General features: G+C 34.9%; 5 protein-coding genes and 3 non-coding genes across 8 annotated transcripts; 1 reads left to right on the forward strand and 7 right to left on the reverse strand.

The window, feature by feature from the left end:
• The first annotated feature begins 8048 nt into the window (after positions 1–8048).
• Positions 8049–11692, forward strand: LOC110784931 (probable polygalacturonase). Its single transcript, XM_021989370.2, has 6 exons — positions 8049–8205; positions 8321–8677; positions 9571–9691; positions 9812–9986; positions 10083–10153; positions 10710–11692. Exons 1-6 carry the CDS (start codon positions 8086–8088, stop codon positions 11417–11419), a joined length of 1554 nt encoding a protein of 517 aa, XP_021845062.1. The 5' UTR covers positions 8049–8085; the 3' UTR covers positions 11420–11692.
• A 284-nt stretch (positions 11693–11976) lies between these two features.
• Positions 11977–16848, reverse strand: LOC110784930 (mitogen-activated protein kinase 4). The gene is made up of 6 exons (XM_021989369.2): positions 16455–16848; positions 14702–14831; positions 14358–14495; positions 13438–13770; positions 12630–12813; positions 11977–12546 (listed from the first exon to the last, which is right to left on the reverse strand). Exons 1-6 carry the CDS (start codon positions 16640–16642, stop codon positions 12374–12376), a joined length of 1146 nt encoding a protein of 381 aa, XP_021845061.1. The 5' UTR covers positions 16643–16848; the 3' UTR covers positions 11977–12373.
• Positions 16849–25335: 8487 nt separating this feature from the next.
• Positions 25336–26996, reverse strand: LOC110784893 (uncharacterized). The gene is made up of 2 exons (XM_021989341.2): positions 26323–26996; positions 25336–25927 (listed from the first exon to the last, which is right to left on the reverse strand). The coding sequence occupies exons 1-2, from the start codon at positions 26802–26804 to the stop codon at positions 25744–25746; spliced, it is 666 nt and encodes a 221-aa protein (XP_021845033.1). The 5' UTR covers positions 26805–26996; the 3' UTR covers positions 25336–25743.
• Positions 26997–28183: 1187 nt separating this feature from the next.
• TRNAA-AGC (transfer RNA alanine (anticodon AGC)) lies at positions 28184–28256 on the reverse strand. Its single transcript has one exon. It is a non-coding gene; the product is annotated as a tRNA-Ala (tRNA).
• Positions 28257–28488: 232 nt separating this feature from the next.
• On the reverse strand, positions 28489–28561 carry TRNAA-AGC (transfer RNA alanine (anticodon AGC)). Its single transcript has one exon. It is a non-coding gene; the product is annotated as a tRNA-Ala (tRNA).
• Positions 28562–29058: 497 nt separating this feature from the next.
• Positions 29059–29131, reverse strand: TRNAA-AGC (transfer RNA alanine (anticodon AGC)). Its single transcript has one exon. It is a non-coding gene; the product is annotated as a tRNA-Ala (tRNA).
• A 1436-nt stretch (positions 29132–30567) lies between these two features.
• Positions 30568–33376, reverse strand: LOC110784928 (40S ribosomal protein S10-1). Its single transcript, XM_021989367.2, has 5 exons — positions 33218–33376; positions 33089–33137; positions 32022–32295; positions 31695–31824; positions 30568–30926 (listed from the first exon to the last, which is right to left on the reverse strand). Exons 1-5 carry the CDS (start codon positions 33218–33220, stop codon positions 30846–30848), a joined length of 537 nt encoding a protein of 178 aa, XP_021845059.2. The 5' UTR covers positions 33221–33376; the 3' UTR covers positions 30568–30845.
• Positions 33377–34436: 1060 nt separating this feature from the next.
• On the reverse strand, positions 34437–38492 carry LOC110784911 (transcription factor MYB3). The gene is made up of 3 exons (XM_021989357.2): positions 38239–38492; positions 37280–37409; positions 34437–35872 (listed from the first exon to the last, which is right to left on the reverse strand). Exons 1-3 carry the CDS (start codon positions 38369–38371, stop codon positions 34972–34974), a joined length of 1164 nt encoding a protein of 387 aa, XP_021845049.1. The 5' UTR covers positions 38372–38492; the 3' UTR covers positions 34437–34971.
• Between the last annotated feature and the right edge of the window lie 22456 nt (positions 38493–60948).

Consider the following 60948-nt stretch of genomic DNA (forward strand, 5'->3'; position numbering starts at 1 on the left):
CAGAAGCATTCTCTCACTTCATGCAATTTAAAGCCCTCGTGGAGAGACAAAGTGGGCATTCTTTGAAAATTTTAAGAACAGATCATGGGGAGAATTCACAAGTAGTGAATTCAATGGCTTTTGTAAAAAGCATGGTATTAAAAGGGAATTAACAGTAAGACGCACACCTCAACAAAATGGTGTTTCGGAAAGGAAGAATCGAACATTTGCTGAAATGGCACGTAGCATGATGCAAGGGAAAAATCTTCCTAAATATTTTTGGGCGGAAGCTGTCCATGCAGCTGTCTATATTCTTAACAGATCTCCCACAAAAGCAGTAAGGGAAGTCACCCCCTATGAAGCTTGGCACAAAAGAAAGCCAAGAGTTGAGCACCTTAAAGTTTTTGGGTGCATTGCATTTGCCCACATCCCGAAAGAAAATCGGAAAAAATTGGATGTAAAAGGAGAGAAATGTATCTTCATTGGATACAGTGACGAATCAAAAGGATATCGTCTCTTCAAGCCCGAATCCAAGAAATTAATCATCTCTCGAGATGTGAAATTTGATGAAGGAGCACAATGGAAATGGAATGAGAATGATCCAGAACTTCCTCAAGGAGATATTCTTCCACTAGGCCCAAATGGAGAAGAAGGCCCAATTCAGCCAGCAACACAATCATCCTCAAGTCCATCATCACCAAGGAGCCTAAGATCACCTTCCAGCTCACAAGGCGCAACATCAACTTCAAGACCAACTCAAGCAGTTCGACAATCTCAACGTGATCGGCGTCCTCCATCCTACTTGGAGAATTATGGATGCAATTATGCTATCATGGCTCTCTTTGCCGGTGAACCACTAAGCTTTCATGAAGCAACACGAGAAGACAAATGGATCGAAGCAATGAACGAGGAGATTCGAATGATTGAGAAAAATAACACATGGGAGCTCGTTGACAAGCCTGAAGATAAGGAAGTGATAGGCCTCAAATGGGTCTACAGGATCAAGGAGCACAAAGATGGATCAATTCAAAAGAACAAGGCTCGTCTGGTCGCAAAAGGCTACTCACAACAACCAGGAGTCGACTTCACCGAAACATATGCTCCAGTTGTCCGCATGGAGACGATCAGGTCAGTTCTAGCACTTGCGGCTCAACTTAAATTACAAGTTTTTCAGTTAGATGTTAAATCTGCATTTCTCAACGGGGAGCTCAATGAAGAAGTATATTTTGAGCAACCGCAAGGATATGTCATCGAAGGCCAAGAAGAAAAGGTATATCGCCTTCGAAAAGCTCTTTATGGGCTCAAACAAGCTCCTCGTGCATGGAATAGCAAGATTGATGGCTATCTTCTACAAAATGGCTTTACAAAAAGTCCAAGAGAGCCATCACTCTATATAAAGACCCAAGGGTCACATGATTTTCTCATCTTGTGCCTCTATGTAGACGATCTTATCTACATGGGTACTAACTCAAGAATGGTCGAAGAATTCAAGAAGGCCATGATATCGGAATATGAAATGACCCGACCTTGGAGAGATGAAATATTTCCTTGGCATGCAAGTCAAGCAAAGACCAGGAAAGATCTTCTTATCACAAGAAAAGTACGCTGACGATCTACTCAAGAAGTTTCACATGAAAGATTGCAAGCCATTTGTCACACCAATGGCACCTAATGAGAAGCTCTCCAAATATGATGGCAAGGAGAAAGTAGATGCCTCAATATATCGAAGCTTGGTCGGATCTCTCATATATCTTACACACACAAGGCCCGACATCGTACATGCTGTCAGCATCGTGTCAAGGTTTATGAGAGAACCTAGTAAAGCTCATCTCGCAGCAGCAAAAAGAATACTCCGGTATGTCAAAGGCACAAAAGCTATGGAATATTATACAAGACCGAAGATGACTACAAGCTCACATGATACACCGACAGTGATTGGGCTGGAAGTATCGACGACAGGAAGAGTACAAGTGGCTATGTATTCCAGTTGGGAACGAAAGCCATTTCATGGTCATCAAAGAAACAAGCGACTGTGGCTCTATCATCATCAGAAGCAGAATACATTGCAGCAACAAGTGCATCATGTGAAGTAGTATGGCTCAAGAGAATTCTTGGTGATCTACGACAGCCGACAGAAGACCCAACAATAATTTATTGCGACAACATGTCTGCCATAGTGTGAGGGGGTCGAAAAAGCACGAGGCTAATGCGTGACCTCGTCCCTCGTGGGTGTGACGATTCTTTTTATTCAATCAAGTGTAATTGGATTTCCTGTGAGTTTACACCCAATTGACTAGTAATATAGGAGTCGCCATTCAGTTTTTAACGACAATGAGAAAAACTGACAAAACCCGGTTATCGTGCCATAAAGGGAGTGCAATTATGAATGACCACGACGACCGTAGGTTCCCTTGTGATCCCTGGTGTGGGGATCTCTCAACATACACCCGCAAGGTAGAGATTGAGGGTTCGGGGGACTGTAACTACGGAGAGGAGTACTTCGCTCGTCGATAACTCCAGAGGCAGGATATCCTGACTAGCTCAGCATAAATAATTGAAGGGACATGCGTTAACTATTAAACTAATCTGAGTTGATTTTAGCAATATGCAACATATAATACTAGATCGATCGCGATTATCTGATTTAAATAGCATTAAGGGACCTAGCATGATAATCCAATTTCCCAAAAATATTATATTTGTTAGGCGTGATAGAACAATCAGATTTAGTTAGTTTAACAGTTCATAAAAAGGGCGAGGAAAGCAATTAAATCATCGAAAAGGGGCACATTACGACGCACCCTTGAGAGGTGCGTCACGGTTCTCAGAAAACTAACCACTTTGACTTTGCTATTTCTCCTTTTTATTTAACGAATCTCAATTATGGGACAGGATACGTTCTGTTCGATTTATGGTTCGATTGCGACAGAACGCGTGAACAATTTCGCGGCGTGAGGCTTAGGCTAAGGGTTGGAGTCAATACTCAGAATATAATTGTGTTGTGTCCTTTCACGTCGAATTTGGGGCTGTATTTATAGGGAAGAGTTCGTGGAAAGATAGAATTGCAGAGTTCTAATCCATAAAGAATTAGGAAAAAACACGTACCCAGGTATTTTCAGCGCCCAGGCCTGGGCGCCGAAGATTTCGGCGCCCAGAGCCAGGCGTTGAAAATAGGGTCTGGGCTGTTTTCTTAGTCAGATTCGGATTCCTGAAATCCGTAGAGTTTGAGACTTAATCGAGTCTTTTAGTGCGTATTAATCTTGTGACGGGATGCATCTGGGCCCGTTACGAACTCTAGGCTCGTTAGGATTTTAATTAATACGTAACTCTTATTTCCGAATCATATTAGGAATAGGATTCTCGCAGTTTTCTATCTCATTTAGGATTTATGTTGGAATGCAACACCTAATTCTGGCAGGTTTCTATTCTTTATGATTTGCCACTTTTAGAAGCTACCTTTTACGGCAGTTACTATTTTTAGCAGGTTTCCATAAATAGCAGTTTTTCTATAAATATCAGGTTTCGGGTGAAATGAAAAGGGGAATTGAGATTCGTTTATTTTATAGGAGATGCGTTGTCAAGTGGAGATTTATGCTTTCATCATCGAACCTTTCCCTTTCGGGAATGGGGACAAAAGTAGGTGTCTACACATAGCCATGACAAAAAATCTAGTCTTCCACAGCCGCACGAAGCATATTGAGATACGTATCACCTTATCCGAGAACTAGTCGAGAAGCAGGAGATCGAGCTACAATTCTGCAAGACCGGGGAGCAGCTCGCGGATATCTTCACAAAGGCGGTCTCAACAGAAAAATTCATCCAATTTCGTCGACAACTTGGAGTTCAAGATTTTTCAGATTAAGGGGGAGTGTTAAAAACTTTAATCTAGAAAAATCTAGGAACATGTAATTGTTGTAATCTAGAAAAATCTAGGAGCATGAAATAAAATATCTAGACTATCCTAACAAATATCTAAAAATAGAAAAACCTAGAACTATCTACAATGGGAAGAAAGTAGAATAGTCTAGAATAGAATAGTCTAGAGAAGTATAGTGGTGGAAATCACCAACATTGTACTACTATAAATATGTAGCATTGTAAAGCATTAGCTAATACAACAAGAACAATTCCCCACAAAAGTCTCTTTGTAATTCCTCTTCCATACTCAAAGATCATCAACATTACTCAATCAATTAACCACAAATAAACTAAAGCCCACTACATCTTCCTAAATATTTTCAACATGTGTCATGTGCTTTTGGGCCTATATTGAAGTACTTGCATAATTATGTTGTACACTTGTACCTGATTGAAAAAATATGGGCTTATGACTTCAGTTTCATTATGATCTTGAAAGACGGGCCTTCCATTTAAGAAATTCCAAGCCCTTTATTTTATGTAGGTTTACTGTACATAGTCAAATGGACTACTCAACCATTTAGGATTCATTTGCTTCAACAAAAGCATTTTCAGTGGGAAAATATTTTGATGGAAAACCATTTTCAAAAGAGACCATAATGGCGGAAATAGTTTTCTTTTGTTTCTTTCTTTACAAGAAAACTCAAAAAGAAAAACAAAATAAAAGTGAAAAACAACGATGGATAAGAGGAGAGAAAAAGAAATGTAAAGAGAAATAAGAGAGGAATGTGGCATTCCGACATTCTTTTCAAAAGGAAAAAAGTTTTCCACCTCGAGAAATTTATTTTCCTTCTTTGGAAAAATAGTTTTTCACTCATTAACAAAACAAACAACGAACAATGAGAAAATATTTTTTCGTAAAAGTGTTTAGTTTCTCTCAACATAAACGGGATGGAGTCATAGTTTGTATCATTACAACTTACAAATTATTGGCTATTTGGCTTATATTGCAAAAATATTACGCTCCCGAAGTCTGATGGATGCAAAATCCATATAATCCTCTAATGTCCTGAAACACATTCACAAGTATTTAGTTTCCCATTAGCTAGTATGTAGCTTAAAGAGGATGGTCCTCAAAGTTGTGTTAAAAATAACATTGTAATCACCCCTCCCGCCACCTTTTCACGCACTACTAAAGGAAGGAATTGAACTCGGAACTAGACCGTGGAATTCAATTTGTGCTACCACCCTCTCATCTTCAAGTTTCATTTACATTATAATAGGTCTTGCAAGGACCATATGATAAATTTGATACTTGTTTAGGTTATGCATGTTATGTATATAAGGATACTCCTCAAAAAATCAAAATGATTCTTAATCAAAATAATGTTATAACTTCAATTGTAGTGGATGTTTAAGAGTTTTTTTTTTTTTTGCTATCTAAATGTTTCAAATGATTTTATCATAGTGGTTTGAGATTATATTGTGCGTTTTTCAATACCAAGTGGCTACTTATCCGTTTCCCAAAAGAATCTCTTTTTAATTTTATCTTGGAATATTGTACTTAATTAAATGAGTGGAAAATAGTTTCAGTTTCTCAAGCTCATGGTCCTCAATTTGTTTGACATTAGATAGTGATCCCTTCATGCGCATGACATTATCCACCGAAAGAGTAGGGAACAACATTGGGTGGGGAATTGGGGATCCATTTAGAAAAACAAATGTAGACTTGTGATTCTCTGAACCACTAGTCTCATTTTAAATCGTTTCATACGTAATTTTACTTAATTGACAGACTATATTCATTAGTATGTCAACTGTATATGAGGTATTGAGGTGGGTGTTGTGGTATGCGGTATAATGTTATATTAATATTTAGATGTGTTATCTTAATTTAGTATATATCTGATTAAATTTCATTGAACTGAAAGGACTTGATTAAAACTTATTAAATCTAGTAAGACCTTATTATAAATTGATTTAAATTTATTGACATGGTATGACCTAATTGCAACTTAAAACTTGTTAAACAAAACTTTTTTGGGATGTGAACACACCCGTAATATTACGTACTTATGTATGTTGTGTTGCCCTCCACTCAACAAAAACCCGTGAGAAACTTAGGTAGCCGCTAATAATAAGGGATGATCTCTAGTAACGACGAATTTGTGGCTCACGGTCACGGGTTTTATATTCGATATTCGATATTCGATATTCGATATTCTGTGCAAATTGCTCTATGACAAAACTTTCCTCATACTTTGGGCCCCATCTCCCACCACTTTCCTCAGTGAACTATCCCATGCTCACGTTATTAAGTCCATGATCAACTAACGGTTTTTTCCACAGGTAGCAAACGAGTCATTTAGATTGATTTCATTTGATTCAAGACTCCGAGTCAATGAATTCTGCAATGTATTAATATTAAGTATGAGCTATACTTTTGGTTTAGGTAAAAGTAGAGGTATCGAAAGATCGTAGGTAGCATGTCAAATTATGGATGTTAACAAATTTAGTCGGTTAAAGTTATAAGGTGATGTTAATAACCTAAAATCAGATCCCAAATAGGTGAAGTTATTATTATCTTTTTTACCGCCTACCATCATTCTGGATGCACATTATTGTTTTTACATGTTGGGCACTATAGGTTAGCACCATAAGCATTTGATTGGACCTCCACTAATAAGGTCTTTTGTGGATTAAGTTAATTGACAATATTAGTAATTTCTAAAGGCTATTGAGTAAACCAAATAGAGATTGTAAGCTACAACTAGTAGTAGTGGTGGACTAGTGGGTCTTAAGTGTGCTCTTCCTTTTCTTAGTGCACTTTTTGTTGTGCACGTTATGGACATATTGTTACCTTAATCTGTAGCCCATATTTCTGGTTTTTTAACTTTGTTGTCAGCCATTTGTTTCCCTTACCTAAAAAAAATATGCCAAACTACTCCTTAAGTGTTCTTATATACGCGGATAAACTCATGATAACATTAAGATCATGTTGGGTTTAGAAAGACTGAAAATCGATAAGTACGAAAGATTAGGAAATTATAAACAATGAATTTTGATCCATAAAATTAAAAAGTACGAGAATGCGAATTGACAAAAAAAATATAAAAAAATACGAGAATGTTTTAATCAGTAAAAAAATAATAATTTAAATTAACGAAAATTGATTGAATCTTACGCGATACCCTGCTTGTTGCGAGAGCCTCTCTAAAGGCAATGGGGTAACGACAATAAGCGAAAATCTATTTAGGATAACAGGCTTATGGATCAATTTAGAAGGTTGTTGAAGAACTGTAAATAGAAGGTTGAGGACAAAGATTTGGATAATTTGAAGAGCTTTACCCAAACTTGATTGGATCAAAGCTGGATTGATAGAAATGTGACAGCTTGTATAATCAATCAAGGGTTGTGTGCACAACTCTGAATCTTAGCTATTAAACAAAGATCAGCAAAGTTGTGTGCACAACTTTGGCATTGCAAGAATTTTTGTCTTACAAATTACTCATGGCTAATGCCTAATCATTTGTATCCATCCTTCTACTGCCAAATCAATTGCACATAATAAGGGTGATGATGACTTAATGAGCCAAGACTGTTTCAAACAATCAAACTTATCGAATACATGACTTCGTTCGTTTATACTCCCTCTGTTCCTGAATACTTGCAACAGTTTGACTGACACATTAAAGAAGCTTATGGTCAAACTAGTGTCTTCACAACAACGTATTACATGAACAAAGTTAATGTATAAATAGTGCAAAAATCAAACTATTGCAAGTATTCATGAACAGAGGAAGTACCTCACGATTATTTCTCCGAAATTTGGTCATGATTATTTCGACTCACCTAGTTTAAGTCTCAATCCGATAGTTTTTCTCGTAAGCAGGCTAGACTCATTATCACCTTTAGCAACACATAGCACATTCTCGATCTATAACACATGGAAAACAAACCTGCTGATATGCCTGCTTGCCCTGCTACCATCCAAAAAAGATGAGGACATGCTGCATCATAAGGCCAGTCATGTTCCTAACCATTATGGGAACAGTTTTAACTTCCGTGAGCTTCCTTAACCTTATACGAAAAGTAAATACAACTTTATAAAGTGAGTAGTATAACATTACGAAACGAAGTGAGTAAGACCATGTTCTTTTGAACTGAACTGAACTAGACTGAATTTCTCTAAAATTCAACCAAAAGACCAGTGCCTAACTATAATTCCACTCCTCCCAAGTCCCAATTATGGAGTATATAAATACACACACAAACACAACCTCAAATTCATCTTTTCTAAACAAGCCAAAACCAAACCACATTTTCCCCAAAATGCATCTAAAAGGCAGTTCTTTAACAACCTTTGAGGTAACAAGAAACAAGATATTTAGTTAAACTACCTATCTTTATTTTCTATTGCAAACCATAATCTGATTACACTTTAATTAATTTATTTTCTTTCCAAATTCAATTTTGTTTTCAGGTACCAAGAATGGCTGCAGTATTATTTTGTATAGTTTTCTTAGTTGGAATAATCATGAATGCGAACGGTGTCGAAGGAAGAAGAACAACAAGAAAAACAGTGTCTGATAACTTTGAGTATGCAGCAATGAACTGCAGAAGTCATTGTGCTTCTATCACTGATTTTGGAGGTGTAGGTGATGGAACCACCTCTAACACCAAAGCTTTTCAGACAGCCGTTAATCATCTTAGCCAGTTTCAATCAGACGGTGGAGCTATGCTGTTTGTTCCTCCTGGGAAATGGTTAACTGGAAGCTTCAATCTTACTAATCACTTCACTCTTTTTCTTCACAAGGATGCTGTTCTTTTAGCTTCTCTGGTTTGTTTTTCTTTAATCTCATTTTTAATTACTTTGGTTTTAGAATGTTATTTGTTTTAATTAAATATTATTGAACAGTTACACAATTACTGAATGCCAAATTTTCTAGTCAAGAGTGTTTTTTTATTAGATTTTATAGACTAAACTAGTTAAGATTGATCCTGAGTTTTAGGTACCTTTTCCAAAACTTTATCGACTAAACTAGTTGACATCCACTCTAGTACAGAGTTTTAGACACTTATTACTTCCTCCATTCTTTATTAAATGACACAATTTTTTTGTCACGTTTGCCAATGCAATATTTCAACCATTAATACCTTTTATTATCAATGGTTAAAAATTATAAAAGTTTGATATTATAAATCTATAGGATGAGACGATTATAACAAGACCCCACATGACTATATTTTTTGTTAAGTATAAATCACAATGGTCAAAGTATATTATATGAATAGTGCCAAAAGTACAATTGTGTCATTTAAAAAAGAATGGAGGAAGTATTATTTAAGGTTGCACATTTAACTTGATAGTTTCATCAATTCCTCCCATTTCTAATTCAGTTTGAACATCTGCTTGATCTTGAAATCCTACCACTCAAAACTAATCAAGCTAAGTTAAGATACAATTAATGTAATAGCAGTGACACCAATTAACTAAGACCTGCAATAATAGACTTGGCAAAAGTGACCTGTACACGATCCGGATTTCCCAAGACAAACCCATCCAAGTAAAAATGTAATGTTACTAGTGCAGATAATTATCACAACAAGCTAACTGATAAAAGACTAAAACTGACCTGAAATTGTACCAAATGACTGGTAATCTGTACAATACAATCCTTTACTTCAGAAAATAGATGGTAATTAGTCCCTTAATCACTCATACTGCAACAGGACTTGAACGAGTGGCCTTTGATCGCGCCATTGCCATCATACGGTCAAGGAAGAGATGCTCCTGGTGGAAGATATGCCAGCCTGATCACTGGAAGCAACCTCACAGATGTGATAATCACAGGTACTATTGAAGCACTGTAATAATGTAACCAAAGTTTTTTCTGTTGGTTTTTTTTGCTTATTATTGCATTAATTGAGATTAACCCAAGTATTTTTGTGTCTGAATTTGGTGTATTACCAGGGGAAAATGGCACAATTAATGGTCAAGGTGATTGGTGGTGGCAGAAATTTCACCATAAACAGCTTAAGAACACAAGGCCTTACTTAATAGAGCTCATGTACTCTGACAGTATTCAAATTTCCCACCTTACACTTATTGATTCTCCTTCATGGAATATTCATCCTGTTTATAGCAGGTTATTAACTTTCTCTTCATTACCTTATTTACCGTCAATTCTCTTGAATTTCCGGCATCTTTTATGGTGATTAATACAAATATTTTGTGATGACAGCAATATACTAATTCAAGGCATCACAATTAGTGCTCCGGTTAATTCTCCGAACACTGATGGAATTAACCCAGGTATATTCATGTTCTTTTATTGAATAGAGAAGATAGTGGTGGTACTTCGGATAGTTTTAGTGATACCTTAAAGGCTCCGTTTGGTAGGGCATAAAATATTTTCTTGGAAAACAATTTTCCTATATTTTCAATTTTACATTTTTTAGTTGCAAAGGAGTGTAAAACCATTTTCTCTATTAGTAAAATTGCTCACCCAATGATGGAAAACCATTTTCCTTTCAAAATGAAGGGAAAACTGTTTTCCTTCCTTTTCCTTATCTTCTCTCTTGTCCACTCCTCTCACTAGCTACCTACTTATTTTCCCTTTCAGTTTCCTTTTATTTCATCATTTTTTTTACATGGAACCAAACAACAGAAAACTAATTTTGGAATTGTGTTTTCCTTGAAAATCATTTTACATTGGAAATGTTTTACACCCAACCAAACGGAGCCTAAATGATTGCTATGGTTGAATGGTTGGAAGGTACAAGTTTTGTTGGTATCTGCAAAGGGGTTATCTATAATAAATTTTATGTTAAGCTAATTACATGTGTTTTGTCCTGTCTTTTGTATGCAGACTCCTGCACAAACACAAGAATTGAAGACTGCTACATTGTTTCTGGGGATGATTGTGTTGCTGTGAAGAGTGGGTGGGACGAGTACGGGATCTCCTTCGGAATGCCAACAAAGCAGCTTGTGATCCGCCGTTTGACATGTATCTCTCCAACAAGTGCTGTAATAGCTCTAGGTAGCGAGATGTCAGGTGGAATACAAGATGTCAGGGCAGAGAACATATTAGCAATAAACTCAGAATCAGGTGTGAGAATCAAGACAGGAGCAGGAAGAGGAGGATATGTGAAGGACATATATGTGAAAGGTTTTACAATGCATACAATGAAATGGGCGTTTTGGATGACAGGAAATTACGGGTCACACCCTGATGACAAGTATGATCCTAAAGCTCTTCCTACCATACAAAACATAAACTACAGAGATATGGTAGCTGATGGTGTGCAAATGGCAGCTAGGTTAGAAGGGATTTCAGGTGATCCTTTCACTGAAATCTGTATATCAAATGTGACTATATCATTGGCTGCTAAACCTAAGAAAATTCAGTGGGCTTGTACTGATGTTTCCGGGATTTCGAGTGGTGTATCGCCTAATCCTTGTGATGCATTGGCCGATCAAGGAGCAGATCATATGACAGAATGTCAGTTTCCTGAAGAACCCTTGCCAATCGATGATGTTGAACTACGAAAGTGTTCTTACAAGAGAAAGTATGTTTGATGGGTAAGATGTCAGTCTAGAAGCAAAGAAGATATGAATGAATGTTTATGTTTTCAACATATTCTTCTGTCTGGAAGTGAATTGTTGCTGTTTACCATACAGAATGAGGAAGGATTGTACAAGATTTGTGGAAAAGTTAACAGTTTCGAGTAGTTCCATGGAATGTATTTCAAATTCCCCCCCTCCCAAAGAAAGGGAGCTAGCTTAAGAGAAACATATCAGTGTATTTATGGAAATGAAATTCAGAAGTTGAGTGAAAAACTCCAAAAACTACTATGAATGTCTCAAAACTACTATCTCATGGTATCAACTTATACTGATATACTTGCCAAAAGAACAATATTACTGGAATACTCGCTGAGAAATTACTGATCACATAAAAAGTTGTCACGTTTCCTAAAATAAGTTTGATTTATATGATTTCCTTTCCTTAAATATGAGCAAGACGGACAACTGATTTCAGACAGATAGAGTTTCAGACATGTACTAGACATACTATATTTCCTAGTTACAAAGGATGAGACATTGCGAAAGTAGAAGCAGGATATCAGAGTGAATACAGGTTGAATGCAGAGAATGTATTCAACTTGAGTAAATATACAGAGTCAAGAGGTTCTGAACAAGTTATACAAAATAAACTAAAATAACTGAATTAAAAGTATTTAAGAGGTCATATAATTGTCCATAATCTAATTTCTAGCTATAGGGTACTCCGATTTCCTTATTTTTCCTACTATCTCATTAATTCTTTTACAGGGAACCAAAGCTAAATACATAATCCAAATTTGGCAGACATTTTGGAGTGAAAGAACTGGATGCTGACTCTTGACAAACAGCTTCAATTTATCTAAAAAGGCGGTCTCCTCCACGAATAAGCAGGGTATCCAGGAGTAAAAACTGCAGGAAACTACCTTTTGTAGCAGAAGCAAAGCAATTTGTCCTTCCATTTTTAACTTAATGAGCTGGATCTGGGTTAAACTTGACTGATTCCTTCCAGATAAGCTCTTTGACATTCTCTTCTGTCAAGGATGTTTGCTCGAAATCAAAACGGAAAGGTGCTGAGCAGATGGGTTCATCATTAATGTCATGGAGAGAGGCTAAGTGTGGGTGACACAGTGCCTCGTCCACTGTAAACAGAAGAAGACTAGTTAGAAGATGAACCAAGAAAGTACTACTTAAATGTTAATACACAGATGGAAATTTGTTATACCGGTAATGCGTTTGTTGGGATCAAAGACAAGCATCTTCTCTAACAGATCAGTGGCTGCTGGAGACATGTTAGGGAACCTTGCTGAGAACTGCTGCTTGGGGTACTGAGGGAGCTGTTTCACGTACCTCCTCGCATGGTTACTTCGCAGAAATCCTAAGCTTGAATCATCTGGTGACCCTATCAACTTTTAGACCCAAAACGACATATGTTTTAGTATGGTTACTGAGAAACAGATAGATTAAAGGTACATTTGATCTTATTTCTGCAAAATGCTAGGTCTAAAATATCCAAGGATACAAAACTTGTCTACTTAAGTAGGGCATCAAACAATCAAGAAAGCATCAAAGCACAAGGAAAGTTCGAATATACATCAGGCTTTGTTCTGTTCACCTTATTTCCACTTATTTCAGGAAAATTAAGGGTTGACCAAATACAATTTATTATTAAAATAAGTTTTGATAAGTTCTAATAAGTTCGGATAACTTCAGATAAGATAAGTTCAGAAAAAATAAGTAAAAATCAGGTGAATAGAGCGCACCCTGATTTACTCAGCTCCAAGAAACTAAAATATTTGCATAACAATTTCAAGGTTATGCACATTAGAAGTTGGCTAGCATAATTTTAATAGAATTTACCAGCTGAAGAGAGCATCAAATGTCAAGGCAACTTCAGAGGATGCCTTCCTCAAGCTTAACCAAGTACTTCAAAGTTTGAGCTTCTAACATACTTCCTCATGAACTGAATTTCAGAGGAATAAATTTTAACTAGAAAATTAGAGGGGGGGGGGGGGGGGGGGGTAAAACATTACCTCAGTAATAAGCCTTAGTTGGTGAACATAATCTTTGCCTGGGAACAAGGGTTCTCTTGTCATGATTTCACCAAATATACAACCAACAGACCAGACATCAATTGCAGCCGTGTATTCCGAACAATTAAGGAGCAACTCAGGAGCTCGATACCAGCGAGTTACAACATACTCAGTCATAAAATCTGTCTCAGTGGTGGTCCTAGCCAGCCCGAAATCTCCAATCTTTAGGTCACAGTTCGCGTTTAGAAGTAAATTACTGGGCTTGAGATCGCGATGTAAGACCTTTGCAGAGTGTACATATTTTAAGCCACGTAAGAGCTGATATAAGAAGTACTGCAGTTCACAAAATATGTCAGTCTCTTTCAACAACTTAGATGGAGCAAAGGTTACAGATAGCTCAATATTTTCAGCTGTTATGCTTGTTAAATCATAAGAGCAGAGTGAACTTTCCAAAATTTACATATAAGGATGAGATGGCCAAGAAGAAAGCAGTCTAAAGAACTTAAAGTATGTTTAAACATGCAGAAAATTTATCGCTTAAAAAACATTTGGTGCAGAAACAATGCACGGAACTGTAGAAGGCACTTCTACATAATACAATGCAGAATTGAGAAAGTACATGTTGAAGTCGGTGTAAATGAGGTCTTTTAGATCTTTGGAGCTATATTGAACCATTAATGCATTGTTTCCAAAGATTCTCCGAGTAGAGTGAGATTTCATCAGTTTTCATTGAGACTCTACAACTTATCTAGTTTAACAGAAGCAAATGAACCACAATAAGGTGTGTTTGGTTAAGAGGAAAATCGTATTCAAGAAAACTAATTCTCTCAATTTTTTCAGCACTTGGTTTATAAAGGGGTGAAAATAATTTCATGAGGATGAAAAAGATTCTCCTTTTTGAAGGAGAGAATGCCACAAACCTGGCAATGATCATCAGTCAAAGCTTGGTTAGAGCGAATTATCTGATGAAGATCAGTATCCATCAGTTCATAAACAATGTAAACATCATTGAATGCTTCTCTCTTTGGTGGTCGAATGATATCCTTAATCGCAATAATCTGCAGAAAACCAAGAAAATTAGTTTCTGACAAAATCCACTTAATCTAGAGAATACTCACCCTAAAAGTTCAAGAAAACAACTTAGTGTCTAAAAGACTAGTATATCTGTATATGGCATCAAAAGGAGATTGTACAGATTGAGAAAAGTGAAATTTTAACAATTTAAAGCCTAACACACCTAGAGAATCTGAGAAAGATAGCTCACATTTTCATGATCCATATGGCGAAGTAGTTTGATCTCTCTCAGTGTCCTTTTTGCATCTACTATATTGTCGAATGCATTACCAATCTTCTTGATAGCAATTTCATGGTGTGTTTCTGAATTAACAGCAGCACTGGAAACAAAAAAAAAATGTGTTATTTCTCTGACATTTATCAACCCAATTAGTAAACGTCACTTCCCTAAACCGGTAAGCCAAACAAACACCAACTCTTTCCCATGTACTTTGAGACGTATTACCACTGATAACCTTGTCTAAAGGAGTACTCCATTTAGCACAAAAAGCCACGAACGAGGCAGGAGGCAAGGCATACTCCACAAATAGAACTGTAATATGTAAGGCAGTTCTCACAAACTTAAAATTAGGCTTATGTGAGGAATCAGGAAAGTCCAAGTCTCAAAACTTATTTTGAACCATGAAATAGGAACTCCTATTCTGATCGTCCAAAACAAGTTAACTGATAAGTTCATTCCTTAAACTTCTCATTGTTTCTTAAGGGGGTGAAGTCAAGAATTGATGTAAATGTCTCCACACACTTGTTCATCAAAGACAGAAAAGTTCTTATCAAACCTGTAAGTACTAGTTCATATCCTCATTCATATATGCTTCAGAACTGTCATTCATATATGCTTCAGAACTGTCAGCAGGGAGCTGTCTGTATAGTTGAAAACTAGTCCTGTTTTCACCTAAAACATCATAATGTACAAATACTCCAAGCACTGAAACCGCCTATCGTGTAATGAAGCAAGATCAACATACTCCAACTTTAAACTTTCAGAAGATAGATGACAAACTTAACACTAGATAATCATAACTTTTGAAAACCAAACTCGAACTCGAATTCAAACAATTGTTTATGGAGGCGCATATACACAATATCACCCCATACACCAAGTGTTGTTTCCTATAGAGAAAAATCTTGTACAAGGTAGTGTCACAATAACTTATTGTGAAACCGGTATGACCTTCCTAAAGGGAAAATATCTTTGGGTCTTACCATACTCTTTGCTAATACTAATCCCACCTGCCCTCCATCACGTTTTAGTTGTCACGTTACTAGTTCAAATTACATCATCAACGTAATTATTGACTCCGAACTGAGATTATCACAACCAAACCGAAGAACATTAGTCCATCCGTCATTTCCTTGGCTAAAATAAAAACACAACACCACTCAAAATTTCAATCTAGGATTATAAAATGAAACTCACATAACAATTAACAAATATATCAAGCAAACACCCTACCAAATATGTATGTGTCCTAGTGGTTAAGACTTAAGACTAGGAACAAATAATAATACTCCCTCCGTCCCTTAACACTCGCACCAGTTTGACCGGTGCGAATTCTAAGATATTTGAATTAACTTATTAATTTAATGGGTGTTAGTTGATAGTGGGATATTTTTTTAATATAGTTAGTGGGAAATAGGTAAAAGGTGGAGAGTGGTGAGTGGAGGTGTAAATTTTTAAATAATTTTTTTTTGTAGGGAGTAGGGAATAGGGTGTAAGTGGGGTTAGTAAGTAGGTGTGAGAAATAATATAATATTGGTATAAATTTTCATTTATAGAAGCGGTAAAAGTATTAAGGGACGGGCCGAAAAGGAAAGCGGTGCGAGTATTAAGGGGCGGAGGGAGTATATGGTAGGTCACATTTTCGAATCCCCTCCTCAGTTGTAACTTATATTATGCACAATTGCAGTAGAAAAAACCCCAAGAAGAAAAAGAGAGAGCATACCAAACAAGGCCAGAAGCGCCACGGCCAATGGGACGAATAGGAGGAACATACTTAGAAGAAACCTCAAATAAGCTGCCATGGACATTGTACTGAACATAACGACCCCCGTGTGTCATCACTCCTTTAATTTTGGATTCTTGGTTGCCATCTCCTCCTCCTGTTGAGTGCAATGCTTCGAAACAATCCATATTTTCTCTCTCCTCCTCTTTCTCTCTCTACAACTACACTCTCTTCTTCTTCCTCTCGTTTAGGAGTGAGAGAAGTGTGAGTTTTGCAACCAAAAACAACGGGAAAAGGGAGGAAGAAGAAGAAGAAAGACCAAAACCCCCGGGTTTTCAATTTTTGATTGTGGGGTTGAAAGGAAAAAGAAGGGAAACAAAAGTCTCTTTTTTTCAAATTCCGTGAACTGAAAACGGACTTCTTTCTTCATGGGTTTCTGTTCCACGTGTCCCCTTTTCATGATGTTTACGGGTCTTTTATTCGCTTTTTTTAATCACAAACTAATATAGGACCCGTGCGATGCACGGTTTATATATTTTAACTTCAAAAGGTCTTGCGCGCACAAGGTGTACAATAAATTTATTATACACCAAGATAACTTTTACTCATTTTTCTGTAACTTTAACCTAGTTTTGATTAACTTTTATACTAGTAAAAAGAAAGTCGATAGATAAACATTTTAAAGGGTTAAATGATTAATTTTATACATTATTAGTGATTTTGAAGAAATAAGTTTTATTAAAATTAAAAAAACAATCACTAAAAAATAGATAACTTTTACATATATAAGCTTAACTTTTAAGCATTTTGAGTTAACTTTTACTACGGTGTACAATATTTATTGTACAACCCTTGTAAATAAGAATTTGTGTTTTAACTTTAAGTGCAAAGTTAAATTAATTTAGAAAAAAGAAACATAGAAAAATACGTAGATTATTTTATTCTTTTTCACGCATTACCCATGATTTCATATTAGGTATAAAAATCAGTTATCATCCTATACTATGAGAGATGTCAATTCTAAACCTGAATCGTTGAACCCATTAGGTTGGTTCGATCGTTTAGAACCCAAACCGTTAATAACCCGCGAGCTGGAACCCAAAACCAGATCCGATTATATTCAACCCGAACCGACCGAAAAATATTAACCCAATTAGATTTGAAACCCGATAACAAACCATTCCAGCAACAACCAGAACCGAATGGATCTGAAACCCGTTAATAACCCAATCCGCTTCAATCCGAACCGTTGGACCCGAGGAAAACCCATTGACAACCCGAACTGTTTTAACCCGTAACCCGCTTAATTCGAACCATTTACAACCCGTAACTCGTTTAATTCGAATCGTTTACAACCCATAACCAGTTTAATCCCGTTACCGATTTTAAATTCTTAACCCTTATAAAGTTAGTTATTGGCTTTGTCCCCCTAATTTAACAATTTAACATCCCTATATTCGATAAATAATCAACTTTTAGCCTGCACATCCGCACCCGTCTATTATTCTCATCCATACCCCCTCCATCATTGATAGGAATGATTTTCATCCCTTCCAATCCCCGTTTTGAGAGGTGCAAAATAAAATGCATCCCCTCTTCATCACCCTCCCCCGTGTATCCACACCCGCCTCAAACCCACCCCTAGCCTCAATTTTTTTTTTTTTAAGACAGTTTTGAATTTTAAAACTCTATTCTAGAGTATTTAACAATTCTTTTGTTTGATTAGAATAATTAAGTAAATAAGCAAAAAATTATAATAGGAAATTTATTAGTAATTTTTTTATATATTCATAACTAACGTGGTAGAACTTTTAGTAAGTGTTAGTTATGCATATTATATTTGGTAAAAAACAATGAACCATTTGATATTACGATTCTCACCCATATTTTCGGAATATACTATTTGCGTGAGATTATACGGCTGTAAAATATTTGATGTTATAAATTATTGTTAAGTTTAATTATTTATATTAAAGGAGAGGTGAATCAATGAGTGATATTTGTCATCACTACATTGATTTCCACTCTTTTAGTAAAAAAAATTATATTATAAGATAATCAAATAAAAAACAACACTTGTCAGCACCATGTAATAGATTTGGAGTTTGAGGGGAAAATAACGTATTGTGTATTAAATTATTTATACATAATTATAAGAATCTTTAAAAATGAAAATCTTAGTAAGTTATATTTTTATGTTATATTTTTAGGATGTTTATTATCAACACAATCTAAAGATTTATAATGCCAATCAATAATATTTTCTTTGTGCATATTTTTCCTTAAATAAAACAAACAAATTTTGACTAATATTTTTAATTATTTTTTATATTAAAAGAGAGGCGAATCATGGAGTGACATTTGTTATCATCACATTGATTTCCTCTCTTTTAGTATATTATATAAATACTCTGTATTATGTAGTCCGTAATAGATTTTTATTGAGAGATAGTTAGAAAAAAAATATTTTAATTATTTTAAAAGAGAGGTCAATCAATGAGTGACATTTGTCATCACCACATTGATTTCCTCTCTTTTAGTATATTATATAGATTCTTATTTACAATGGGTGTATAATAAATATTGTATACCGAAATAAAAGTTAACTCAAAATTCTTAAAAGTTAAGCTTATATATGTAAAAGTTATCTATTTTGAAGTGACAATTTTTTTCATTTTAGTAAAACTTATTTATTCAAAATCACTGATAATGTATAAAATTAATCATTTCTATCAACTTTTTTTTACTAATATAAAAGTTAATCAAAACTAGGTTAAAATTACGAAAAAAGGGGTAAAAGTTATCTTGATGTACAATAAATTTATTGTACACCTTGTACGCACAAGACCTTTTGTTTTTTAATACTTCATACTTACTCCTTCCAGTCTCAATTACTTGGTTAATTTCATGGGCACTCAACACTCAAGTCACATTTTTCTAATCACATTTTATATTTCTATAAGTAATGTAAAAATTTATTCGAGATAAATGAATGAAATATATTATGAAAAGTTTTACCCTTTTCGAAAATTGACCAAACATATAAATTTTGAATATTTATCTTATAGATCAACTTCAATGTTTGTAGCTGAAGACGCTTGCAATTTACAAAAGTCTCAAGCAAAAGTTTCAAATTTGAATATTGGAGTGTTTTTGATAAATTTGGCTTGGCTAAGCAAATAAGCTAATTTGCTTGAGAAAAAACTAACCAATTAGAATGTGAGTTATAATTACAATAAAGTTTAAAGTAAATGATATGTGGAAGTGGAAGCTAATTAAATATTAAGCTAGTTCGGTAAATTAACTTACCATTAAAACAAAAACTAGCTAGAAAGTAATTTAACTTAAAATCTTAAGTGGCATGACAAACTATTTTGACTATTAACTTGCCCTTAAGGTTGCCCTTAAAAGCTATTTCAAAAATGAAATTCTAACGGGTAAGTTAGGTAATGTTAATGATAGTTAACGACTCAGAGAGGACAAGGTTTTGTCTTGTTAATTGCGCTTAAAATGTACAATTCGATTAGGGCTATGTTCATCAATACTAGCGGTAGCAGATCGGGTAGCGGTTAGCAGTTGAGTAGCGGGTAGTTGTTAAAGTGGCGGGTAGCGTTGAACAGTAGTGGGTGACGGTTAGTTGTCAAAGTAGTGGCAACTAATATGAGTATTCGGTAAAGTAGCGGTTGATATTAAAATACAATGAAAACTATAAATTGTTTAAAACTTTACTATAAATTTATCGAACGTTACCTGCTCTTTTTGAACCCCACCAAGGGCCTTTTTCGGTGGTAGCTTTTGAGACAGCAGGTAGCGTTTTGACCATTTCAATACTCTACTTGTCAAATTTGTGAGCGTTTGGCAAGTTCAGGTATTGGTTGGGTAGCTTTTGCCAAACATTAAAATTAGTAGATTTTTAAGGTAGCGGGTAGCGTTTGACAAATTTATAGTAAAGTTTTAAATAATATTTTAGCTTTTATTTTATTTTACAATATCAACTGCTACTTTTACCAAACACTCATATTAGTTACCCGCTACTTTGACAACTAACCGCTACCAGATACTATTCACCGCTACCCGCTAACTGCTACCCGCTACCGCTAATTTTGCCGAACAAGGCATAATTTTAATGTTTGACAAAAGCTACCTTACCGCTACCTCTTCCGCTAACCGTTACCTAACCCCGCTACCTTGCCAAAACACTTACAGATTTTACAAGTATCTTCTTGACTAGGCCAAATTATTACCGCCATACACGTCCTAAAAGTAGTAAATTATGGTCTTGTTTCCTACCTTTCATTCTACCGCGTATTATTAAATTTGTTTTCCCCTTAGACTTGTCAGTTGTCGATTACCCTTTACAATTAGATGTAAAAATAACGTAATATCAAGTTGTGGAATGTGAAGTACTTCAATTGACCAACTTATTCAATTTTTATCTCCAAAGGACCAAGATACATAGAATTTTGATCAACTTTATACGGCCGTACCTTGTGGTGCACTTCTAATTTGTAGCAACTTTTTTGTTCATTTAATTTTTCGGATTTTTCATGAAATACCCCCGAATTATGGCGTAATTCACCAAATGCCCCTCGACTTTCAGAAATTCACCAAATGCCCCTCACAAATGACTTAATACCCAAAATACCCTTACTAATGATGCGCCGTTAGTCCTCCGTTAACCTAATTTTCAAATTCACCAAATACCCCTATTTTAATACTTATTTCACCAAATACCCTTATTCAGAAACTTATTTCACCAAATACCAATAACTTAAAATTACTCATTTTGATGCTCAACGGCTAGTTTTTGTGTTTGAAAATTAGCCGTTGCTTATTGTTTGCTTATAAATACTCTTTTTCTGACGGTTTATTGTAGTTTTCCTATTATTTTGTTAATTTCATATCATTTTTGTCATGAGTTTTCTTTCAAAATCATCATCCACACCCAATGAGTCCACATATGTAAGAGTCCCAAATAAATTTTGTTATCATGGGAGAAAATTTGACATCCGAATATCTGATACAACACTCAATCTGAAGCTCCGGTACAACACTAAAACATAAAACACTCCTAAAAACACCTCAAAACGTCGCAACTCTTCAAGAAAATAGCTACTTCTTTTGTACCTTATTCTTTATGTGACCAATTAATTATATTTACCATGAAATCGGAAGGTATTCCTTTTTCAATATGGGAAATATCTTTAACATATGCAAACAGATTAAAAATAAAGCTCTTATTAATTTGATTCTAACGCATATGTTCCAGCTACCTCGGCTTCTATTGCTTCCATGCCACATATTTAACGTTAACTCCCTTTTGTCTCCTGTCTCTACTGCCTCCAAACATCTTTCTTCAATCTCCTAACTTTCTCTCAACCTTACAGTCGAGGCATAAAGGTTTTCCCACTTTTCTTTTGAGCTAGGTCCTATTGACATGGTCAGATTTATGGACAAATGTCTATTTTTGGATTTGAGGGAACAAGAAAAAAAAAATGAAACTAAGGTATGTTCCAAAGCTCATGAACCAGTGAAAAAACATGAATCTTGGCACAAAGATTTGCCTCCAAACTCAAGATTTTCACATCATGAATCCAAGTTGAAATCGAGGTTGTGATAAAAATGTATGTGTTATTGAACTTGATTTCTTAGTTTCTTTACCATTCGGACAATAAGAAAATTAAGGTGTTAGCTTTAGATTGAATTACTTCAGCTTCACTTACATAAGATCCCTTTGAAAATGGGGTTTTTTGGCCTTTTGCTCAGCTAAAGTGCATTGTCTTTACTGGATGAGGCCTGAACTTATTGGATCATAATTGAAACTTACTGAGTGTTGTATCGGAGCCTCAGATGGAAATTTCCTCCCATAATATTAGAAATTGTTTGGGACTCTTACATATGTGGATTCATGGGTGTGGATGATGATTTTGAAAGAAAACTCATGACAAAAATGATATGAAATTAACAAAACAATAGAAAAACTACAATAAATAGTCAGAAAAGGGGTTTTTATAAGCAAACAATAAGCAACGGCTAATTTTCAAACATAAAAACTAGCCGCTGAGCATCAAAATGGGTAATTTTAAGTTATGTGTATTTGGTGAATTAAGTTTCAGAATAGGGGTATTATATGAAATAAGTTATAAAATAGGGGTATTTGGTGAATTTAAAAATTAGGCTAACGGAGGACTAACGGCGCGTCATTAGTAAGGGTATTTTGGGTATTAAGTCATTTGTGAGGGGCATTTGGTGAATTTCTGAAAGTCGAGGGGCATTTGGTGAATTACGCCATAATTCGGGGGTATTTCATGAAAAATCCGTTAATTTTTTATTTATCATATTAACTTTACCTTTTATTATGGTACCCAAAAAAAAAGTAAAATGAAAATATGTGGATAATGTTAAAACACTTGCATGATCAAAATTGAATAAGAGAAATGTTAACTAATTAAAAATGCTTTCTAGAGGATTTGGTTGTTGTTAAAAGTTCACGAGATATGAGCTCTTAGTCTCTTACTCACAAGCATGACATTGTTGTGTAGCTCTTTCCCTATCCAAATGTCACTTTTATTTTGCAGCCAAATATTTTAAAATGACAAATAATTGCGAAACTAATTCATTTTCTCCTTTATGATTTGCTTATAAAAGAAAAATTACCATTCGATAGCTTGAGAAGCCATATTCTCTCTTATCTACCCTCCTAGAGTATATCCCTAAAATTTTCTGGCTTTGGTATAGACATGTAATCAACATTAAAATATTGTTTCATACTTTCTCTTTTTGGTAATTGGTAAATGGGTATATGTGATTTCGGCATACAAACCATAACTTTGAAAAGAAAAAAACAAGTACTCGTTGAAGATTTGACGAAATGAAATATCTCACAATTTTTGAACGTACTACTTCTAAAGAGAGGATGAGATGCTTATGAAACTTTTTATTACACCAAATAGTATAAAGAAAATTACATCGAATGAGAGAGCTAGTAGTCAGGAAGCACATATCTATTCTTATCTCCTCATAAAATTAACATTTTTTTAACTCGATAGAAACCAATGTCTCTGTATCTTTCTGAAACATATTCTGCAAATGCTGTATCAATAATCGTTCTTCGTGCTTTATAACGATCACCAATCGGGCATCATCATTCCATCTGTCATATACGATTCTCAAGTATCCATAATTGAACATGCAATACAAACCGTTGATATTATGTCTGAGCAAAACTATATGAAAAATAAAAAACTGGAAACCTTACAAGTAACGGGTACTCGATAACGAATGTGGTAAGAACGTACCTTGTAAAACACTAAATGTTGTAAAATGATACATTTGGCCGAATATGTTGGTTGACTAAAAGTTCGGCATTGACTTCCAATGTGTCGGTCAAGTGACTCTTACATGAGGCTCAATTCTTTTCTTTTTGGCGCCCAATATGTATTTCTTTTTCTTTTTTTCCCTTTTCTGCTTCTTATTCTTCTCTATCTATTGACATTTGTGAGCTTAGATCCCCTAGTTTCCGTCTTGTTTCCCTGTCGCCTCCCTAATACGTGGTTGCAATTTAAAACAGTAACTAAGCGCAAAATGCATATGCGTGCTATTGGAGTTGCCATTAATGAATTGCGGAAATAATTTAGGAGAGGAGTAGTGTTTATACGTGGGTCTGAAGATGAAAAAGAGATATGCTAGTTTTCTTTTTACTAGAATTGTGAAAAAAACAGAATTATAATGTGTACTTTTCTGAGTATTTAATCGATAATTATAGGCATAGGTTATAGAAATCTTGTGCTTGGTATACAGATTAAGTGTGTTTTGCAATTGCAATTGCAATTTCTGAACGAGAAGTGGGGTTTTGAATTGTGGCCTTTAATTACTTAATGGCAAATGGTTCCATTGATAACGTATTACGTACTACGTGTTACCTTTGAATCAATACTGAAATTAATGGAGCCACCACTCAAATGTTTATTTCCTAGGACGATGATATCCACTTGCCTTCGAGCTTGAGCTCGTTTTTGCGTTTTGTCATAGAGTCTTGACTTCTCAAGCCCGAAATCCTGGTCAAATTGGCGATTAACACATTACCGTATAATTCAGGAGGAGAGATTCTTGATTAATTACAGAACAATATAGAAAATGGAAGAAATTGGCTAAAGTGCCTCATTCCTCTTCCTTGCTGACTGCTCTCAAGTTAAGTTGGTGTTGCTGATCTGCTTCCTTGCTGACTGCTCTTCTAAAGTGCCTCATTTCTACTGGCTCACTCTTCTCTGTTGTAGACTTTCAGTTTGAATTTTTATATAATTAGTCATCAGATAAACTGGAAATGAACTTCAATTCATGGTATTAATTTGTATGTCTTGTTGTGGTTTTAATAATGGGCCACTGCTGTTGATTTGGATTTTGTGAAACTAGAAATGACTTCATGGTATTTGTATGCAATGATGAATTGATGATGGTATTACTATATGTAGAAATCATTGATATTGCTTTGGGATATGTAGCAGGAGCATGCTAAACAAGCAGGTTAATATAAGAATCAGTAGCATTTTTGCGACGGGGTTAGTCTGTCATAGATGGCTTTTCGTGACGGGAGGTTAGCCCGTCGTGTTTGACTTTTTGTGACGGGATTTCCCCCTGTCACAAAAGGTTTTTACGACGGGGTTTTTTCCCGTCACAATAAGCTTTTGCGAAGGGATCATGACGGGATAGTCAATTACGACGCCCCTTTTATGACGGGCTTGTGACGGGTAATCCCGTCATAATGGTCTTTTATGATGGGTCAATGACGGGATTTCCTGTCATAAATATAACATTTTCTTATAGTGTACGCCTTTCAAAAATATTTTGAATTCATTCTGATCGCCTTGATGCAGATTGTAAATAATTATGAATAACACAAGCTCAAAATAGAAATTATCTAACATTTTTTTTCAAGGTGCCAATAATAATTTAGTACCAGTCATTTTTTTCTGTTTTTTTCCTTTAATTTTTACTATGTTAAACTTCAAGAAACAAATATTCAACTCAACATCATGAGCCGGATGGTACACCCAAAAAAAACATCATGAGCTAGTACAAATGTACAATCTTTGTATTTTCCAACCATTAAATCCCCTATTAAAAATAAAATAAATAGAGAATAAATAATTTGGCCAACGAAGTCCGGATAATGGTTTGAATCTTCCGTTGATCCGATCCAAATATCCGACTTAATGATGCTATCCATTCTAGTGCTTTAAATTTTCAAGGTTGAAAAATAGATAATTTAAACCTCTAAAACTAGTTGAATTCAGACCAAAAGCCAGAAATTTTTGTGAGTTTTGGAATTGAGAATGTAGCCTGAACTTTGGCCCTTCTTTTGAACTGCCACACATGTGCATGGGCTATTCTCTATCAAATACTCAACTGTGTCTACTGTTTTTGACACCGCTCCTCGTAGTTGCGTTGATCCGGTACTAAAAGATCTTCTTGGTCTGCCATATAAAATAAAGTATATCATGCTAATACACTACACTACGTATGTAGTAACATGTTACAAAATGATATATTTACACTTAACAAGTATGGAGATCTGTGTTTTCAAACCTTTTAAAAAATACGTAGTCTCAAACCTTACGAAAATAATCATTTGTAAAATTAAAAATACACCCGAACATCTAATCCAAAACCATTGTTATGTAAGATATCACTAATATACAATTTATACAATATTACCAATCAGTTCTTGACGTAAGGTTCATTAAATGTTTGTGTGTGACGTATCATAAGTTTCATTTTTCGTTTCGTGCAATTGATCTTAAAAAATGTGTAAATTAATAAAAAGTAGAATTTAATTATGATGAAATGGTTACCAATAATTTAAACTCACCCTAATAGAACAGAAACGAAATGACGACGTTGGCCAACAACAAGTAAATCAACCAGCAACTCCTTACACCTTGACAAAATAAGAGCACCCTTATTATCCAAACTCCCTTGCTCCACCTTCTCAACCCAAATCCTCGAATTCGGGAACGTCCCTTTACACGCTCTCTTCATCACCTGTAGAAAATCTTTTCCTCCGCCGTTACCACCACCACCACCGCCACGCTCCGCGTCAATAGACACAGGATCGAAATTAGAGATCCCCGCCAACCCAGGATCCGAGTGACGTCGGAAGAAGGATTTAATAAACGGGGCTCTTTTGGACGGTCGTGGTTGGGGGGCGACGTTGATTAGGATCAAATCATCCTTGTCTTGCATTGCATGAGAAAGGACGTATTGTAAGGCCGCCACCGACTCGGCGGTGGCCTCCGCAACAACCATCACCCTTCGTTTATACGAGGGTGATTCAATCGATTTCCATGCCATGCAATTGTGTGGGGGTGTCAAGAGGGGAGGACGCCGCCTCTGATCCCCATGATCTTGAAAAGGAAAAGGGTTTGAGGAGGCGGAGAAGGAGGCGGAGGTGGAGGTAGGGGATGTTGTTACTTGATTATTATTAGTTTTATCATGATTTGTTTTTCTTCTTCTAGGGAATTTGATGGGAAATCTAAAATTAAATTTGCCTTTTTTTGTTGTCATATCTTCCTTATTCATAGGTTTAATTTTTTATTATTCTTTAATTGGGATTTTTGATTTTTGATTTTTAGGTTGCTTTTCTTGAATCCAGCTACAATATATGACCAGGTCATACGCACAACTATATATAGTTGTTCATACTTCAAATACATATAGATATGGATAACGTGATCGATCGGTTTCATTTGAGCATAATGGGCAATAACAAATGTCCAAATACATTCTACGTACTCCCTCCACCCCTCATCTCTGTTCTCGCGGGTTTCTAACCTATATGCACATTTATATCTAATTCTTAATAAATTAAATTTTGGCTATGAGACAATAAAAGGGGGACACAACCACACAGGGAATAGTCTTTAGCGACCTATATATCGTACGTGACCCAAGCTAGTATAGATAGCGTTGTATAGGCATACATGTGTATGTATTTGAAATTTAAAGGGAGAATATAGTAAATCGACCTCTTAATTTGGTTATACTCTATATGTGAAATCAACCCCCTTTACCTTTACTTTTAATGTAAGCAAATCGGCCATTAAAGCCTCATCGATCGTAAAATTAAGCCCTGAACATATTTCCGGTACGTTAAATTATCTCTTACATTTTTGGCAAACATCTTTACTGGTATACCTTTTTCCACCATAATTACAAATTTTCACTGTTCCTACTACTTTATCCCCCCCTTTTATTGTTAAATGTAAAAAATTAGCCCATAAAGCCTCATTGATCGTGAAATTAAGCCTTAAACATATTTTTGACAAATTATCTTCTACATTTTTGGCAAACATCTTTACCCTCATACCTAAAATTGAATTAAAATAAAAAAAAACCCACCATATTTACACAATTTCACCATCTCAATCTACTACTTTATCCACACACCATTTACTATATACTTTTTTCCTAAAGATGAATAAAAAAAACTGACTCGATCTTCAATTCCTAAAAACAAGAATCTAAATTAAAATAGTACCTCAAACAAAATAGAGGGAGCATATCATCAAGACTCGAACTCTGCATTTCTTTGCTCAAACATAATGAGACTAAACACTCAACAAACTGAGACAACAACTATGTTTTTGACTAATTTAGATAGTTATAACTTATGAGGATGTTGGACCAAACTCCAAAGGTGAAAAAAATGTAGATTTAAAAGATCACAACATTGGAGATGCGGGGTATCGATCCCCGTACCTCTCGCATGCTAAGCGAGCGCTCTACCATCTGAGCTACATCCCCATGATTGTTCTACAGTACTGCACTTTAATATATCATAGTAATATTCTGTGGATAGGATCTGCTAGATGTCAAAACTTGGATAACTTAAACCTGTGGTTGACAAATGACACTCGACTGTGGACTGGTTGGTGAAGGGTACTAGCTTGTATATATTGTTATGTTTATCATGTTTGTAAATTGTAAATTGTAAATTGTAAATTGTAAATTGTAAATGAAAATACAAAAACGAAATTGGAGATGCGGGGTATCGATCCCCGTACCTCTCGCATGCTAAGCGAGCGCTCTACCATCTGAGCTACATCCCCATCATTGTTGATACACTTCTTATACTTAAATTGAAATAATTAGAATATGAAAGTCCAATAGTTTATCTTTTCAAAATGCCACATTTTGGATTATTGAACCTGCAGTTGGATTTCACTCAATGGCCAAAATAGGATAGAGTTAAGCAACTTGTTTTTGCTATCAATTATCATTATGTTTTCAAGCTGCAAGAGAGGATTGCCTAATCTGTATTCATGTCAGGAGTCAGTCAATTCTGTTTTCTGAAAGCTTCAACTTGCATAAAGTAGAAAGACTAACAAAATTATTTTGTCCTGTCATCTGCTGTATTTCTGTACTCCATATGTGCTTAGATGTGGAAGCTAGGGTGTGGAGAGGTCACAAAAAGGCAACATAAGTTGAAACATTGCTACATTCCATAGATGCTGTAGTTGTGTACGTTGGACAAGCATAAGAGCATAACTGCATAAGGCATTTCTGCAAAATATCAGAATATGGATGGTGTGTTTATAATAAAAAATGGAGATGCGGGGTATCGATCCCCGTACCTCTCGCATGCTAAGCGAGCGCTCTACCATCTGAGCTACATCCCCTTTGTTTCTAAATATAATTATATATTATATAAGTTAAATTGAAATGTAGAATTACGGATGGAAAGAAGCATTCTTAATGCTGCTCATTCTACAATAGCCTGACAAATGACTGGGAGGACCCTCTTCACTGGAAGCACTTCTCAGTCGAAGGGCAGCTCGAGTTTAAGGCTATCCTTTTCGTTATAAAGAGAGCATCATTTGATCTTTCCGACATTCAGAACAAACTCAACAACATCAAGATTTATGTCTGAATTCCTGATGCCTCTGAACATCTCACAGTGAAATGCTGCAGCAGAACAAGATTTTCAAGAAAAATGTATTGAAATGTTCATCAAGGAATAACATTGTGAAGAAAAATGTATTGGAATGTTCAACAAAATTCAAGAAAACAAAGATGTTTTTTCATGAGAACAGACAGAACAGGGCTAAACTAGCTTGAAAGAAGAACAGAGAGATATGTACTACATCACTGGAGAGAGCAAGAAAGCAGTTGAAAACTCTCCCTTCCTCGTAAAGTTTAAGATGAAGTTCTCGTCATGGGAGATTGATCAGTTGATGAGTATGATGTCATGCAGTTAAAAGAGTATGAAGGGCACAAACTTGTATCTGCAACAAAGGAGGGATTCAAGATTGATAACAAAGTAATGGTCTTATACGGGGCTGCCCTTCAGACCCTCAGGTTTTAGCCTTTCACAGGATACTGAAACTCGAGTTGAGTATGTATCGAGGATAATGAGTTTGTCGGTGATAGAGAGAAACCATTTTTGGAAGATCAAGCTGAGGAAAGCAGAGTGGAAGGAGTTGACTAATAGCATGAACAAGATTGGGTTGCACACTTGCATGTTGCATCATCATATTATGCAAAGTTTTCACCTGTTTAATGATGCTCTATGATAGAAGGTTTCTGTTGCTTGATAAATCTTTTAACTAGCCCTTTTCATGCATGAAACCAGCTTGTTTATTCTCAACTCCTCATACTGGAAAATTTGCATCTTTTTCCCTGTTAGCAGCTAAGGTTACAATTCCCGATCTGTCAATTTCTCTTTACTGTTAGCTTCATTAGTTCGTTTTAGACTAAGAAATAATGACAATTAAAAAATGGTGCAAAAAGTGCAGTAAAAATACAAACTTTTACATAAAGCGATCTTACATAAAAGACCATATTGGTGTCATATAAGTTAACCAATGAAAATAATTAGTTAAAATAATCAAAGTGGTCTTTTCGATAAGGCGGTCTTACACAAAAGTTGCCGCAATGAAAAACAGATGAGCGAGAACTTAACATTCACATAGGTACTGTAGTAGTTATTCCGACTAGATGCTGAAATCTTACACTTGGTACTACAATCTCCTTTAGTCAGCCAGAGCCGAAATGCCACAGAAGCTTAAGGCAGATGGGCACGTTTGTACTAGCAGCACACCAGACAAGGAACAAATAGGAGATAATGGCAAAGCCTAACATGTAAACTTTTCCATGAAGCAAAAGGTATCAATAAACAAAATCTGAAAATGGTGGCCAAGCAGATGATCACTTGAGTATTCACATCATCTACCAACCAAAGGGAAAAAAAAACTAAATTAAAGAAGTCAAAGTACATGTAGTTAGTCTAAGGAAGCCTCTTGCAAAACATTGTATTGTATTTCTCTTCAACTCAATCAAAAACAGTCATGACATTCAAAATTGGAATAGTCCTATTCATAGAAGTTTATGGTTTCAAGAAAGATTTGAACTTGTTGGTCCAGCACCAAAGCTTCCAGCTCCACGACCAAAGCCTGGCCTACCACTAGAAGAACCCTGTGAAATAATAAAATATGTATCATCAAACACGAATCTGGTACAATGGGGAGAGGGGAGACAATCACAAACTCACACCTTATACGACCACAGACAAAGAGTAAGCCCTGTTTTAGGCAATATAAAATCAGCCATCTAATACTGGTTCTATCCATGATCCACATGTTTACACATCCTTCAGGAGGTGACAAGGGAAATATATAGCATTGTATTCATACAGATTAATTTACCTTTCACGCAAACACTATGCTACTATATAGAGGAAATTCAGATCCAAATAGAATTATCAACTAAGTCTTCTAAGTACCGGTATTCTGGACAAAGCTATCTCAGCAGCTGAACTGGGCCTAGGATCCAATCTCATATCCATAACCCTTGAATAGGTTCATAGAATATTGTAGAATTATTTATATCCAAATTCTACACATCACTGATATTCAACAACGCCAAAGTAATGGCAACAAACACATGACACGTAGGATTCCACTCTATTGCATATATCTTCTTCACAAATGTGATCAGTTCCATCGTTTTATGTTACAGAAGGTAGTACAGCTTATCATTCAGTGGATAACTAGGTATAGCTCGCTTCACTGAATCACCGGAATGTAACGTAACAACATTGTAATAAAAATTCAGATCATCAAAGAAAATAAATATTAGGGTCTTAATAGTTAATACGGAGTACTATACAAGTGCAATTAGGACTATCAAAAAACAGAAGCTACCCAAGAAACTCAATTAGCATTATCAACGTTTCACACTTACCCCAAATGATGGTCTGTAATCAGCAGGAGCACCGCCCTTGTCACCGGAATCACCTTCACCACGAGGTCCAGAACGGTAGCCATCCCTATCACCAAATCTAGGCCTGTCTCCTTCAAATCGCGATCCCCCACTGGTAAAAAATTCAACAACATTACAACCAAGTTAGAAAGCTGACATCCAATTTGAAAAAACAACAATATCAGCAGAGCGCCACTAATAAGATAAGTTTGTACTCCGTATTAAACTTGTGTTTACCATCAGAAGGGAAATCACAATTATGACAGCCTTAACCATTTTGACTATAAAAAAAAAAGAGCAAGCCATTACCGTGGGCCAGGTGCGCCGCCCATTGGCCTGCCAGCAGGCTTCATCTGCTTCTTTAAGGTAGCAGGGACAATCTCTGAGGGAAGGTTGAGGTAAGTACGAAGGAATTCAATACCCTCGTTGGTCAAGAACCAGTAGTAGTGCATCCAAGCAAAGGTCTCCCTCACATACTCCTTGGACTTAAAGCTTTGCATCAGCTTGATCACTTGCAGATTCGGGACATCAATGTCAGGGTGCTTTGCCAAGTTGTAATCTTTCTTTGCAAAGCAAACTCCCTCTGTTCAAAATTCATTCCAGTTCTAAATCAGTACAGAAAGCTTGCATTTCTGAATCACTTTGATAACAGAAAAATCTCTTATGGTTCTGATTAAAGAACTCCAAAAGATTAACTATGAGTCTATAACTGACAAAAACTAATTTAAAAAGGAAATCTACAAACAAATAACATACAAAACTCAATGCGATTATGAGATACAAATAATGGAGTAGCACAAGCCGTATCACCGTCAAGTCACAACAGTAACGCGGTGCAGCCACATTCAACATTAACAATTCAACGATTTCAACCTAGTGCAGCTAATAGAAAATTGGTTTGTACTCCGTACATTTATATGATAGTAAAATCTAATCACCTTGGGAAGCAATTCTTAATTAAGATATGTTGTTCACAAATCATACCTCTGGCTATCTGTGACCACGAAAGACAAAGCCTAAACCAAATTGGTGCTAAAAGTTACTGTTCCACACTTCCACCTATCACTCAGACATGTAAATATATCCCAGAGTTACCACTTCCTTAAATACCCCAGTATCCCAATCCAATATTGAAATTTGGGATAAATGAAAGATAACACATTTCAACTGTCAAAATGAAATACTCCGTAATATAAATTTAAAACCAACCACATTGGAAAAAACCCAGAAATTCATATCATATTGCCATAATCTAATCAATTATTCACTAATAAAAATAAATTAAATTTAAGTGGGAAAAAAAAGTCTGTTCATATAAAATTGCACCAAACACAAAAAGGAAACCCATAATTTAGATCAAGAAAGAGAGAGATGACCTTGGAAGAGGTACTTGCTGATCTCACGGCGGTTCTGCTCAGTCATGATCTGTTCAACAATACCCAAAATTATTATGAAATTTCACACACAAATTAAAAGGAAATTGAAGAATGAGAAATGGAAAATACCATGTTGACGGAAATACGAAGAAGGGATCTGTGGGAATCGATCAAATGGTGAAACTTGCAAAGGGAATGCCGCAATAAACCTTGAAATAAAGCTTAAATCGCAGAGAAACCCTAGTTTTGTTCTTTCGTAGATTTTAAAAGACCCCGTTTAATCGTTTATATGGTACTCATGTACGGAGTAGTATACTCAGGCTTCTTTTTGGGCCTCTACTCCTAACCGAGTCTGGATCCTCCAGATTTTTAAAAAAAAACTCTACAAGGTAGAATTGTTTTAAAACTATACGGAGTACGTTTTATAACTAACGGCAATTTTTGTGTAAGACCGCCTTATTGCAATTTTTGTGTAAGACCGCCTTATTAAAAACATTATTTTGATTGCTTAACTAATTAGTTATAGACTTATAGTACTTAACTAATTAATTACATTGCTTAACTAATTTGTTTTAGTGCTTAACTAATTGTTTTAAGTGTTTAACTAATTGGTTTTATTGCTTAACTTATACGACACCCATGTGGTCTTTTGTGTAAGACCGCCTTATTTAAAAGTTTGTATAAAATTAATGACTCGTATTAGTGGGAAGGGAAATCAGAGGTGGATATATTAATGAGAAAAGATAGGGGATTTTAGAAATATACTATATGACCAATTGAATTTTTATTCAATAGTTGATATTGCTTAAACTCTACCTTTATAGAGTTACTAGGTTTAAGTCCCGTGCACGGATGTGAAAATGGCATAGTTAACTTATCCAAGTAATGACCCGGGCATCGCTCTAGCCCAAAAAATAGTTTTATACTAAAACTAAATGGCAAATTAGGAGTAACTCCCTAAACTTATAATTTGATATTTTATCTCCTATTTTTCGACATGGGACAACTTACAGTTGGGTAACAGTTGAATTTCATGTGATAGAGGAAGTAAATAGATTCAAGGATATATTACAATATCAGGAAAAGAATCACAAGAAGCAAACACCCTAGTAGGGGAGGTTGTTTTTTCGCATATCGGATATGTGTGGAAACACACATATTAGCTAAAAGACAAATAGCTAAAAGATAAAATAGGAAGTACCATTCTGTAAAAAAAAAAAAAAAAAGTACCATTCTGTAAAAAAAAAAAAGTACCATTCTATAAAAAATAGTATCATTCTGTAAAAAAAAGTATCATTTTTGTTTTAAAAAGTACCATTTAATTTCTTTTTTGTCATTTTTCCTATTTTGTCTTTTGCTATGATATGAATTTGCAAGCGCATATCTAATATCCGAAAATACTTCCTCCTAGTAGGGACTTGTATGGCATCATCATCATGTCAATCATCATCAACCAGTTGATTTCCGTTTATACTTTCGTATCATATCTCAATTCTCAAAACATTAAAAAAAAAAAAGTTGGACGTGTATGAGGGTTCATATTACATAATTACATCACAACACCAATTATTAGTATAAGATTTGTACATGTATCACAACCTCACTCGAAGCACTTTGGGGTTTCTTCTCGAACCTATACTTTCAAGGGGTTTTGTCTGCTATCTCAGACCGGGTTGACCCAAACATGGTTCTAGACCATACTACGTGTAACACTCCTTTGTACAAACTGCAAGTTAGCGTCTCACAAGTCACACAGCTAGCTCAACCAATGTATACATAAATAACCAATCAAATCAATCAAACCCAAAAAAAAAAAAAAAAAAAATCCTCAAAATCAAGGCCCTTTTGTATGAAAGTTTCAATCATGTTGTTCCAGATCAAACTCACAAAGGAGAAGGGAACGAAGAAAGCAAGGTGGTTCCGGTACTCGACGAAGGCGGTCCGAGTTGATCCTCATCATCACCAATATTGTTAAGAGTTAACCCTTCAACTTGATCCCAAAACAACAAACTTGGACAACCTTGTGACTCAATCATCCCCCATCCATTAACACTCATCATTTGATCATCATGATCATGATGATCGTCGTGACGTGGCAAACATTGATTGACCGCCGCCATCCGATAATGATGATGTTCTTGGTGATCAATACCTCCTCCACTTGTACATGATTGTGCCTCAATTGGAACCATGCTCTCCATACTATCTACCAAACTTGGCATATAGTTACTATTGTTGTTATTATCGTTAGTAAAATCAATTCCATGGCCACTAATTGTAGTACTTATAGTACTAGTGGTGCAATTAGTAAATATTGGCATATTATTAGAAGTATTGGTGATATTAGTAAATATTGGCATGTTATAAGAATTCCAAACTTGTTGAAGATCAGATGTGCTTAACCCCATTGCATTGCTACTAGTAATACTGCCAATGGGGTCGATTGGGGTGCTTGTGTCAAACATGAACATAGGGCAAGAGGAAGGGATTAGGGTTGTGTTATTTTCTTGCATGGGTAGTATTGATTCCTCCTTTATGGCCCCATCTAATTGATTTACCTCCTGAATCGGGTCGGATCCAAAGCTGATGATAAACGGGTAATTAGAGGGGTTAGTGGCTGCATGGGCCTCCACGGAAGTGGTAGTGGTGGTGGTCGTGGTCGTGGTCGTGACAGAAGGGGAGGAACATGTACGCTTTCGGATCTTCTTCTTAATCCATGAATTCCAATAATTCTTGATTTCATTGTCCGTTCTTCCGGGTAAGTGACTTGCTATATGTGCCCACCTGCATATATATCATTCAATTAATTGGTTATGTCATTGATAGCTATTACATTACGAGAAAGTATTTTCGGATATCAGATATGTGCTTCCAAATGCATATCATAGCAAAAGACAAAATAGGAAAAATGACAAAAAATAAATTAAATGGTACTTTTTAAAACAAAAATGTTACTTTTTTTTACATAATGATATTTTTTTTACATGAATGGTACTTCATTTTTTGTCTTTTAGCTATTTGTCTTTTAGCTGATATGCGTGTTGCCACACATATATATCTGATATCCGAAAAAACGACCTCATTACATTACCCTATTACACCATTTACTTTTGTCATTCAAATATACTCATCAAAATCTTTTATTCCACAATTTGTGTATTACTTGTGTGCCACTTATACTCATACCGAGTTTATATTTGTAATTAGTGAACCGCTTTTATTTTCCCATCTAAAATACATAGTCAACCACTGTAATGACTAAAATGAAGGAGTGACACACAAATGATACATGAAGTGTAAGAGAAGATCGACTCATACACATGAGTCAAAACCCTCTATAGGAATTGTTATTCCTGATTAAAGTATACAGAAAACTAGACATGCATTCATATCAAAAGTGGTAACGTAAAACATACGTGCAAAAATGACGGGCAAGACTATCGTAGTGAAAGACTGAAAGGGTAATGAAATGTATCAAAAAAGGAGGAAAAAAAGTTAATCAAAATAATTAAAGTTTCATACATGGCCATAAGATTTGTATTAGTGGTAGTTATTAGTTGAAAAATAGAACTACGGAAGGAAGAAAGGGAAATACTTAATAATTAGGCGACGCGTAATACTAAGATAAGATATGAGCAAGAATTTCAACCAAAAAAAAAATATTATTTCAACTGAAAGACAAACATCCAGCCAACGGGCAGACTTGCTTCAAGGTGTATTAAGCATGTGTACGTAACATCAATAATCTATTTTTATACAAAGAAAACATGCATGAAATGTTCTCATTAATAGTATAAACTTAGTCATAAAGATAAATTATTAATTTGCATATAATTATATTAGAGTTGATGAAGTTTTACTCAAAGTTTGTTTGGAAGATGATGTTTAGTTGTTCAGCAATTAATTAATTTGGTAGTTTCTAACTTTCCACACTTTACAAAATCAATTGTTGTAGCTAGCTTGTTAATGACAATAGCATGGAGAAGTTGATCGATCAATGTGTCAATTCAACTCAGAAAAAGACACCAATTTCATCCACCAAAACCATTAGTGTACGTTGATTTTGTTCAACATAAGTACATAACGTATATATATACACAATACTCGATTAAGAATTTCTTCATAATTTTGCTACCAATATATATAATGTTTATGTTATAACATTGAAATTAGTTAATTAAGGAGTCGAACCTGTTGCCTACAACTTCATGAAGATTGATGATTAATTTCTCTTCTTCTGGAGTGAACCTTCCTCTCCTTATATCAGGTCTTAAGTAGTTAATCCATCGTAAACGACAACTTTTTCCGCATCTTTGAAGCCCTACCAATACATAGTTTTTCATAGAAAATAAATACATACGAAGTATGTTAGAAGTTTGATCCACAAGAAGGTCATAATGTACTTGATTAGTTGCCTCTTTAGGATATATACATGAAAATTAAACTCATCAAGCGATCCTAATTACGTAGTAAATTCTGTACTGTATACATTATTCATCTATACTTGATTTTGCCGGGCATATCCTAATGGACCGAATGTGACCCAAATGAGAACTATAAACTTGGCTTATATATATAACGTACCACATAAATCATACTTCCTAGTCTACGTACATGGGCGGTTTTGAGGGTGTGCGAGGTGAGCGACGGAACAGGCCCCCCAAATGTTCATAATACAGTGTAATCAATTTCCTTATTGTAAAAAAAAAAAAAAACAAAGTTGGAGTTGTGATTAAGGCCTTAATGTATAATACCTTAAATGAGAGCCTCGTTTAGAAAACCTGCACAAGGCCCCATAATAATGACATCATTATAGCTTTGGCACTGTCTACATACATAGTATTACACTACATGACCTAAACATGCATTACATGAAAATTAATTTAGACTTGATATACAACAAAATAACACACTAGGTTTGTAGGAATTTGTGCTCCTTCTGGAACGTGAATGCATCATAATACATACTCATGCGTATCATAATTAAGATTGATTGTTCATGGCTAAGCTAGCACGCGGTCATGCATCCTAGTGGCCGGCTAGAGCTAGCTAGCATCAAATAAATTAACTTTTTCAATAATGTACAAGAAAATGTAAGATTGAAAGTGACAAAAAGAGTGAATAAATTAATAAATAGGGGGAGTTCAAACCAGCTTTTTCGGGAACTTCACTCCAACAACCATAGCCATGAGTAGAAATGTATCGCATGAGCTTCTCGTCTTCCTCAGGAGACCATAACCCTCTTTTCACCTTCTGTTGATTACAGCATGAATGCTGCCCCATTTTTCAATACACAAATTACTCGGACTAATTAAAGCATATTAGTACTTTTAGAGAAGAAAACTTAGGGAATTGAAATATTTAATCAAATTTGAATTAAGCTTGTAGTAGTATATGTAGCAAGTGTTTCTGTTTATTGTATGAATTCTTTTAAAAATAGTTAGTGAAAGAGAGCCGACATTTGTAAGTGAAGATCGAAGGAAGAGGAGGGAGGGAGGGGGTCCAATGCATGGGACCAATTACATCCATATCTAACCCCTTTAAAATGACCTTTCAGCAAACCCATACATGTTTTCATCATTTTTCTAGTGAATATATATTCTTACTCTTACGTAAAACACTGCTTTGTATTTTTATTTTATTTTCTACATAGTAACAAATTCGAACCTACGTATATATGCATATTTAACTTTTTGTTGCCTCAATTGACATATATATACCATGTGTACCCACTATGTTCCCTCTATAGCTAGTACAAATCTGCCACATCAACATCATAATTCACCCGGTAAGTAATTTTATCACGGTGGCGGATCTTGGTCAAATAATTATCATGGGTCAAGGTGTGAAACTTCAACCTCTTACAGAATACAGATGCATTTAAATATATACATTTAATCTATATGTCACCAACTTTTTTATGCATATTTTAATCGGTTTGTATAATTCGATTGGATATTTTGATATTTATCACATTTTGATTTTCATGTTTTTGTATTTTTTCACCTCATAAAATGAAATTTCATGTTTACCACCTGAATTTTATGAAACTTTTTATATCCACCACCTCCTAACGGATTTCATCCCACTTTATGTCCATGTGATCCCTATTTAACTAACTTTTTTTTATTGGAAACCTAATAAAAGAGAAGGAAAATAAAAAAAATAAAAAGTTTGTAATGAGACCCACACAGACGAAAAGTTGGATGAAATCCGTTAAAAAAGGATGAATACAAAATATCAGGAAGGTGGTAAACAAATTTCATTTTATAAATTGGTAACCAAAAACCCGAAATTTAAAAAGTGATAAATATGGAAAAAAAATCCAATTAATAATTCAGAAAAACTTATTAAAAGTCTGGGCCCGGTGGAAGTGAAGATCCTTCCCTGCTTGATTATCGTTTTAATTAATTAGCAACAATCATTGAAATTTCAAAAAATCTTGTAACTAATACGTCCGTAAATGACTAAATTGTAATCTTATCCGATTTGAGATGATGTCTTTGTTTTTTCATTTAATATATGAGTCCCTAACATTAATGTTAAACTAACGTTTTGCTAAGAGAGTAACAATTGTGGTTAACAAGTCATAAACATTGTGGAACCATAGCTAGAGAAGGCAGAAAAGTTTTGTGTACCATTAACAAAAGCCAATAGTTAGATTAATTCCCTTTTCGGGGTACCTTTTGTTTTTAAGCATCCACCAAATATGTTCTATGAGAGTGGATCGGATTACTAGTTTACTACCATGCAAACATTGGCCGTACACTTGTCTTACTATACAAAATTCCATACAGACTTATTACTCGTATCGATGGGCGCTATACTAGCTAGTTTGTGTTTTTTAAGTAACCACATTTACGTTGTCTTCGTTCAACTATCTCAATTAAAGTAATACGGAGTACTAGCTTATGCACGTACCTATGCTCCTAAAAAAGATTAATGCTGGTAGTACTTTGTGTTAGATAATGTAGTCTTTAAATTTTTACTTGTGGGAGTATTCTCTCACATGGAAGAAATATCTTATTTTGCATATCCTTAAATATACCCATGTGCTTCATATATTGAATATGTGGTGGCTTGAGTTATTGGGCCAATTGTAGCTTTAGGCTTGTGTGCTAGTATTGAGTTGGTAATATGGCTATATACAACGTTAATCTTATCATAGGTGCTTTTTAATATAACGTTAAAATAAGATAAATATCAAATGTAATGAGATTTTTAGCATTAAGAGAGAGAAACCCAAGTGAGGTTGAAACCCTAGGAAGCATACATAGAATTCTCTCTTCTTCACCTTTGAGAATTCCTCTTTGTAATCCTTTCTCCACTGAAGAGTAATACAAGCTCCAAACCATCCCCATGGTGGATGTAGCTCATTGAGGAGTGAAACACCTTAAATCTTTGTATATTGTTTAATTTCTTCATTTATTTCTTCTCATTAGTTTCAACATGAAATTGTCGTACAAATCAACATTCACGCCTAAAAGATCTTTCATCCATAATACCTTTTAAACAAAATCGGTGGGGGAGTCAGGAACTTAATGTTGGGGCCGAGAGAGGGAAAAAAAAGTGAAAGAGCATAGTTACATTGTAATATAAAGGACTCAAACCCTTGATCAAATAGTCCACATGAATTAATAAATTGGATATAACTACTGAAGCAAGGAACATTTAGTGATCTATTTTTCTAATTATTACGAAGTACTATATATATATAATTTTTTTAAAAAAATTAGCTTTATCTAAACATTCAAGAAATAAAGTGGTATATACTGTCATGCCCTTTATGCGGAGTAGTGTGTAATATGATTAGTTTGATTGATTATTTAATTGTGTAAAAATCACACATTATATGTTGCAAAAGTCGTTATCAATATTGGTTAATTATGTTCTTTGCTTAATTAGAACGACTTTAAATGCTTATTGTACCAGGAACAGGTTCAATCTGAATACATCGTAGCATGTATTGATGTCATCCTTTCCACTTTTAGTTAGTTTGTCCACAAATCTCCACACCCTTTCGTTATATTTAGATTAAGATAATAAACTACGTATAGATTAAGATACGGAGTGGAGTACTAAAGTACGTGTTCAATGTGCTCCGTAATATTCTTGAAAAAACTTGTGGGTTTCATCTAGGCATGTTCAACGAGGTTGGGGCCATTAAAATTCCATACCCGTTTAAAACGGGTTAGATCCTTTAGCTAAGATATGGGTCGATCGTATCCTTCAATCAGTTTGGTAACGTGTTGGGTCAGGGCGAGCGAACTCTTAGAGTGTCATTTTTTTAAATGGAAATTCCTAAATCCTACTCCACTTTTTTGTAAGGGATGTTAAATTTAAATATTTGGGCATTTGTTGCATTGTTGTATTTTCTATTGAGTCTGCGCGTGCACATGTATACGTGATAAAATATTGTTTGCCAGATATATTACTTAAATAGTGTCTTATCCAAACCTGGCCCAACCAAACTCAACCATTTACTTTTGACCTAGCCCATTCACCCCAGTAACTTGACCCGACTCGACCTAACCACTTACTATTGACCTGACCCGACCTTTTGAACAAATCTAGCCTGACCACATTAGATATACATTACGGAGTATATGAATATGAAATTCCTTATATACACCTAGAAATAACGTACCATTTAATATAACTAAATAAACTCATTTTAGTCGACAGTTTCATACTCATGAGCAGAGAAAATGATTTGGGAACGAAACGTGAGAGGATGCACAATAGACATTTTCCTCCTGAAGGCTAGGTCAAATTTGTCATGTTATTGAACAAGATAAGACTAAAATGCAAGAAGGGACAACTTTATCGGTAAAAGTTCACTTCCATGATTATAACCCTTCATTACGGAGTAATTGTCTAGGGGTGTTTGGTTCGCGGATTTTAGGTATGAGGTATGCGTTTAGAATGGTCTAAGCTCATACCATGTGTTTGTTTGAAAATTTTAAAAGTTTCAAACTCATACCTTGTTGACCCACAGGGTTTTGATGATGACAGGCAAACTTAACTAATAAATGTTTAAGTTTCTATGCTAAGAAAACCAGGAGTTCCAGAGCAGGAACAAGAGAAGGCCAAAGCATGTAGACTTGGACAATCAGAGAAACTGATCAAGCAGGCATAAATAAGTTCCTGATGGCAACATGGTTCGAGAAGTTCCAGAGGTGGAACAACCAACATGCGGAGCAGCATGGAACATGAAGACAGGAAATAAAAGTTTATTTTCTAGGATTCATGTAAGTATGTAGTAGCGTGAAAGGTAATGGAACAAGGTGTCAAAAGGAACTCGTGGAACTTAGAGTCAAAAGCATCTAAGAGTCAGTGAATATGTTGCATATTATTATCGTAATCTGTAGGGATTTATTTAGAGTTTTGTTTCTTAATAAATCTCTACTTGGTTAAGAGTTTTAGATAATATGCACTAGTTATTTTAGGATAAGATTTAGTTTTAAATAAAAGATAAGTTTTAAATTAAATCAACTTTAATTAGGATTCTGATTTTAATTTCATCTTTTATTTATTTTTATCTTACCTGCTGTTGGAAAATAAAGAGTCAAAATTTAAAATACGTATAATGAGTTTGTGAGTGTTGGAACTTGTAATGCAAGTTCCTGCACGAACGAAATCTCATGTATTTATTTCACGTTTATGAAAAGGTTTTCAGTAAAATATTTTTGCATAAGAAAATAAATAAAAAGTGAGTTTTGGAAAAATATCTCCTGGATTATGTTTTGATAAAACGTTGCTTTTTCTCCAAGTATTTATTTTCTTTTTATTTCCTATTTTTACTCTAACTGTTTTACTGTAAACGTGGTATAAGTTGTGCCCAAGACTTTGACTGCTTTCTCCCCAAGTTTCTCCCCAACTAACTGATCATGGGTAAGTGCCTAGAAGTTAGGAAACTTATTGTTAGTGGAGGAATTAGTGGGATTATGGTTAAGTCTTGTACACGCTATAAATAGAGGCTTATATCTTCATTCCAAAGTGTCTGACTTGTGTCATTCCATAAGGGTTGGCTGTGGAATAATGTTATAGAAGAATATGTTTTTCATTCCACATTTTTGAGTCAGTTCCTACGAGTTCCAAGTTCCTACGAGTGACATGTTCCCCGTTGGTTTTTCACGTGCTACATTCTAGAGGGATACTAATCAATTATCAATCATCAATATTTTGAGAGTTGGTCAAGGGTTGAGTGAACTCTTGTAATGGGGAATTGGTCAAGGGTTTGAGTGAATTCTTGTATCAAGTTTTGGGCTGGAACTTGAGTGAGTTCCTGATGTGTATGGGGCAGGAACGTGAGTGAGTTCCTGATATGTATTTGGGTAGGCTTTGAGTGAAGTCTATGAGAGAGAAGCAGAGAGGCTTTGAGTGAAGTCTAAGAGTCAAGAGAGACTTCTAGGGAAGTCAGTGAGAGCGTAGTTGTTTGAGGGAACAACTATTGGGAACTTGAGTTCGTAGAGGAACTCAAGTAATGGCCAAGTTTCTTATAGGATTGTAACTGAGTTGTTGCCCTATAGTGAAAAGAGTTTGAGTTGAAATCCCTAGTGGGTCGAGGTTTTCTTTCCAGTTGGGCCCTGGAAAGTTTCCTCGTAAAATCTCTCTTGCATTGTTTCTCTACTTGCTTATGTTCTTTATAATTCCGCAAAAATTGGCTAGCAAGTTCCATATTACAATTCACCCCCCCTCTTGTAGTGTTCCATCCAAATAACAATTGGTATCAGAGCCGGAACTCGCTGATAAGCAGGCAACCCTGCTGAGTTAAGTTCCTGGAAGGAGGAACAATTACAAGAAACTTGATGAAAGGAACTCGATCCTACCCATTCAAAGGAACAAGGCAGATCTGACTTTTATTGTTGAATAAAAGTCAGTCAAGGTGTAACAGGCGATCTTCTAAGGTAAATATCTATTCCTTTAGACCTTCTTTGTGTGCATACATTAATTTATTGCGTGTTCCTTGCATTGTTTCTAATGGAACTTCTGTTTTGTTTTGATTTAAAATTAAATTTGAAAAATCTAAAATCTATATTTAATAAATGATTTTTCAATTTATTTTTTTAAACTTCAGTACATTAAAATTATGTCAAGGAAACGTATTTTGAAAAATGCATATTTGTGGAACTCGGAGTTTTTAATTTTTAGGCAACAAAATATCCTACTTATTTTTTCTCTGCCTAAGAACTATTATTTTATATGCTTCATGAATATATTGAATATCATTTATATGAAGGCTTATTGTATCTTGGTAGCAGTTGTTGTGTTGATTATTTTCTTAACAGTTACTACTAACAAGAAGGGACCCAAATCTGTTGGGTTCCCTTGACAAAGAAATTGGTACAGGAACAAACAAAGATGCACATTAATATGTCAGAGTTCCTATGAATATAAGTTCCACATTGAGGAACTCACTGGATCACTGTTGACCCACGAGTTACACTTAGTAACTCATGAGGGTGTGACATTATTAAAGATACATTACATCAGCATCCCACTTCGGAACAAGGATCAAAATCCGAAGAGGAACTTCTAGATAAAGGAACTCATTCCAGCACCATTCCAAGGAACAGATAAAGGCTGCAACTAAAAGATCCTTAATGATATATTTAAGGTAAACATCTAATTTTTGAGATCTTTATATGCATACGCTATTTATTTAACTCAAGTTCCTGACAACGTTTTATGAAAATTATTCAAATGTATTTTGAATTTGTTTAATCGATTTTGGATCTTCTCAAATATGTTTTTGTGAGACAAATTTCAGATTCTAAAATTGATTTTACATTTATGCATTATTTGTTTAATAAGAATGGTTCAAGGAACAAGACAAAGGAACAATGCATATAGCCACTCTTGGAACTTGGTTTCCCTGCGAAGGGAACTTTATTCTTTGGGCTACATAATCTAATGTTATATCATTTATTGTCCAAAGAACGATTTTTCCATGTATTATGAGTATATTGAATATTTATTACATGTATGCATGTTGAATCTTAGATCCAGCAGTTTAAGATAATCATTTTCTAAGATGCTAATGCTAAAAAGAAAGGAACTGAAATCATGTCAGGTTCCCAAGACCATTAATTGTTTACAGGTCTGTTAGTTTACAATTTTTGTATACTTTAATCTTCTAAATTATGCTACTTACATATATTTACTACTAATGCATGATTATGGAACGTAGTAGAAGAGAAATGATTTTTACAGGTTTATAACTCATGATTGAGTGTGTGTGTATGAAGTAAAGGAACAACATCAGAATTACACCAAGGAAAAATGAGTTGGAAATCCATTAGATTCGTTGGAATAGTGAAGAGGAACTCAGGCTCGGAACTTGGAACTTCAGATGTAAACTAGTTCCAGTTCCACCAGCATGTAAGTTCCTTCCAAATATGATGGGTCATATCAACGAATCAACTCACATGCACTATATAATGGGAAGTCACTTTGAACATCTCAAAGGAACTCAATCATGTGAAATGCTAGTAAGGTTGTTCCCTCATTTTACTTGTGTTAATTAATGTTGAATTTTTTTATAAACCTGTTTCTCTTAAATTATTGTGCAAACTAACCTTATTTGTGTTATAGGTTTTGTTTTGGAATTTAATATGTATAAAATGCATAATAATAAGTTTCATTGATCAAAGGAACTCTTCCTAAGTTCTGGTGAAACAATCAGCGAACTCAAGGTTACAGTAACTTGATAAATGGTGCATAAAGTATTTGATAGCAAATTTTTGGTGTCAAAGTTTTTCATGTACAAGTTCTTGGTTCTTGTTAACTTAAGTTCCATGGAACAAAATATATGTTTCATGTTTCTTTCGTGAAGTAACTTTTTCAGGAACATCATATTTTGTTATTATGTTTGAGTATATATATATATTTATTTTAGACTAACCTGCTAATCATAACTTTGCACAAAAGTACTACACTTGAGTGTTATTTTTTCCCAGATTACTCATATTAAAATAACTCAAGATGGAGAATGGTCATGAAGACCATAGGAACATGTTCTAGCTTACTTGTAACATGAAAAATGAGGTGGCTACAACTAAGGGGGAACAACTCGTTATATCTCGACAATGATTGTTCTATGAAAGAAAATTCACTATTATCGTTTGGTTGCTACCTACAGTGGAAACTTATAACTTTTGACAGTTAAGGTAAGATTGGTTCCAAATGAAAAGTTGGTAAGTCAAGTTCCTGTTCCATTGTGAATTTTTATTGTCGAGTAATTAATGCACATTTGTTTAGAGTTTCCAAAATTATGTTTTCTCTGGTAATTTTAAAAATAAATTACATCATCAGTAATAAATGTCATAGTTGAAGGGAATCAAAGAGGGAACACATACTTTGTGGATCACAATTTGGTTCCTAACAATAATTTGATATTTCTAGGGGTTATTGAAGATGATCCAGAGTTTACAACAAATATAAAAATGTGCGTTGAAATAAGTGAATATATTACTTGCGATTGAAACTAACATGACTATTCCCAGCAACAGGTTAAAGTTTATTTCAATATTGAACTCGCAAGTTCCTGTAGAACTAATCGAGTTTCTAATGATAAAATATGTCACTATTAAAAGCAACAGTAGCCAGCTACATAAGCTCATGTCGAGGAACTTCAAACTAAGGTTCAAGTTCCAGTTCATGAAGCTGAAGATCAACTCGATCAATCAATATCATGCAACAAGTTCCATGACTGCTCTAGTAGTAGAGAAATTGCCAGATTCATTTATCGAGTTCCTGTGTGCACTACAACATTCATTCAATCAATTTATCAATGACATCGACAAAGGAACTCATAGAAGGTTGGTTCTTGAAAGGAACAACCAGTCAGAAAGGTATTGATTTTTAGGAGACTCTTTCTCCAGTAGCTTGTTTATAAGGTAATTATATATAATCCTATGTTGTTGCACATATGGGACGTAGGTTGTTCCAAACAGAAGATGACTTCTTTTTTTCTTATAAAGAACAATGTCAAGTACCTTCTTGAAAACTGATTTTAAAATTAACATATTTTGTTTTCAAGAGAAACTGATTTATTAGTGATATATATACATAAATGTTGAACCTAACGAATTGTTTTATAAGGTTTCATTATCATAAGTGCTTATATGAACATGATGAAAGAACACAACAACCACTCTCTTAATTTCTATAAAAATTAAATAGAGAGTGATATTTGAGATGATCAAATGGCAAAAGCATGTCAAGGAACTTCTGAAGAATGATTGACAATATTCGATTACACATGAATGTTTCCATAAGATGTGAGGGCATCAAGATGGTGGAACTAGCACTCTAGGAACTCGAACATAAAGTCATCAAAATCAGTCCAGCACTTCAAAGAAATCATATACATGGTGAAAATTTATATAAGGTAAATTTTTCTTATTCATATCATAGCATGTTTTAATGCGTTATATTGTTAACTTATTAATACAAGTGTACAAGTTTTGCAATGCATTATGTGAATATGCTTTCTTTATGATTTCATCTACTCATGGACTGTTTGGAGGATCAAGACTTAGTGAAGCATGACATGAGCATAACATAGTCTTTAACAAGAGTTTTGTTGATTTGGAACGCATACACATATTTAAATAAGGCACTTATGTATGCTTAAAGTAAATGTGTCACACTTATATTTTGTGCTGTAAAAGGAAAACGCATTATAGCTTATTTTTCCAAAGAATTATTCTTCATGCATCATGAATTTTCTTTAAAAATCCTTCATATGAATGCATGTTATAATTTGGTTGTTGTACGTATTTATCACTGATTATATATTCTTTGGTACAACTAACAAATCTTTGTGTAAGTACTTTACTAAACTCATAAAGTAATATGAGCGCAAGAATGCAGAGACACATCACACTCCCACAGGAACACGAGCAAGACTAGATGAAGGTTCCTAAGGGATGATTGTGAGCCATACACAAAGCTTCAGAGGTATGATTGTTAAATTGTCCAATATTTAACCGCTAATAGACCAAATATTGCCATATCCATAGGTCTAAGCGAGAGGTTCCAATCAAATCTCCGAAAGTCGCATTTTACCATCCTATAACTCTTGATCAGAAGCACGAGAAAATGTGGCTGGAACTCAGTATATTCAAGCTGGATATATTTTCCTTGAAGTTCCCCAAATATGGCAAAACTGTAAGTATTTAGCTTTTGGTAAAATTAATCCCACGCAATTCTTGTGTGTGAACATAGATCAGAATTGTACATTGTGAAGGACTCTCCTAATTTCTCGTATTTTGGTTCATAATTACTTGTGCTAACTGATGAAAAGGTAAAAAGAAGAGTCATAAGCCATGTTGTTTTGTGTGTTCCTATTACTAGTACGACAAGCAATTTTTTATATTTTTTCTTTTGATTCAATCTTCGTTTATTCTTTTTCCTTTACAATTTTTCGTATTTGCTTAATGAAAGGACTCCTTGCCGATCTCAATTTTCCTCAAGGATGTTCCATCTTTTGTTAAGTTACACCCAATAAAATAAAATTTTATCTTTTAAATGTTTCAATCTATCATAAACACCTAAAACACTTAAAATCTCTTTCACCTATATCCTAAAAGACTTATGCACCAATTAAGTTTTGTTCCTCACAAAAATGTTTCCCAATATTCTCTTACCATATCAACCTATTAGAAACCACAAAAGCCAAATCAATACCACACGTTGATTTATTTTTTCTCTTCAAAAACATTCTCAAAAATTCATCACTATATAAAAACCCTCTACAAAATATTCCTCATTTGTCACTAAATCGATGCAGCAACAACTGAGGGGGAACTAATGAGGAAGGTGATTAATAGAGCGTTAATGTACATTTGGAAAAAAAAAGGGAGATGAAAAAAAAAAAAAAAAAAAAAAAGGAGACAAAAGAAATCGAAAAAAAAGAGGGGAATAAAAGGAGAGATATGTGAAAATAGAAAGAGAAGGGATCATAAATTCCTACAAGCATTTCAAGTTTCCAAGTTGAAATGCAAATGAAGCTGTCTATACCTTAAAGAATTATCTCAAAAATTATGTAGTTCCTTCAAGATTCACATGGGAACTTACACCATAAATGTAAGTTCCTACAAAAATTGAATCAAGGAACTATCAAAAAGCTTCAAAGAATTTATACGTACTGCTAAAGAAGAATAGAAGAAAGAAAGGAACAACGGTGTATTTTATGGCGAGGATCTTCAGTTGAAAGTCCGTAAAGAAGGAGACATGCAGATAAACAAGTGACAAAGGAATACATTCATTAAAATCATGAGCCATGCCTAACCTTTACCTCATAAATTGCCTATCCCTGCAAAATACAAATTGATGGTGTTTATGTATTTTGAAATAATTTTTCATTATTTTTATTTTGCTTTTCTGTTTTTTTTTTGGTGAACTTATTTCTTTCTTTTCTGCTTGTTGCTAAGGAACATTGGCTTATGATAATTTCTTTTCACTTTGAATTCTATTCGCTTGAGTATGATTGTCTAAACAGTACAACATTGAGGGAGATATTTTGCTTTGTCTCTGATTCTGACTAACCATTCTCGTTAGTATGGTGCTGTGATGGGATTAAATTAATACTATTAGCTAAACCTTTTTGATGATGCCAAAAGGGGGAAAAGAAAGGCAAACATTGAAGGCAAAATATTTTGAGTTCCTAGTCTCAAATATCTGCTTTTCTCAAGTATGTTACAACTATGTATATTCTTTTAACTCTTGTAAATATTTTGTTTTAAGATTTCTATGCATGTTGGACTTATTTTCTCTATTAAGTTTGCTTGGTTTGTCATCACCAAAAAGGGGGAATTTGTTGACCCACAGGGTTTTGATGATGACAGACAAACTTAACTAATAAATGTTTAAGTTTCTATGCTAAGAAAACCAAGAGTTCCAGAGCAGGAACAAGAGAGGGCCAAAGCATGTAGACTTGGACAATCAGAGAAACTGATCAAGCAGGCATAAATAAGTTCCTGATGGCAACATGGTTCGAGAAGTTCCAGAGGTGGAACAACCAACATGCGGAGCAGCATGGAACATGAAGACAGGAAATAAGAGTTTATTTTCTAGGATTCATGTAAGTATGTAGTAGCGTGAAAGGTAATGGAACAAGGTGTCAAAAGGAACTCGTGGAACTTAGAGTCAAAAGCATCTAAGAGTCAGTGAATATGTTGCATATTATTATCGTAATCTGTAGGGATTTATTTAGAGTTTTGTTTCTTAATAAATCTCTACTTGGTTAAGAGTTTTAGATAATATGCACTAGTTATTTTAGGATAAGATTTAGTTTTAAATAAAAGATAAGTTTTAAATTAAATCAACTTTAATTAGGATTCTGATTTTAATTTCATCTTTTATTTATTTTTATCTTACCTGCTGTTGGAAAATAAAGAGTCAAAATTTAAAATACGTATAATGAGTTTGTGAGTGTTTGAACTTGTAATGCAAGTTCCTGCACGAACGAAATCTCATGTATTTATTTCACGTTTATGAAAAGGTTTTCAGTAAAATATTTTTGCATAAGAAAATAAATAAAAAGTGAGTTTTGGAAAAATATCTCCTGGATTATGTTTTGATAAAACGTTGCTTTTTCTCCAAGTATTTATTTTCTTTTTATTTCCTATTTTTACTCTAACTGTTTTACTGTAAACGTGGTATAAGTTGTGCCCAAGACTTTGACTGCTTTCTCTCCAAGTTTCTCCCCAACTAACTGATCATGGGTAAGTGCCTAGAAGTTAGGAAACTTATTGTTAGTGGAGGAATTAGTGGGATTATGGTTAAGTCTTGTACACGCTATAAATAGAGGCTTATATCTTCATTCCAAAGTGTCTGACTTGTGTCATTCCATAAGGGTTGGCTGTGGAATAATGTTATAGAAGAATATGTTTTTCATTCCACATTTTTGAGTCAGTTCCTACGAGTTCCAAGTTCCTACGAGTGACATGTTCCCCATTGGTTTTTCACGTGCTACATTCTAGAGGGATACTAATCAATTATCAATCATCAATATTTTGAGAGTTGGTCAAGGGTTGAGTGAACTCTTGTAATGGGGAATTGGTCAAGGGTTTGAGTGAATTCTTGTATCAAGTTTTGGGCTGGAACTTGAGTGAGTTCCTGATGTGTATGGGGCAGGAACGTGAGTGAGTTCCTGATATGTATTTGGGTAGGCTTTGAGTGAAGTCTATGAGAGAGAAGCAGAGAGGCTTTGAGTGAAGTCTAAGAGTCAAGAGAGACTTCTAGGGAAGTCAGTGAGAGCGTAGTTGTTTGAGGGAACAACTATTGAGAACTTGAGTTTGTAGAGGAACTCAAGTAATGGCCAAGTTTCTTATAGGATTGTAACTGAGTTGTTGCCCTATAGTGAAAAGAGTTTGAGTTGAAATCCCTAGTGGGTCGAGGTTTTCTTTCCAGTTGGGCCCTGGAAAGTTTCCTCGTAAAATCTCTCTTGCATTGTTTCTCTACTTGCTTATGTTCTTTATAATTCCGTAAAAATTGGCTAGCAAGTTCCATATTACAATTCACCCCCCCTCTTGTAGTGTTCCATCCAAATAACATACCTCAAATCCCCAAGGTATGGGGTTTAGCAACTTAGGGGGGAGGTGAGTATGACTAATACTTGTACTCTAGGTATCAAATAAAAGGAAAACACTCATCCCTAAATTGAGCCAAACACATGGTATTAAGACTCAAGTTTCAAACCCATACCACCTAGATGAGGGCGGCGTGCCCCATATCATATACTTCCTCCGTTCATTTTTACTCGCAACGTTTGTCACTTTCACGCATGTCAATGCACAACTTTGATCATTAATATCTTTAATTCTCTTTAAGTAAAATTTATAAAAAGTTAATATTGGGAAAATATACATTAAGATGAATCTAATAAGATCTCACATGACTATGTTTTAGCTGACATATAAATCACCAACAATGGTCAAAGTATAATATGTGAATAGTGTAAAAATCACAAACGTTGTGAGTATTAAAAATCGGAGGAAATATGTTTTTACAAAAATATATCACCCCCACTAAACGGCAAAATAGAGATAAGACAAGCATTAAACATGTGTCATTTTTCAAAGAACATATGCCATTTTTAAAAAAAGATGTCATTTTTCAAAAATCGATGCCATTTTTCAAAAAAGGATGCCATTTTCCAAAAAAAATGATTTTGTTCTTTAATGTTTGTCTTTAACCCATTTTGTCGTTTAGTGGGTTGCTATGTTTTTGTAAAAACATATCTGAGATGGATTTATACTTCCTCCACCTAGATATCATTCCTGATTCCAACCCCATACCAGTGTGCGAACCAAACGTTCCCTAAGTGAGTGGTAATGTACATATATGGGAATCTCAAGTCTTATATGTGGCAAGCCACACTATCAACTTGATGGTGTGGCGTGATCACACTTATAAAAAAAAGTCCAGCGCGCGTGTTTTAAGTCTAGCGCGCTGGTTAACGGAATCTAAAAGTAACACCAACATAGAAAATGAAGTAACACCAGTCTATACAAGGAACCTTTAACATGAAACTGAGATAAAACAAGAAAATTAAGTAACGGCGAATACAATGTGTAAGTAATACCAACATAAAAAGTCAAGTAACACCAGTCTATACAAGGAAACTCTAACATGAAATTGAGTAAATTGCAATAAAACAAAAAAAAGTAACAACGAATATAAATGTATAAGTAACAACGACGTAGAAAGTCAAGTAAAACCAGTCTATAAAAGAAACCTCTAACATGAAATTGAAGAAACTGCAGGTAAAACAAGAAAAGTAATAACGAATTCAATGTATAAGTAACACCAGCATAGAAAGTCAAATTACATCAGTTAATAACCTTCTCCATAGAAGCTGCGCGCGAGGAAGTTGCGTGCGCACGTCACACCATCAAGTTGATAGTGTAGCCGGTCACACAGGAGACGCACTGAATTTTTATATGGTTGGATGTACGTAATACATTCTGGATTGTAATAATCACTGATTTTGTAGTGTTGTGGAACTTAAATTTTTAGAAATTGAATTTATAAGGAAAACTTAATTCTCTTTGATTAAACCCTCAAGGTGTGATAATTCGGATTTTATATGCACTGAAAATATGATCTTTGCTTCTCGAATTATTGATTTGTGCCAACAACTTGCTACTGTATTGGCCAAATTATCGTTCTTTTGAATGTTTGTGATCGATCTTCTAAAGGGTGAAATTAATTCCTTTTCTTTTTATTTGTTTGAATATTTTGTACGTGGGGAACTACCTTTTATAATACTCCGTAGTGATTTTGAAAATAACTAGTTTGTGTGGCTAAACTACCTATTATCTTTGTTTTTTGTCTTATACTACCTAACAACATTTATTAAGGATATCAATTTTCAATTCTTTATAATTGAAATACTCTTGAGAATAATCTCTCTTATGGGGTGTTTGTTTGGGCATATTGGAATGGGTTGGAATGAAGGTAGAATTCATTCTATCCATTTTATTGTTTGGTTGAATCTTTTTTGGTATGTGATCTCATACCTGGGGGGTTCTAACTCCTCCCCATCCTCATAGGATCCCATACCTACAGGGCCGGTCCTGACATTTTGAGGGCCCTAGGCGAAATAAGGGATTTGGGCCCCTTTCAAAATAATACGTCTTTAACTGAAATAATTTTTTTCTTTGTGTGAAAACCATTATATTGTTGAATTCAAATCAATAAAAACTTACTATATCTCCTTTGCGGGATCCTAGAATTTCAAAATCCGGCTCTAGTCGATTTCTTGAAATATTTCAATAAAATAAATACTTACTTAATTACAAGATAATTAATATGCGTAAAGAGATATTTTTTGAAAATAAAGGTTCATTTTGAGCATATAAAAATATCGGTTAATTTTGTATTCATTAAAATGCTTATCTATTTCAAAACTTATAAACCCATAGTCCATCAAATAAGCATTTTTTTGCTCACATATAGTTATATCAATTAGAACTGAGTACTAAAAGTCAAATACTACGTACAAAAACTCAACGTAAAACACAAAAATAAAAATATTGACAAAGTTTAAAAAAGAAAAGAGTTAGTAAGGGGAGTCGAACCCTAGACCTCTAGTAGATATCAAAACTTTAGGACTTACTTTCTACCAATGAGACAAGGAAATAACATATGTATTTAATGCGTTGTTTATTACTAGTACTAAATTATTGGATAGACAATTATTTTGGGCCCCTTTCCGCCTTGGGCCCTAGGCGGTCGCACCCCTCGCCTACCCCTTAGGGCCGGGCCTGCATACCTACCTCTTACCCCAAGTTTCCCAATTCATTCTATTCAAGTTACAAACCTTAACTTACAAAAGCGATCGATGAGAGGGAGGAGGCATCCAAAATTGAACTGTGCCCGACTGGCCACCACATCTGAATCCGATGACCGGCTACTCACCACCTCCGAATCAGGCAACCATCACCTCCGAATCCGGTTACCTATCACCTATCACCATTATCTTCTCCAACGTGGTTGTTTCTTGTTAAAAAGATGACATCTGATGTTTATGTTGGAAAGGAGAGAAGTCGTTGTAACGCCCCGACCTCTAATTCAATTATTAAAACATAATTAGCAACGGAATTAACCTAACTTGGTCGGGACATTACCTGCCGTAATCCCGTTTTGGAAATTACAAGGCAACATCATACATAAGCCTTAAAAACCTCCAATTTACCTAAAATACAAGTTCATAACTTACTAAAAGTCTTTAATTAAACTATAAAAGTATTAAGCATAAACTAGGTGAATATTAATAAAGTGAAATTCCTCGCCACTACTCGTGTCCATCGTTCCCCGCAGTACCTAAAACGGAAAACAAAACGGTGAGCCGAAGACTCAGTAACGACTACCCTAGCAACGTAAAATTCATTTCAACTCATTTTATTTAATAACACAGGGAGAACAGAATAAGTAAAACATTTAATAAAACATCATATTAAATCCATTCATAAACTTTTAATGAAAAATGTCATTCATAAACTTTTAATTAACATGCTAGTTGTCGGCAAGTACGAACCGTGAAGGAATTCTCCACTGGGCCTGGGCCCATAAGAGCCTGGGCTCATCATCGTAACATGGGTTTGGGCTCATAAACCATGGGAGCCTGGACTCGTAATCCATGGGTGGACAGGTGTCCGTGGTGCATGCATGACCGATAGATAGGAAGATGGTAGTTTATATACCGCCAGACAAACCAGGTCTTTCACTTTCATTTATCATGTTGTATGTAATTTTACCAAGCCTTGGCTTGTATTTCAGTCTAAATAACATAACTTATTTTATGTCATAAATCATCATTTTGATCCTGGGATCAATAAAAAATATCATTTCTTTCATAGTATTGCATAAACATCATTTTATGAGAAAACTCAATCAAATCATATTATAGGAAACAATTCAATCAAATCATATTTCATCCCACAATCCATAAAACACATCAAAACATTTAATTCATAAATTCAATCATAACGTCATAATTTCATAAATCATATTTATAAGGGGATTGCGGGTACTAGCAATAGTCGTTACCTCAACTGTAGTTTTATACTTCCCGTTTGATGGATCGTTCTTCCTGAGCTCCAAGTCCGATTTCTTTCAGAATATTAAATTTATTGAATTAGTATTAAACGATAAATAATCTAAAATTAATATTTTATAAATAATAAATTTATAAGTAAATGGTTTATAAATAAAGAATTTTTAATAATAATATAATTCCATAATTTAACGAAAATATTAATAATCGAAATTTTAATCGAAATATATATATTTATATATTTCATAAATCGGTTTGCATGAAAACATTATATAAATTCGATTTTTGTTACATAAATCTATTAATTTATTTAATTTATTAAAATTGATAATTAGATATAATTTCCTTTTTGAAAATAATAAACAATTTCATTAAAAACTAACAAAATTATCAAATTTATTAAGACATGCAAATTCATAAAGAGAAAATCTGAAAATGCAATTCAGATCTTAACTTACCAAAGGCCCAATTCAATTGGCCCAACCTTAATTTGGGTTTGAGGGGAAATAGAAACCAAAGTTTAATATTCTGAATTTTGGGTTTTTGGTTTTCTGGAATTAGGGAGCACGAACTGGGAGGAGAGCAAGGCACGGGGGGAGCACGAAGGGAGGAGAGAGGGAGGAAGAGGGTGGCGGCTGGCTGGGAGGCTCAGTGACGTGGTGATGGCCGGTGAAGGCGACGATGGTGATAAGTGGTTGGTTTGCGGCGGCGGTACAGCGAGGGAGGGAGAAAGAGGTGCGAACAGGGGAGGTTCGAGTGTGTTTCTGGGCGGTTCTGGGCGGCGTCTCGCCGGATATTGGGGACGGTATTTGGGTTTAGGAGGTGGTGAGGTGTTCGTGGGGTGGTGGCGTGGCGTCGGTGGCGCATGAGAGGAAAAGAAAGAGAGGGATACAGGGGAGTGGCGAAGGAGGAGGGGAGCAGGGACGATGGGTGTGGCGGTGGTTCTGGGTGGACGTGGTTGCTGATGGTGATGGTGGTGTAGTGGTTGTGGCCCTGGTGGCTCGGCGAAGGAGAGAAGAGAGGAGTAGGGAGTTGCGTGGAATGAGAGGGCAGGGGAGTTTGGTGGGGTGTTGCGGTGGCCGACGGAGGTTATAGGTGGTTGAGTATGGGTGGTTGGACGGAGGTGGCAGTGGTGGTGAACGGTGGTCACGGTGGTTGCAGTGGTGGTGTTTGTTGGTTCGAACAAAGGAGGCACAAGGGGGGAAGGATTCTCAGTTTAATTGATTTATTTTGGTTGGGAAACAAGATACAATTTGTGTCTGATTATAAAACTCAAAAGGAGTGAAAAAGAAGTTCATCCCTTGGGGATCAAGCAATGAACCAGGATTGATTTGAGGGAAGGGGGAGGAAGTTTGACTTCCTGGTTTATACGTGGAGAGCAAGGGAAGAAAAGAAAAGAGAATTTTGGTTACTTGATGGTATTTTCGTAATTTCACATGGTTGGACTAAAATTCAGAAATTTTGTTGCTATTTAAGGAAACTACTAAAAATAGAAATGGTTTGCTAAATTAATTCTCTATATAAAAAAAATATCGTTAAAGAAAAATAAATTTAGTTTCCGAATAAAAATAAGATCGTTAAATAATTAATTTAGTTTCCGAATAAAATAAGTTTAGAAATCCGAAAATAATTAAAATTTAAAAAAAGGTCGTTAACTCGTAAATATGAAATTAAATTATAAACTGAAAAAAAATAAATCGTGTAGCAATATTAAAAATTCAAGCGAAATAAAACTTCGTTAATTAAATTAAAGTTCAAATTTAGGATTTAAAACGATTTTAAGCAAAATAAAAATAATTAAGCATAATTAATCGAGTTTTAAAAATTCGGGGTATTACATTCTTACTCCCTTAGAAAAAGTTTCGTCCTCGAAACTTGAAAATTAGATTTATAAAATGTTTGTTGAAAATTGAAAACGCTCGAATAAAAGTATGATGTTTTATTTTAAAACCAAGATCTCACAATTTCACTTCAATCCCAACAATGTCTAGCCTTCATTCCGCCATCATCTTTTAGGACTCCGCTTCAACTCGAGACCTGGAATCGAAGAGTAGAGAATACAAAAGGGGCAAAATTATATATTGATCCTTAATCGTCATTAAGGTCAATTTCATTCCGCCATCGTCTTTCGTATCTCCACTTTACTTCATAGAATAGGATCGAGGAGCAAAGAGCATAAAAGGGGCAAACTTGTTAGCATAGACTAGGTTCCCATTTACTTTGGGAGATCTTGTTTGAAAATATTTCCTACCAAAAATAGTAACATTTAATGAAAAACTATATTTCGAAAATATATGTATACATAATTAAAATAAATATTTATCTATCAATTGCAATGCTCAAATAATTTGTATAAGTTATTTATTAACACAATCTCGTACTCTGAGCTCAGGAGAACTTCCATCGGAGACGACTTCCATGAATAACAATTAGATTACCAGTACAATCATGTTAGCATAAACATAATCCATATCACAGAGACATAATTCATAAATTGAAAATTTCAAATTCAACATAAGCATAACATTCATAACATTCATAATCATTTGATCTATCACACGAGCATGGTTGATTCATAACACGTTTTCATAAAACATCGTGATTTATATCATTCTTAGGCGACTATTGGGAAATATTGCGTTTTCGTTTGCTCTTGAGCTTCTTTGCTGCAAGAATCTTATCGTTGACTTTCTTTATTCGATTCGTTTGGATTTCGATCTCCGATCTTTCTTCTACGTTGAATAACTTCGTTAACGGCGTTCATTGCAGGGGTTCGAGTCCAATCTCGTGACTAGAAATATATCGTTAAACATACAATTTTGTTACTTATCCTTAATATTTTAAATCAGTAAATCTCGAATTTTGCGGATAACGCTAAGCCATCAAGTGTGCTTTTAACAGAAACAATCTAGCTCCTAGAAAACTCAGTTCAGACTACCTGGTTCTATAGACATGTCATTTGCCGATTTTCTATTCTCAACTCCATTGCATTCCTCAATCATTCACAATTCACTTGGGGTTTCATAACATTCATTGACATCATCAACCTGATAGACGAAATTCTTGATAACTTATTTCAATGCTTTATACGCAAACTCAATTTCATGTCCTCACTATAAATCATACTTTTCCTCCCAACATTTTTGCAAAACCTTACATTCTCTAGTTCAACTTCCTTTATGGAGATTAACGAGCATCCATTTAGATAAATACACAAAATAATCCCTATGAAAGATGCGAAAAGGTAAACCAAGAATAACATCAACCTTACCGACAGACTAATCCTTGATAACTCCTTTTTGTTATAATCCTCAAAGCTTCATGGGTAAACTCAATATCATCTTTTCACCATAAATCACGTTTGGTTGCTCATAATATTCTTGCATAACTTTCAAAATTCTAGCTTAGCTTCCCTAAAATATCTGAGATTACACTTAGATACTTACAACCATAGAATAATCATTATAAAGGGTGCGGAATAGTAACTCAAAAAAATCAATTATACTTGCATGCTTTAAACCTTGAATGACCTTGATTTAATCGGTGACTCGCCACTTAAAAATATAAACTTATGCTTTTTGGTACTTATCATTCAACCTTATTGACAGACTAATTCTTGATAGCTTATTTTGGAAAAATCCTCAAGATCTTATCCATGTGTCAACTCTAATGGGTCTGTTATCATAACTCATGTTGGGTTCATAACTTTTCTGTATAACTTCTTAGCTTCCTTAATAGAGGCATATCAATCATTTTCTTGATAATAGACTTTAGTACTTATAAACATCAAAATGTATTCGTCATGACTAACACGGGGAGGTAACCCTAGAATCAATATCATTCATAACTTGAACACTTTAAACCTAAAATAACCTCAACTTAATTAGTGATCCATCACTCATGAAATACATCCTTGGTCTCGTTTGGTACTATAATATTTATTCTATCCTTAAAGATTTCATAACCATAAAAATTCCTCAAAACAATTCATATCCACAAAATCTTTGAGTTTGCACCGTGCTTAACTTAAATTCTTCCAAGGAAATGCTTAAACTTTGCCTAGTCTATCTAGGGTAGAAAACTCATAACATGACATGAAATCAAGGGAAGTTCGACTCTAAAGCGAGAGAGAGAAAATCAGAATAATATCAGCGTTGGCGTCATCTTTGTCCTTTATCATGTAATCTCTTACGTATGTTGACGAGCGTGATGGATTTAGCATTGTTGTTGTTTCGTTCACGATTGGTCGAGGTTAATGTTCCGGTATTCGTTGGAGGTGGTTTAGGACAATCTTTAACGAAATAATCTTTTCCTCGACATAAATAACAAGTATTCGTTTTTCGCACGATATTCGCTTCCATTCGTTAGAGCATGTCGAAAGTTTCGAGTAGTTGATCCATATGATTGATCTAGTCTTTTAAATTCCATCGAATTGGCTTGCGATCATAGATTGGTGGATTCGAAGGTGAAAACTTCTTAAATAATGACGCTTTTCCGTTCGTATTAGTAACTTTCGTTTGCCGAGAATCTTTGACTAATTCAGTTGACAACGTACGTGCAGTTCCTTAATCGTTCCATCATCTCCTTGGGGTCTTCTATAGGTTGGTCGTCATAGAAATCATCATAGGAAACATCATTGTGGGAGACGTCATCGTGAATGTTGCGCTTTGATGTGAGCTTCGTTCGTGGCATCGTTGGTAAGTTCGATAATCGATATTTCGCATAACATATTCAATCAAGAAAACATCAATAACATAAGAAATGAATCCCTTTTATCCCGTGCGTTCCTACGCTCACACTCATTTCATTTTAACTTGACTTGATTTTAACATATTCTTTTTAACTTATTCCTTAAAACTCTTTGCTTAAAGCCTATTGAATTCTACTATGCGCAAAACCCGTAAGGTTTAGCACTTATGGTCCATAACCATTGCTCTGATACCAAACTGTAACGCCCCGACCTCTAATTCAATTATTAAAGCATAATTAGCAGCGGAATTAACCTAACTTGGTCGGGACATTACCTGCCGTAATCCCGTTTTGGAAATTACAAGGCAACATCATACATAAGCCATAAAAACCTCCAATTTACCTAAAATACAAGTTCATAACTTACTAAAAGTCTTTAATTAAACTATAAAAGTATTAAGCATAAACTAGGTGAATATTAATAAAGTGAAATTCCTCGCCACTACTCGTGTCCATCGTTCCCCGCAGTACCTAAAACGGATAACAAAACGGTGAGCCGAAGACTCAGTAACGACTACCCTAGCAACGTAAAATTCAT

The sequence above is a fragment of the Spinacia oleracea genome, chromosome 6 (genome assembly GCF_020520425.1).
Source record: "Spinacia oleracea cultivar Varoflay chromosome 6, BTI_SOV_V1, whole genome shotgun sequence".
NCBI classification, from domain to species: domain Eukaryota; kingdom Viridiplantae; phylum Streptophyta; class Magnoliopsida; order Caryophyllales; family Amaranthaceae; genus Spinacia; species Spinacia oleracea.

Coding starts and splice junctions, on each gene's coding strand:
- LOC110784893 (XM_021989341.2), bottom strand. CDS start 26,804: ATGGCATGGAAATCGATTGAATCACCCTCGTATAAACGAAGGGTGATG. Junction 25,928..26,322: donor TTCGTTTCTGTTCTATTAGG/GTGAGTTTAAAT, acceptor TTTATATGGCAG/ACCAAGAAGATCTTTTAGTA.
- LOC110784930 (XM_021989369.2), bottom strand. CDS start 16,642: ATGGATTGTTTCGAAGCATTGCACTCAACAGGAGGAGGAGATGGCAAC. Junction 14,832..16,454: donor GGCGCTTCTGGCCTTGTTTG/GTATGCTCTCTC, acceptor TTTTGTTTCCAG/TGCTGCTGTTAATTCAGAAA. Junction 12,814..13,437: donor AACTAAGGCTTATTACTGAG/GTAATGTTTTAC, acceptor TGGGTCTAAAAG/TTGATAGGGTCACCAGATGA.
- LOC110784911 (XM_021989357.2), bottom strand. CDS start 38,371: ATGGGGCAGCATTCATGCTGTAATCAACAGAAGGTGAAAAGAGGGTTA. Junction 37,410..38,238: donor TGAAGTTCCCGAAAAAGCTG/GTTTGAACTCCC, acceptor ATGTATTGGTAG/GGCTTCAAAGATGCGGAAAA. Junction 35,873..37,279: donor CATGAAGTTGTAGGCAACAG/GTTCGACTCCTT, acceptor ATATATATGCAG/GTGGGCACATATAGCAAGTC.
- LOC110784928 (XM_021989367.2), bottom strand. Junction 32,296..33,088: donor CAGCAAGTACCTCTTCCAAG/GTCATCTCTCTC, acceptor AATTTTGAACAG/AGGGAGTTTGCTTTGCAAAG. Junction 30,927..31,694: donor ATTACAGACCATCATTTGGG/GTAAGTGTGAAA, acceptor ATTATTTCACAG/GGTTCTTCTAGTGGTAGGCC.
- LOC110784931 (XM_021989370.2), top strand. CDS start 8,086: ATGGAGTATATAAATACACACACAAACACAACCTCAAATTCATCTTTT. Junction 9,692..9,811: donor CACAGATGTGATAATCACAG/GTACTATTGAAG, acceptor GTGTATTACCAG/GGGAAAATGGCACAATTAAT. Junction 10,154..10,709: donor CACTGATGGAATTAACCCAG/GTATATTCATGT, acceptor TTTTGTATGCAG/ACTCCTGCACAAACACAAGA.